Consider the following 72089-nt stretch of genomic DNA (forward strand, 5'->3'; position numbering starts at 1 on the left):
TAGTTTGAGAATAGTAATGGAATTATGGGAAGAAAGGAGTCAAAGTCCTGTAGCTGAAGGTTTGGAGCTGCCATGGCCAGATCCACATATTGTATTTAGGAGTATGGACTAAAAAGGATTCTGCCCCATTTGTTGCGTCAGACGAAAATAGGTTCATAGGTGTGTACTAAGCTAATGGCCCTGGAGCATTTACAAGCCTAGCCCATAGGATTACCCTGGCATTGTGCCACCCAATATTAGTTCCGAATACCTCTGTTGAGTAGAGCCACTGGAGTGATCTCCGTGGCGAATTTTCTATTTCCCATCCACTCATCAAGATTTCTCTTGAAGAGGGCCAGTGAGGTGTTCTGCTTTACATGTTTGGGAAGTCTATTCCATAGCATGTACAGTCTCTGGGTTATGAACCTGTCCCTCCAGCATGTTCTGTTGATTGTGGTAATGAAGTTGAGGTCTCTGGAGCATGTGAGGTGGAGGGATTGGGATTTCTTTAGATGTAGCATTTCTAACAGAGCTGGGTCAGACATGGCTTTGTAAGTCAAGCAGAGATTGCCTCTAAGTAGGTGATATGCGACAGAGAATAGGAGTCTGTCCATATAGGACAAGTGTTTAAGGTCTTGGATCCCCTTTGTGAGGTACTTTTACAGCCTCTCTAGTTGTTGTAGGTGTCTAGTGCTTGCCAAATGGGGCATTGTACTCTATGATCGGCCTAATTGGATGCAAAACCCTTAGTAATGAGATGTGCCACATAGAAGGACTTTCTGACCACAGTGGCAATGTGGTGGTCAAAAGAGAGGTTGCTGTCAACCTGTGTTCCTAGATCTCTTATAACACCTTCTGTGTTCAGTGGACTACATCGATGTGGTAATTCAAAGGAGCTGTTTTTTTCCCAAGGGGGATAACAACACATTTTTTGGCATTGAGCCATGGTTCTGACACCAGTCGTTGGTCTCATTGAGGTGTTTCTGTAGGATCTCAGCATCACTTGGGGAGTTAATAATAGCTCCCAACTTGCAATCGTCTGCAAACTTTGTAAGCCAGAGTCCCTTCATGTTGGCCTGGACTTCAAAGAAGTAGCTACCAAACAGGAGTGGGCCCAGCACCAAACCCTGTGGGACTGTACTCATGAGTGGCCGACAGTCTGACTTGGAGTCAGCTACTTTCACACTGTGGGTTCTATCTGTGAGCCAGTTTGCAACCCACCTAGTAATATAGGGGTTGATGCCTAGTTTAGTAAGTTTTTCTATTATTCCTGTGTGGGGAATGGTATAAAAGGCCGTGGCCAGATCAAGGTAGGCTGTATGAACCACCTTGCCTTCATCCACAGCTCTGGTGACTGACTCAAAGAAGTCGACCAAGTTGAGCAGGCATGATCTACCCTTCACAAAACCAAACTGTGTAGGATCCAGAGTTTGGAGATTCCCTATATCCTTGTTTTTTAGGTCCATGATGATGTGTTCCATAGCTGTGCATATCAGACTCGTCAGGATAATGGGGTGATAGTTTCTGGGGTCTGTAGTCGCTTCTCCCTTGTGGAGAAGGATGACTGTAGCAGTACGCCATTCAGTAGGGACAAAGCCTGAGGTGAGGCTGTGATTGAACAGGGCACACAGGTGAGGTGGCAGTTCACTCTGTAGTTCATGTAGAACACAGCCAGGGATATTGTCAGGTCCCATAGAAGCTGTATTCCTGGCCTTGAACAGTGCTGTTTTAACCTGTGCAGCAGTAATATTGGGTGCCTTGCAATCTACTGGTATTGTGATTGGTCCTTTGGGGGGGAGAGGAGTAATGCTGGCACTGAATCTGTCAGCCATTATATTGGCAATATCTGTTGGCTTGGTATAGGAGGTACCATTGTGCATTAGCTCAGAGCAAATCTTGGGTATTGCCATGGAGATTCTTTACAAAACTATAGAAGGTCTTGTGGTTGTCTTTACTGTCTGCTGCAATTCTGTTTTCATGGCTAGCTTTAGAGGATTTGATGAGGGATCTCAACCTTTTGTTGAGGCTGATAAGAGAGTTTTTGCAGTCTTGTGATTTCACCTTATTACGCATCAGTTTCCTCTTTCTGCTGTAGAGTTTGTTTATGGCAGGGGACCACCAGCTTGGCTTCCTTTTGTTTTGAGGTGTGCGTCATGGTTCTACTGGGTATGGTGAGATCCATGCATTTGTGTACGTGTTCGTACAGTACATTTGTGTATGATTCAGCTGTCATACAACTATTCTCCATTTGCATGGGTGCCGTGAAGTTAGCCATCTCTGTTTTTAGGAGCCTAAAGTTATTTCTGGAGAAGTTTTTCATGGTGGTTACCTTTGTGGGGGGGGGGGGGTGTAGATTTCCAAGGTGATTAGTTTGTGGTCGGATCTAACCAGGGAGGAGTTGACTATTGGTATAGAGCAACGTTCGCCTATGTTAGTAATGACCAGGTCAAACATGTTGCTGCCTCTAGCTGGGGAAAGAACGAGCTGGTCCAGGGATTGGAATTAATGAATTACAGAAAATGTTGGGCAAGTGTATTGGTACATGAGTAGTTTTCCCAGTTAATGGAGGGTAGTTGAAGTCACCTAGTATGAGTGTTAGGTTGGACCCTAATATTCTCCAGAGTGATTAGGAATGTGGAGTGTGAGTCTTGGGACGTGGTTGTGGACCTATAGCAGGCTACAACCTGAATCACTGTCTTATCCAATGTTAGTTGCACCTGAAGTATCTCAGATGTGTTATGCTGGGCTACCAGTCTGGAGGTGTGCGCATCCTTTATGAATATGGAAACACCATTGCCTTTGGAGCTTTGGTCCAAATTCTGGGGCCGAAAGGTGTGGAATGAGTTATAGCCTGGTAGTGCAGGGGTGCTTTCTGCTACCTTGAACCAGGTCTCTGTTACGGCACAAATGACAATGTTATCCATTTTAAGGAGTGCTTCGAGCAAGTGCATTTTTGAGATTTAGACTTCTACCATTTAGCAACATAACCCTCTTATTGCATTTGGTTGTAGCTGTTATGGTGGCAATTTGGTCTTTGGAACACCACCTAAAAAAAGGGCAGAATAGGGGTGGCAGGAGCTCTAGCCAGTATCCGGAAGCCCAGGGGTGACAGATGCAGGCCATCTCTGCCAAAGCATCGAGATCTGTCAATCATGTCATCCCAGGCAGACAGATACTGGATTCCCTTAGAATAACATCAGAAACTTAGCCAATTTTTTAAATCAATCCTTTTCTTCTTGTACTGTGGTATCATTCTGGGTGATGGTAGGATACTGTTCAGGGCTAGGGTCATACCCCCCCGGACTACATAATCTGAGAGCTCCTCCATGTCTCTTTTCATGTATTCCAGGGAGGTATGTCTCAGGTCATTCACACCACATGTATAATGACAGAGTCATATTTGTACCTGTTGTTGAGGGACCTGAGTGTGTGCATTATGTGGCAGATCCTGGCACCTGACAGGCAGCTGACTGTTACTTTCTCCTTATTCAACCTAGTGAATGGGACATCAGTGTGCCTCACTATCGAGTCACCTATGACTAGTGTGTTGGGCATGCTGTTTTGCCTTAGGGGCTTTGGTTGAGTGGCACACTGTTTAGCAGAGTTATGTGTCTCATGATTAGTGTTGTGTTGTGGTGGTCGAGTGCATTTCTGCCTTGGAGGTCTCTGCTGTTTGGGTAGATGTTTATTGAGAGCCTCAACGAAGGTGGGTGTGTGGTTTGTGTTTTTATGTGAAGACAGTGCTGGTGTGTGTTCTGGATGGCTGTGTTCCATGTGGTGTGGTGCAAGTGTTGACCTTCTTCTCTTGACCAGCTATTCCAATCTTGGCTGAGTGTGTGGCTTCCAATTTGGATATATAAGTGCATCTTTTGCAAGTCTTGAGTGTTGGGAGGTAAGAGGAGAGGGTTGTCACTGTACATGAGGCAGTTGCTACCTTGCCTCAGGATGCCCATGTTCAACAGGTTAATAGGAGAAAGCACAGGGAACTGACTTTTAGACATGCCTGGAGGGGTGGGCATTAATAAGTACTGGAGCTGTTTCCTTGTAGAGCATTTAGTTCTGGTAGCACTTTTGTGTGCTACAGTAATTGTTATAAGAAGTCTGGTAAAGTGCTACACTAATAAGCTAGTAAAAGTGCAGGAGAGGAGAGGAGAGCACTAGCAAATCTAAGGGAAAAATTGAAGAGCAGACTTTGGCACAGCACAGAAACTTGCAAACAGTCCTCGATATCTGGACTAGACTAGTTTCAGGAAAAAGTTGAAAGAGACGGAAAAACTACCCAAACAGCCAATAAACTACAGTTTCTGGGCCAGACACCACTCCTCTTGTGGTAGATAGGCTACCTAGTGCTTACCACTCCCACTGACAAGCTAGAAGGCCTCCCACCAGCACAGAAAGGCTTGGGGGCTCAGAAGCTTTCAAACAGTCCTGAATACAGCAAATCTGTATCTGGACTAGACTAGTTACAGGAAAGGTGGGAAACAAGCATAAAAGTGAGCTTTTAAACCAGAAAGTTGAAACAGATATAAAAACTGCCCAAACGGCCAATAAACTACAATTTCTGGGCCAGATACCATTCCTCTTGTGGTAGATAGGTTACCTAGTGCTTACCACTCCCACTGATAAGCTAGAAGGCTTCCATCCAACACAGAAAGGCTTGGATGGCTCAGAAGCTTACCAACAGTCCTGGATACAGCAAATATGCATTTGGACTAGACTAGTTACAGGAAAGGCAGGAAACAAGCTTAGAATTTGTTTTCAGAAAGCAGCTAAAACATCACTAAAAACAATTCAAATTGCAAGCTAGCACACTTGAGGGTGTAGCAGTATTAAAGCAAATGCAGTTTAAATAAATGCAATTTATTCAAAATGGATTCTGAACTAAATTCATTTGTTGTTTTATTCAACTTTGAACAGTTAAAAAGTGCCAAAAATATATTTATCAGCTGAGAAGCACACTCAGTCAGAACAGAAGCAGAACTTTCTTTTGTTAGTAAAATGCAAAGGGAGGAAGGAGGAGAAGAAGATAATTCAAGATTAAGAACCTAAGTGGGTTGGCCTTCTCATATGTTCTCTCTTTATCAGGTAGAATGAACACTAGACTAGGAGTGTCCCAGATCAAATTTACAGTAGGGAAGGGCAACTGCAAAGCCACCAACTATAACACCACAAGAATAGGCTAGGAGGGAGGGAGAAAACCGGTTTCAGAACAGATCAGAAACAGCAAACAATGTCAGCAAATATATAAAATAATTCAGTCAAGCAAAAATTAAGACAATGCAAAACTCTGAAAAGCTAAAGTGCCAAGAAATATACTTATCAGTGATATATTTCCAGATTGTTTGAGAAGCATTCTTCAGTCAGAACACAAGGAGATTCTAACAGTGTATGCAGGAATTTACAAATGGGGACTATTTTTATATCAGCTAGCCTTGAAACAATCAGATAACACAAAAGCTATTAGACCAGTGTTATAAACTTTTAACACCAGAACAGGAATGGGGGGGACCAGTTTCAGAACAGATCAGAAACAGCAAACAGTGTCCGCAAATATATAAAATAATTCAGTCAAGCAAAAATTAAGACAATGCAGAACTCTGAAAAGTTGAAGTGCCAAGAAATATACTTATCAGCAATATATTTCCAGATTCCAGATACTAGCAACTCTGAAACGTTCATCACTAAAGTCCAGCTTAACAAACACAAAGCTGTAAACATGACATGTATCTACATTCCCCCAGGTGACAACATAGACACCTTAGAAAGTACCCTCCAATGGCTGTCCACTAACCACCCCAAAGAAACTGTTATTCTTGGAGACTTCAGTATCGACTGGAAGACCTGTTCATCAAACTTCTCCACCACCCATATTAACTTACATGGCTTCTCCCAGATTATAACTTCCCCTACCAGAATCAATAAGGAAATTATCCTAGACTGGATATTAATAAACAACGAACCCCATTTATATAAATCAGGCACCCTACCTGAGGACATGAGTGACCACTTCCTAACCTATATAATCAGAAAAAGGAATGACATGCCTCACCAAACCACCTTTAAAACCATTAGAAATGCAAAAAACTTTAACCTGACTAATTTCCAGGCCGAACTTACTCATGTAAATGGTCCAGTCTGAAACTACTTCCCCTTGACGAAGCAGTCTCAGACTTCAATACTAAATTCCTAGCCATCTTAGACAGGCATGCTCCCAAACGAACTATCAGAACCAAAAACAAAATAGCTCCATGGCTAAAGGTACTAGGCAAAACTTTATTGCTAGAAACACAGCATGGACCTCCTGGAGATCCACCAAATCCCCACAAGACCACATTAGATACAAACAATTGAGAAACGAGGCAAAAAAATCCACTAAACAAACAAATCTACTATTTCAATTTACAGAAAAAGCACCAAAATCAACCACAAAAATTCTGGTCACGCCTTAATAAACTGCTCCATCCAGGTAAATCCTCAACCCCCACCCCCTCAAATACCCTATATCTACCCACTAAAAGTGTAGCAAAGACCGTTAATACTTTCTTTACAGTCCCTAGCTAAAAATCTATCTCCCAGCACCTCCATCAATACCTCACCCAGTCCAGAACATTTACTTCCCTTCAAATTTGATCCTATCCCCACTGACTATATTAAATCCCTACTTAAGAAACTGAAACCCACCAACCTGGCAGCAGACTTTCTCCCTGCAGAATTTCTACAAAAGGCCGCTAATGAAATAGCATACCCTGTCTCCATCTTAATCAATCGTACTATCCATGAATCCTATGTCCCCTCCATCTGGAAAATCTCCCACATTATTCCACTTCACAAAGGGGGCAACTCAATTGAACTCTCAAAGTATAGACTTATAGCCATCCTATCTCCCTTAGCCAAAATAATGGTAAAATGTATACATAAGCAAATTCTAACTCACCTTATCCAAAACGCTCTCCCTGCCTCATCCCAACACAGATTTAGACCTGCCCATAGTACCAACCCAGCTCTTCTCTCCTTCTCTCACACAATAAATCAAAACCGCAATCACAACAAGCTCTCCTCAGCCACCTTTCTCGACCTATCCAAAGCATTCAATATGGTTAACCACCACCTACTCCTAGACACACTAAAATCATTCTGCTTAGACAACCTGGTAATCAACTGGTTCCACTCTTACCTGCATGGAAGACAACAAGCTGTATTATGGAAGGACAATCTATCCCCCCTGCTGCCATTCACCCTTGGTGTCCCCAAGGATCTATATTAGGCCCCTCCTTTTCTTCATATTCATCAATGGGTAACCCTTGGTGTCCCCAAGGATCTATATTAGACCCCTCATTTTCTCCATATTCATCAATGACCTACCCAAACTTATCCCAGATGCAACATGTATTCAGTATGCAGATGACTCTACCCTTATCTGCTCTGCCACCACACACTCAGAACTACAATCCCTATCCCAAATCACCTTCAACAAAGTAGAGGACTGGCTCAATAGTCGGCATCTCCTGTTGAACCCAAATAAAACAAAAGTACTATTTTTCTCCCCTACCCGTAAATTCACATCACCAAATATTACAATCTCATCTAACAATGGCACCATAATCTCTCCAGAACCATGCACAAAACTTCTTGGTGTAATCATTGATAATAATTTGAGGTATGATGCTCATATAGAGAACCATCAAAACAGTTAACAAAAACTAGGCTCCTTGTTTAGGATTAAACAATTCCTAACCCCACCTGACAGAACAGTCATGGCTTGAACACATCTCCTATTGACCCTTCTCCACGCCTCACCCATCATCGTAAACCTAAGCAAAACAAACCTTAAATTTACTAGCTGCTATAAGAATATAGCTAGATTTGCCACGGGTGCAGTCTACACAACCCATCACTGTTAAAATTTTCAAACACTACACTGGCTAGAACTACCCAATCAACTCCAGTATAACCAACTTATAGTTATTCATAAAATCCTCTACCAACCTAACAGTGCACCCATTCTTACTAATATTATCACCCCCTACAGCAGCCTAGCATCCCTCTGCTCATCCAAGAAAATGCAAGTACAATCTGCCAAAGTCAAAAACTCAGCCAGAGAATCATTATTCTCCAACTCTGCTGGAAAAAAATGGAACTCACTCCCCACAGATCTTACCACTACATCCTCGTTACCTGAACTCAAGATATCCCTAAAGAAACACCTAAACAGGCATTGGCTATGTCCATGTCTAAACCCAGAATAACCCAATATAAACACAACTCAAATAGGTGAAATACCCAATAATAATAGCTTCCTTAACCTATATGTATAAACTTTCTAAACCCTCCCTACCCAGACTATAAATACTTCTCAACAACCTTTAGAACAATATTATAAGGATGATAACTTGCTATCCTAGCCATTCTAAGGCTATGTTTCTAACCCTTCTATTATAACTTGCTATCCTAGCCATTCTAAGGCTATGTCTTTAACCCTTCTACATCTAATTTCTAACAACTTCCCTTTTTAACTAACCACCTTTATCTCCTGATTGTCATCCTTAACATCAATCTGTGTAAAATGTCATTCCGTACACTCCAATGCTGTGTAATGCTGTCTGTATATATTTCATACTATAAACCTACAAAAATGTTAAATTGCAATGTAAACATGTATATATATATAATCACTTATTTTTTTAATTTTACATTTTTATATTTTCAATGTAATCATGAATATTGATTGTAACTTTTTTACACGTGGAGCTTTACTCCCCGGGCCTCTGCTGAAAATGGACATGTATTCAGTCGGACTCTCCTGGTTAACAAATGTAAAATAAAATAAAATAAATACATTGTTTGAGAAGCACTGTTCAGTCAGAACACAAGGAGATTCTAACAGTGTATGTAGACAATATCAGATATGGAGTTTAAAAATAGGATATAAATAAAATGAAACGGATCTGGTTAATAAGTAATAAGAATTATTTAGAGGGGCTGATAAAGTTTAAAGTATTACAAAATAAATAGAATTTCACAGAGCAATGTTAAATAAATAAACAAGAAGTGGTGCAATTGCAGAGTGCTAAAGAGAAAATAAGGGAGAATAAGGACAATATGCATGAGTTTTGAAAGATTGCTGTTAACTGTTTTTGATAACTCAAGAGCACAAAAACTTATGGCACAGCAATTTAGGTAACAGAAAGTAGAAAGGGTTGCTGCAAAACTTAGGAAGCCTATAACACTAGTAATAATAATAATAATAACCAGAGATCTTGTGTATGTATTAGATACATTTTGGAAATTTTCATGAAAACTTGTATACTGCAGAGAAATGGGGAAATCAACAAAATCACAAATGTAAATATTTATGGAAGGCTTGACTATGCCAAGGTTAGAGGCAGATGAGGCTCAACAACTGACAGTTAAGCTAGGAGGAAATAATGGTGATGTATAACCAATCTGCAGGAAGGTCTCCAGGAATAGATGGTACTCTAGCAGAATTTTGTAAACTATGAGGAAAGTGATAAAGATTGAAAAGATTTGTTTAACAGTATTTTAAAAGGAGGGGAGGTACCACCATCCTGGAAAAAGCTGCAGTGGCTGTAATATCTAAAGAAGGTAAAGATCCATCTGATTCATCTTCATATAGGCATATTTCAATTTTAAACCATGATTTCCAGATATCTGTTAATAATGGCTAAAGGAATGGCAAAGGTGAATGCCAAAACTGATAGATATGGATCAATGAAGTTTTTTGGATGGAAGACAAACATTTGACAATATAATAGAACAATGATGATCTACATGGAAGGAAAATATAAGACAATGCTGCTGTTACTGGTGGTTTTTATGCAGAGAAGGCATTTGACATACTGGACCTGATTATCAACAACATGGGGACTCTATGCTCCAGACCAGCAGTGTATCCCTCACTGGTAAGATCAGACCATAAGCTAATCTCACTGGATATTCACATCCCGACCCCACCCCCTGTCCAGAAAATCACAGTGAAAAACTTCTCTAAAGCAAATTTCACACTCCTCAAAACCGAGGTGGAATCCTTCAAAGCCCCCGGGCCCGTGGAAAATATGGCCCACACCGCAGAATCCTTTATAAACGCATTCCATGAACACCTTCAGGAATGCATGGATCATGCAATCCCAAATAAAACCAAGACCCAATCCTCCAAAGGCAGACGTCCTGTCTGGTGGACCCCAGCCATAAACAAATTATACAATAGAAGGAGGAAGCTACTACATGATAGAGCAGAATCCCAAAAAGGTAAGGCATCTCTGATCAGTATTAGCAAAAAACTACGGGCACTCATAAAATCATCTAAGGCAAGCTTTGAGAGAAAAATTGCACAGGACACTAAGGATAATCACAAGGCTTTCTTTAGTTATGTTAGGAACCTGGGTGGGAATTCCCAGATATGCTCAGAATTAGTCCAAAATGACAAAAATACACCGAACCCACAGACATTGCCAACATCCTAGCTGACAGGTTCAGTACAAACCCCCCCCCCCTCCCCACCAAAAGGGCAAATATCTTTCCCAGCAGAGTGCTGCCCCCCTGACATCTCAGATGCTCAGGTAAGAGCCGCCCTCTCCAAAGCAAAAAACACAGCATCAATGGGACCAGACGGTGTCCCGGGCTGCGTCCTATATGGACTCCAAGAACAGCCAAACCCAAACATAAAACTATTGTTCAATCTCAGCCTTACTACAGGATATGTACCCAAAGAGTGGCGTACAGCAATGGTGGTCCCTCTCCACGAAGGTGGTGCCTCAACGGATCCTGGAAACTATCGCCCCATAAGCCTGCCTAGCTTGGTCTGCAAAGCTATGGAAAGGATCATCCTAGACCTCATAAATAAAGATATTGGGGACCTACAGACACTGGATCCTACCCAGTTCAGCTTTAAGGGCAGATCCTGCCTCTTAAACCTGGTCAATTTCTTTGAAACAGTCACCAAGGCCATTGACGAGGGGAAGGTGGTCCACACAGCCTACCTGGACCTCGCAAAAGCCCACTCTGGCATTATAGATAAGCTCACCAGCTTAAATATAAACCCCTGTGTCACTAGATGGGTTGCAGACTGGCTGAAGGACAGAACCCACATGGTTAGAATTGCTGGAGCCATGTCAGACTCCAAACCAGTTACAAGTGGCATCCCACAAGGCTCAGTCCTGGGACCTCTCTTGTTCGGTATATATTTTTCGGAGGTACAGGCCAACACGGAAGGACTGTGGCTGACCGAGTTCACAGATGACTGCAAACTGGGCGCCATAATTGACTCTCCAGCCAACACAAGCATCCTCCAAAAGGGCCTCATAGAACAGACAACTGGTGCCAGCCATGGCCTCAAGCTAAACGCCAAAAAGTGTATAGTCATCCCCTTTGGCAAAAACAAAGTGCCCACAAATTACCACATAGGTGGTAATCCATTAAGTACAGAAGAAGTAATTAGGGACCTGGGGACCCAAGTTGATAGCAATCTCTCATTTGACAACCACATGGCCAAAGTGGTTAGAAAAACATTTTATATAGCCCACCTAATCATGAAGGGATTCGCATCTAGATCAGGGGAGGTCATCGTGCCTCTTTACTCATCCCTCATCAGGCACATAATTGAGTACACTGCCCCTTTTGGGATGTACCTTACCAGACACCTGCAACAACTGGAAAGACCCCAAAAATACCTCACCAAGAGGATCAAAGGGCTCAAACAGATGTCATATGCTGCCTGGTTAAAGAAACTCCAGCTCTACTCAGTGGCATACTGCCTGCTCAGAGGCGATCTGTGCCTGACATATAAAGCCATGTCCAACCCAGAATTAATGGACATGCTGCACCTCAGAAAATCCAAATCCCATCGAGCTACGCGCCCGAGAGACTTGAACCTCAGCACTGAAATAAATAGGACATGCTGGAGGGACAGATTCATAACCCAGAGGCTCCCTTCACTCTGGAATAAAATCCCAGTCCAGGTTAGGCAGAGTCCCTCATTGACTCTCTTCAAGAGGAATCTTGATGAGTGGATGGGAGATCGTAGGTTTACCCCGGGTATCACTTTTGTGTCACTGTTGGACAGAGGCACAGTATACTAACCTCTAAAAAGGGCATAGCAAAATTAATTTAAAATGAGTGGCGAAAGCCAAACACACTCTGGCTAGGCTTATAAATGCCCTAGGGCAGATAGCCTAGTATGAACCTATGAACCTATAAGCTGGGATTTCATGAGCTGGGCAATTGAAGCATTTACAGTCCCTGATACAATAATAAGGTTAATTAGAGAAATATATATGAGGAATTGGAGGCAAAAATCAAAGTGGGAGGGTTCCTCTCTGTTAAGTTGTGTCTGAACAGAGGAGCCAAGCAAGGGTGTTCTCTTTCCTTTTGTTATTTGTGTTATATTTAGAAGGGTCTATATTGGATGATCGACCTTTCAAAAGTTCAACTGTCACATGGTCAACACCATATGATCGATTTTTTGAAAGTTCAAACATTTTAACGGAGATCTCCGTACAGCACAGAATGGGAAGAGTGACCTTTTCTGCACTGTAGTGCAATCTCGGAGTTGGTATATTTAAAGAGCAGGGGGGAGGTGTGGGGGGGTGCAGGGGGCTTGACCTTTTCTGCACTGTAGTGCAATCTCGGAGTTGGTATATTTAAAGAGCGGGGGGAGGTGTGGGGGGTGCAGGGGGCTTGCGCCCCTGCTTAAAATGTTCAGGTAGGTTATTTGTGTAGTTTATCTTTTTTATTAGATTTTCAAAGTTCTAAAAGTTTGATCATATGGTGTTGACCATATGACAGTCAAACTTTTGAAAGTTTTATTACCTAATATAGACCATATTTGGAACCATTGGCAAAGAAAATAAGAGACTCACAAATTCAAGGATATAATTGATATGGTCTTTAATAATTATTGGCTTTATTTGCAGTTGGCATTACTTTGTACCTTATGGAATCAGAAAAGGACATCTCAGTATTGTAGAACATTCTTAGCCAGTTCAGGTTTTGTTGGGATATAAAATTAATGAAGATAAAACAAAGACTATAGCTGTAAACTATGTACCCACCCATGAATTGGTTTAGCAATACACATATTTATGGGGACATAATAAAATTAAGTATTTAGAAATATGGATTATAATAAAATAAAGTATTTTGGAGTATGGCTTAAACAAGATTCTATTATGAAAGATAAGGATATATGGGATTAGACTAAACAAATGATAATACAAAAACTGAGAATTTGGAAGCATTTGCCTATGGATATGGATAGCAAGATGCAAGCAGTAAAAATTGTTTTAGTCCTTTTAGTTATACACAGGTCAGGCATATTTTTATCAACCAGAGAATAATTTGTGGATACTAATTAATAAAGAGTTGAAGGATTTTATTTGGGGAAGAGAAGAGGACAGGAGTCCAGCTTTTTAAATTGATCCTCCCAATAGAACAAGGAGGTTTAGGATTACCTGATTTAAATGGATATCTTAGAGCTACACAGTTAAAGCTGTAAATCAAACAGAATGCAACAATTATAAGTGGAAAGGCTTAATGATGAGGCAGTGGTAATTCAAGAACTAAGGAAAGAATGGGGTTTTAAACATAGATCCCTAAGGAGAATAGCAACAGTCATACAAAATATTAAATTCATAAAGTAGCAGAAAGTATGCTAAGACCTAAGTCAACCTGGGAATGGAAAAGGAGATTCTGCCAATAGAGATGTCTGCCATTATGGGTACAGTGAATAGGTTAGAGAGGGCTGGAACTGGAGGAAGCTGGTAAAGGAACCAAGGTACTGGAAACACATAATTAGAGAGAGAAAGGTAACAGAATGGGAAGAGACCAAGAAGACATTTGGACTGCATGCTAATGATTGTCTTCCCTATGAGGGATTGATATCAGAATAGAGACAAAGAGAAAGGGATAGGGAAATCCTAAATTAAAGACATGCACTGGTTGAGTTTTTAATTGAATCTAGACCAGAAGCTGCTGTTAAAATAGGGATGATTAGTAGGGCATGTAAAATATTGCACAATTATTATAGGAATCAATCGGAAGAGGTCAGTAAAAAATTGGGAAGAAAGATGCAATTTAAAAAGAAAAAGAAACAATTATAAGACATATGTACGGCTCCCAAATATGCATCAAAATCTAGAAGATTTAGGATTTTTGCCTGGTGGTATTTGCACAGATACTTTTATACCCCAAACAGACTACAAATAATTTTTCCTCAGGTGGATGGCAAATGTTGTAGGTGTGATGTGGAAGAAAGAGGTACCTGCAAGCATATATTCTCAGAGTACAATAAGTTGGCAGACTTTAAAAATTCCATACAGAGTACTGGGTGAGGAAATCAATGTAACTTATAAAATGTTTTCATCTGAGATACAGGATCTGAATTGCCCAGACATGGTAAGGCCTTGTTAAGTTTAATTTTGTGGGCTGCTTAAAAAACAATTTCTAGAAAAAAGAAATCAGGATCTAAACCAACTATACTTGAAGTAATAACTATTGTAACAGAGATAAAAGAACAGGAAGTGGGATCTTTAGAAAAGGGTAGGTGCAAACTACATACAAAATGGAAATTGTGGGAACTATATGTGCAGCAAAATGTTTTGAAGGAGGAATAAGGTGGAAGAGAAGGCAGGAACTGATCAATTTATGTAATGTTGCTTGGATTATATGATATATAACAATATATGTGATGTTTAATGTTTGTAAATGTGAACTTGTTAGTATGGTTTGATTACTTTTATATAAATGTAAGTTCACCTGTGTCGCAAGTAATAACTCAATATAGGTGTTTAAAAAAAGAAAATGAGGATGTACATATACATCCCGTGTAAGAAGGGTAGTTGGGACAGTGTGATGGGAAAGATCTCTTGCTAGTACACAAGGATCCAGACTTGTAAAACCTTTTGTTAAACAAAGTTAAAATAACATACATTAAGAAGACAGGCAATTCACAACTATATTTGAGATACAATTTTGATATATAGGAAGGAAACATTTGGAAGCATATAAAAAGTAAAGATACAGTTTTGTCCCCAGGAATTGCAGAAACATGGGATTCAGTTCATGTGGCATACAAGTACTCTTTCAATAATCATAGGATGTGTGACACCCCACCACTGGCCCAGTAATCAAGGGGTCTCAGTCTTAATCACTGGCAACAGTGGGGGATGTTCACTGGGAAGGATGACGGGTATGTACACAGTATTTCCAGATGCAGCTCTCTGCATCCAGTGCAATTTCCCTTAAGAACGCACAGACCACAGTCAGTCTGGGGCTAGTTTCTCCCTCTTTCTCCAGATCCCCAATAAGACTCTCCACTGGCACAACTTTAGAGTTGAGATCTCATCTGACTGGCCAAACCAAGACCTACAGTACCCTGTCTGTCCAACCAGTGCTTCATATCCCTGCCCAAGTAGCTGAGACATACTCTCTGAGGTTTGATTTACACACACACACACACACACACACACACACACACACACACACACCTGGGAAAGGCTGGCACAGGTTTACTAGCTATGTCCTCATTTGTCCAGACTATAAGGTAGTTATCACTGTCACCAGCTAACTCCTTATCAGCTACTTTAAGGCCCTAGACAAAGGGTGTCCAAATCTTACTGTGTAATATTAATATTAATACAAATGGTAGTTTGACCAAGAGCAAGGCTATTAGGAGTGGCCCACACAGTGTCACCAAATAAATATGCAATTACTCTCAAAACTTAAATATCTCTACAAAGATCAGCCACAATGAAAGGTTTAAATATATTTAGTAATAAATAATAAAAACACAAGACCATACTAAATATATGTTCACAATGACAGAGTTCAAAACCACAGGAAATATTTAAAACAACATTGCAGGACAGTCTGAAATAAATAAATAAATAACATCTAAACAATGCTGCACTATATTCCTGACTGAATCTAAGAGAATTACTATACCTAAGAAACTTACTATTATAGCAAATCAGATGTGTGGTGAATGGGTCCTCTGTTGTTGCCAGGTCCAAGATAGAATACAGAATGCTCTGTCTCACTAAGAGAGTTATCAGATTAATATCTCAAATATTACTGCTGGGATAGCTTGTAGAATGACATCATTTCTTGTCATCTGACTACTAGTTCCCAGACGAAACCCTATTGCTGGGAGCTGGCAGTATTTAGCATCTGCCTATGAAAATACAAAGACTTCAGATATTTGCAGATGCTGGGAGTCATAAAACAATTACATCCCTTCACATTTCAAGACTAGTAATTATTTCACCCTAAAGCAATACAAAGAACTCTATATTGCATGCATTGTGTCTCTTGTTGCACTGAAAAATGAAAGATGCCATCTTTTATTGCGTAGCCATAAAGCCATTTAATTTCAGCTATTTTACTGAAATTAACCTCCTGTATTCCAGTTTCCACTGTTAAAATATATACATTTAAACAGTTACAATAGTGCATGTACATTTCTATTCTATTCCAGTAGGGCACACTGTGGTTACATTTCAAACAACACATTGCAAAAATCTTTTTAACACACGTGTCTGTACAGACCCATTTGATATATACATGACATACAGTTCTAATACATTTGTAACACAATCATCTTATATAAATCATGTTGATGTTCACAAATGACATGTAATTTACAAAATTCCAGATAGCTGTGCTGGCAGTATCCCCCTTTGTCTCATAATGCATTTATTAATAAAAGTATTTGGATGCAGTTGATGTACTGGCATGGATGATTGTTCTACAGATCCTCAAAAATTTGTACTAAGGTTATTTACAATTCACAAATATCAAACTAACAAGTTTAAAAATGAAAATGTTCTCTTAATAGAAAAGGACAAGGAGTTGAAAACATCAAATGTAGATGAATTACATGAATTTTAGAGGCAAATAGGTGAAATGTGTACACTTTTATTTTTTGAAGCATTTTGTATTGGGATTTGTAATTCAGTCAAAATTTTAGTTGGTACAACAATAGCATTTACAATTATAGAAACCTGAGATTTAAAGAGTTATTAGATATAAAGTCATTTTATTGTAAACATGTTAAATTAATAAAACATTTCTTAAAACAGTATCAGGTCATCTAATGGCATGACACCAACTAAGTAACATTTTTTCTGAGCTCAGTTCTAAACAAATATGTTGATAGTTTCATGGGTGGTATTTCTTGGAAAGATACTCTCAGTGTGCAGCTACAAAAAGTGATGGATTATTCTATGTTAACAAAAAACTGACTGTGTGTCAAACCATTTGAATAATGTCCTTGGCATCATGGACATCACATTTTAAGAGGCTAGTGTAAGTCCACATGATGTGTAAAGATAATACTATTGTTATATGTCTTACAAGGGCATTATCCAGTTCATAGGTGCGTACTAGGCTAAAGAACACAAGGGCCTTTTTACGTCTAGCCATACACCCCAAATCTCTGACAAGTTCTGGTATCCTAGATAAGTGTAAGCAGGGGCCTGGGAGATGAACCATTTACAGATGGAATGTGTCCATTAGAGACATAGGTGCCAAACCATGGATGAATTTCCTGTTCTCCATCTAGTTGTGCAAGTTACACTTGAATTGGATTAAGGAGGAACTGTGCTGTACATGGATGGGGAGCCTGTTCCAGAGAAGGGTTAGTCTCTGTGATACATACCTGTCTCTCCAGCAGTTCCTATTTATATCAAAGGCAAAGGCAAGGTTTAAGTCTGTAGAACAGGTAATTCTGGTACGTTTTTTGTGGATATGCAGGAGGTCTGTCAGGTTGGGGACTGACAATGCCTTGTATGCCAGGCAGTTTCCATGGACTAAAACTAAATGTCAGGAAATGCATAATAGTATCCTTCAGGAAGTCATCCACCTCAGGTAACTATCATATTGACAACAGACTCCTAAGAAATGATCCAGTAGTCATGGACTTAGCGACACACAGTCAGTGATTCAGCCTTTGACCACCACATGTCTACATTAGTGAGGAAATCATTCTATGTCGTGCAACTTAATAAACAAAGGTATGGCATCTGGGTCCAAGGAGGTCCATGTTCCACTGTATTTAGCATTCATCAGACCTATCACTGAGTACTATGCACTCATTGATATGTACCTAATCAGGCACATCCAACAATTGGAATGTCCAGAGAAGTTCCTCACTAAAAGAGTACAGAGTGTAAGTAACATGTCCTATGCAGACCACCTCACAGCCCTATCCCTCCATTCTGCCTACAACATGCTGTTGAGGGGAGATTTATGCCTGGCATACAAGGTATTTTCAGACCAATCCTGATGGACCTCCTGCATATTGCAAGTCAAATAGCACTAGAATTATTCATTCTAAAGACTTAAACCTTGTCAGTGAGATAAACAGGACTTGCTGGTGAGACAGGTATGTGATCCAGAGACCACCACTTCTCTTGAACAGGCTCACCATCCATGTGAAGCAGGGTTTGTCCCTAACCCAATTCAAGTGTAACTTGGACAATTAGGTTAGGAACAGGAAATTCATTATTGGTTTGACATCTGTGTCTCTAATGGACACAGGTAGCCTGTATATGTTTCATTTCCTAGGCCACTGCTTGTAAATGTTTCATCTTCCAAGTTCCTGCTTACACCTATCAAGGTTACTAGAACTTGTCAGAGATTTTGGATGCATGGCTAGACTTAAAAGGGCCCTAGGTCATTAGCCTAGTACACACCCATGAACCTATTAACCTATACAGCCAGAAAGGTCAAATTTCATCTAGGTTTTTGCCTTTTACATTCCTTTACATCCAAAATTGTTACCCATGCTGCAAATTGGTCACTAGGAAATCATGATCAATGTACACAGGTGATCTACTGTATACCTCTTACCTGGCTGCCACAGCTGCCAAATACCTACCCCTTTTATATCAAAATACAGTTAACTAAAACAGTCCTTAGTTTGTCATAGTTTCTTTCAGTCAAAGAAAGCAGAAATGTATACACAGTCTCAGTTTCCAATGTCCATATTGTAAAGCCAGTGCACTGCAGCATTTTGGGTTTAACAAATTCCAAGCAGTGTGAATTTTCTTTTTCTAGTATACCACTCATTTTCTCTTCCAAATGTGACTCTTGTTCAATGTATGCCATATGTCTGTACATCTTTAATGCTTGGTTTTGGCTCTCACTAGCAGACTGCTTTAATGATACTAAAGCTTCATGTTGCTGTTTTAACATCTTGCCCTTGTACATCTCATAAAGTGCACCTGTTGAGTCTGAGCATTGGAATATAAGAATATTACTAGGTAAGCAATCAAGAGAGCTAAGATGCTTAAAAGTTTGTGCCTCCCTTTTCAAACACTGAATAGTGCTGACCTCTCAAACTGAGCAGGGCTATACACGCTAACCCTGGTGTAAATTTGTCTCAAGATAAGCCTTTAGAGTAGTCAAAGTAGTACTTTGTTTGTCATGTAGTGGTAAGTTATTTCATTGGCTGTGAGTACATTGAATTAGGAACCTGTCCCGCCAACAAGTCTTTTTTATGTGTTGGTATAGATTTAAGTTCCAACTCAAGTGTTTGTAGAGCCACTGGTTTTGCAAACAAACAAGAAGTCAAACAGGACTGGGATTTTCATAACTTGAAAATTCCAAACAATAACAACTTCTCCAGGTAGCTGAGTGGATTCCACAAGTGTAACAATATAAAATCCGCTGCAAGAAACTCGGAATGTAGCTCTTATCTAGAAAAACAATTTATTAGTGAGCAAAGCTTTCAAGTTAAAAAAAAAAAACTCCTTCTCAGTGTTTAAAATCCATTAACATATTATTCCCACAGGTTTAAATTGGGATTGACACCCTATCACAAAAACGAATGTCATATAACATGACTCAACTACATAAAATCAAAACATTTAAAATCTAACTACTGATCAGATTGAACAGATACAATAAATACTAATAATGTACATATTTGTATGTATTAAATAGTCATGAATAAGTATACTAATATACATAGTGCACATAGCCTGGGTAAAAAAAAACTGATCATAAATAACCTTGCTTACATTTTAGACATGGTTTTATGATGTTTATAGAATTTAATCATGGTGAAGAATCAGCTCTAAAATAGTTAATCTGTTTGTATTCTGCTAATTTAGTTTTATTAAGCAGATCACCCCCACATTTACTAACAATAATTTTTTGAAGTACCCTAAACTTAAATGTGTGCTCACTACCCTTTTAAATAATGGGTTTACTTAATGCATTTGTCTGTACACATCTATGAGTATTAGACACATCTATGAGTATTAGACAGATAGGAACCTATTCTCTCTTTAAACTTTTGATTTGTTTTACCTGTATAGAAACAATTGCATTTTATGCAATTAGCAAAGTGTACCACATTTTCTGTAGAGCAGGTAACAAATACCTTAAACATAATTTTTTGTTTAGTAACAGGGTGCTTATATTCCCTATCCAAATTTATATACCTGCAATACACACAGTTATAACAAGGAGCATTACCTTTTTTCTATTAATAGAGGTTAAATATGGTTGACAAAATGCTAGATTTTTGTAACATAGGTGTTGTTTTAAATTATTTTCTTTTTTAAATACAAAATGTGGTACTTCTCCAAGTAGCCTTCTAATATCTGGGCCTGAATTCAAAATTGCCTAGCTTTTTTTGTATTATTTTCTTATAGGTTCATAGGTTCATAGGTTTATACTAGGCTAACTGCCCTAGGGCATTTATAAGCCTAGCCCAAAGTTATGTGGCATTTATGTTAGAAATACTGTGCCCATTAGTTTGTTTTGCCTCTGTCCAGTAGTGACACAGAGATGATTCCCAGGGTAAACCTACGATCTCCCATCCACCGGTCAAGATTTCTCTTGAACAGAGCCAGCGAGGTGCTCTGCCTCACATGGACCGGGATTTTATTCCACAGCATGGGGAGTCTCTGGGTGATAAATCTATCCCTCCAGCACGTCCTATTTATATCTGTGCTAAGGTTTAAGTCTCTTGCTCTAGTGGTTTTGGTGGATTTGGATTTTTTGAGGTGGAGCATGTCCATTAATTCCAGGTTGGTCATGGCCTTGTATGTCAGGCACAGGTCACCTCTGAGCAGACGGTATGCAACTGAATAGAGTTGGAGTTTCTTCAGTGTGGTAGCATATGACAGGTTTTGGAGTCCCTTTATCCTTTTGGTGAGGAACTTTTGGGGTCTCTCCAATTGCTGCAGGTGTCGGGTGAGATACATCCCAAATGGGGCATTGTACTCTATCATTGGTCTGATAAGTGAAGAGTACAGGGGAACAATGACCTCACTTGATCTGGATGTGAATCCCTTCATGATCAGGTGGGCAATGTAGAAGGTCTTTCGAACCACTTTAGCAACGTGAGTGTCAAACGAGAGGCCACTGTCAACCTGGGTCCCCAGGTCCCTGATAACCTCTTCTGTGCTTAGTGGGTTGCCACCTATATGGTAGCTTGGGGTTACCTTGTTTTATGACTATACACTTTTAACTTCAGGCCATGGCTCTGGCACCAGCTATCAGTTTCCGTGAGACCCCTCTGAAGGATGTCTGTGTCCGATGTACTATCCACTATGGCACCCAGTTTGCAGTCATAAACTCTGTGAGCCATAGTCCTCCTATGTTTGCCTGTACTTCTGAGAAGTAGATGCCGAACAATAGGGGCCAAGGACTGAGCCCTGTGGGACTCCACTTGTAACTGGCTTGGAGTCTGACATGGCTCCAGCAACTCTAACCCTGTGGGTTCTGTCCTTTAGCCAGTTTGCAACCCATCTTGTGACATATGGGTTTACATTTAAGCTGGTAAGTTTCTCTATAATACGGATATTGTGGCTTTTGCAAGGTCAAGGTAGGCTGTATGGACTGCCTTTCCCTCATCAAAGGCCTTGGTGACTGTTTAAGTTCAAAAGGCAAGATCTGCCCTTGACAAAGCCAAACTGTCCAAGGTCTGCAAGTCCCCTATGTCCTTGTTTATGAGTTCCATTATGATCCTCTCCATAGCTTTGCAGACCAGGCTTGTTAAGCTTTTTGTGGAGTGGGACCATAGTTGCCGTGACGCCACTCCTTGGGCACATATCCTGTGGTGAGGCTAAGATTAAACAGCTGCCTTATGTGCGGGTTTAGTTCTTCATTGAGTTCATGTAGCACACAGCCGGGGACCCCATCCGTCCCATTGATGCTGTGTTTTAGAGAGAGCAGCTTTCACCTGCACATTTGAGATGTCTGGGAGGCTACACTCAGTTGGGATAGTTATCTCTCCTTTTGGGGAACCTGTCTGCCAGTATGTTGGCAATGTCTGTGGGTTCAGTGATTTTGTATCATTTTGGACTAATTCTGAGCATATCTGGGAGTTTCCACCCAGGTTTCTGACATAGCTGAAGAAGGCCTTATGATTGTCTTTTGAATCTATGGCAATGTTTCTCTCAAAGTTGGCCTTGGATGATTTTATGAGGGATCGTAGTTTCTTGCTAGTGCTGATCAAAGATGCCTTCCCTTTTGGGATTTTGCTCTATCATGTAATAGCTTTCTCCTCTTATTGTAAAGTTTGTTTATGGCTGGGGTCCACCAGACTGGGAAAGAGTCTTGGTTTTATTTGGGATTGCCTGATCCATGCAGTCCTGAAGGTGTTCATAGAAGGCATTTGTAAGGGCTTCGGTTGTGGTTTCCATTGGCTCGGGGGCCTTGAAGGATACCACACCTGTCTTGAGTAGTGTGAAGTTTGCTTTAGAGAAGTTCTTCACTGTGGTCTTTTAAATACCTATGCTAACTTAGTTCTTTCAAAGTGAGAAGATATAAATATATTTAATAATGACTCTAAAAATGTATATAAGAATGAACATATGGTTTTCTATAAATGGTTTGTGAACGATTATTCAGGGTAGTACATTTATTAAATTTAGTAGTATAACCTAAAGAATGGATCTTATGTTAATATTTTTAGATGTGTTATTCACTTCAGAAAATAGTTTAACCAGTCCTTCACATTCAGATAAAACAAATTCGATATTATCCTTTATCGATTCAGCATAATAGCCTTTAGTGTAAAGGTCTTGAGCCATACTTTGCATCTCATCTATAACATTTCCTCTTATTGTATTTAATCTACTACATCACAAAAATTAGCTTCTAACTAAGCTTTTATAAACATGTCTTGGCTGCATGCTATGTGAATGCACATATCTTGTGGCTTGAACTTCCTTTCTGTGTATCATAGTATCAACTCTTCCATTGTTAACCATTAAGGTAATATCCAAAAAAATAATTTTTATTAGAATAATTCAGATCAAATATAAGAAAATCAGTTGTCCCCTGTAATTCATTAACAAATACTTCACGGGATTCAATATCATTATTCCATATCAAAAATATGTCGTTCACAAACCATTTATAGAAAACCATATGTTCATTCTTATATACATTTTTAGAGTCATTATTAAATATATTTATATCTTCTCACTTTGAAAGAACTAAGTTAGCATAGGTATTTGCAGCAGGAGTGCCCATTGCTACACATAGTAGTTGGTAAAAGTACTTATCATTAAACAAAAATATGCTATTGTTTAAAACAGTATCCAACATAGAACATAGCATTCACATCTTCATAGATGAATAGCCACTATAAGTACATAAAAATTATCCTATAGACTGAATACTGTATTCATTAGGAATAATGGTAAATAATGACAATATCCATGGTGACTAAAATTATATCATTTGACAGATTGTCTTGAGACCAATAATGTAAAGCATTCAAGAAATCATTTGTGTCTTTTATATAACTCGTACTATAACATAATAGGCTATGTAGCTGGACTTCTAAATATTTAGATTTTGCTGTAGTTATCCACTGACTACCTAAGAGTATAGGTCTCATAAGTGGCATACTAGCATTTTTATGAATTTTGGGCAGCCCATATATGATTGTAATAACTGAATTTGCAGTATATATTTTTTATTTGTATTTATTTATTTATTTATTTATTTATTTATTACATTTGTTAACCAGGTAGTGTCCAACTGGACATGAAGCCTGTTTTCAGTGGAGACCCAGGGAGAAAAGTTCCATACAAAAGACAGAAACAAATCTGACAGAGATATTAACAGAAAAATACAGAAAATACATAATTTTGCATAGTGTATAATCTCAAAGTTGGAAAAAGCATAGAAAATTAAATAATGTCAAATAAAAAAATGCAAAGACCAACAGAATTTTCAGAAAATATGACAGAGTGCATAATACAAAAAAAAAGAAAAACAACAAACAAATCATGGATAAATTTGACAATATACATTTCTATTTAACAGAATTAAAATTAGACTTTTTTTGAAAATTATAGTTCAGTTGAAATTAAATTATCCATCAATAGGTCATATAAATAAGACTTAATTCTATATATTACACTATTAGGAAACATTTTATATACTCTCTTAAATGTAGAAGGATCTAACAATATGTTACATCCAATCAACATTTTTGTCACTATCCAGTATAACAATCTTTCTGCCTTTATTGGCTTGCTTTATTACTATATCATCCATAGTGCTCAAGTTATATTGAGCCTTTCTTTCATCTTGACTGAGATTATAGAATCTTTTCCCTTCACATTCAAAGTAAATATTATATATTTCCTGAATACAACACACAACAGCCAACAGAATCCCAGTAGCTCGAGCAGGGTTGTTAGTAGGAAGCTGTAAATTCCAGTAATCCATGAAACAAAAGCCGCTAAGGCTAAAAAACTGATTTATTGTAGTTTAAAACATTCAGAGCTCCACACAGAAAAAACAGGTTTAGCGCTTTCATCCGCCTACAGCAGACTTCTTCAGAACCACCTGGTACCAATTAGTTGATTCAATAAATAGCTTGCTTGGCGCCAAAAAAAAAAAATGCCAATACAACCTCATTTAAATAAACTGCAAAAACAATATTAAGAATGTAATAAACCATGACTGTACTGTGTAGTATATGAATATAAACAACTTACATAGAAAAATATATACATAAAAAACAAAATATTAAATACTAAATAGTAAATAGTAATAATTATTACATCCACATAGGCTCAATGGCAAAAAAATATGTAAAGATATAACTATGATATACTAATAACAATAAGAAATAAAATCTTCAATAAAATCACAGAGTCTACCCACACCTTAGCCATGATCTAAAAGTAAAAATGGTTTGATACTTATACTATCGTTAAGTCCTGGCCAGGAAGTAGCATCACAAAGTATCTGCCATTTGCTTTCTAAAGAAGACAAGCCTACCTTCCAGTTACCCCCACAAGCAACTACATCAATATGATCAATAATGGTGAATATAAAAGAATGTTGTGTCCCCTTTTCGCTAACATGTTTGCTGAGTGCATTTTTCATGTCAACTTTTTTAATCTTGTATAAATGTTCATATATACGGGTTTTAAGCTTCCTCTCCATCTTGCCAATGTAGAAGGCTTGACAGGAAGAGCAAGTGGCTAAGTAAACCACTCTCCTTGTGTTACAGTTCCCTTTTCTACTATGACATACTGTTCTATTCTTATTGTGTAGTTTGATAATTTTGTTTTCATTGACATACTGACATTGACTGCAACTACCGCATTTGCTAGTGTGTTCCTGTTTGTTCTTCAGTCTATCCTTTTTCTTAGCACCTTCTATAATTCTTTTTAAATTATCAGAAGTAGACCGAAACAGCGTGAGGTGTTAAAGACATATTCAGCAACAGTTAGCAAAGGTGCTGACTATCGAAAAGGTACTGTGGCTAAAGACAAAATATCTAGTCCATGTGCTAGAGCTAAGACCTTAAATAAAAAGGGTCAAGGTGTTTCTGCTACCACTAAAAGTTATGGATATTATTCTAATTATTCTAATGATGCCATAAACAATTTCCTTAATGAAGAGTTTGATTTTGGTTGTAATGGTGAGACTAAAACTGTGCAGGATGAGAAATATCCTAATGCATCAACCGATTCTATTAAATCAAAAATCTTTTTGTTGGGTAAAAAATTAAGTAACATTAAGAGTGTTAAGATTGATAATGGGTACTTAGAAAAATGTTTAAATTTACATATTGTACACAAAGGATTGCGATTCTTTAAACTGCCTTTAGGGGTACACTATACGGATTCGGTGGTTCATGAATTCAATCATTTGTTTGACAATTTTGGTTTTGAATATATTAAATTACTCACGAAACTTAATGATGAAAAAATTGGAGGGCTGTTAAATGAAATTAAACTATTGAATGATGAAATAACACAGGATCCAAGTTTTGACTCTTGGCAGGATCTATTTAACAAACAATTTAGAACAGCTAATTCAAAAGCTAATGGTATTTATAATAGGAAATTAGATAAATTGGAAAGAGATCTTGAGGCATACAAGGCACACAGAGCATATATTTGGCCTCAGTTCAAAAAGAATAGGGTAAGTGTTTCTGAGCCCTATCAACACCCAGACATAGATAGATCCAAAAGAAGAGAAGATGATGCAAATTTTCAGGGAGGGAGGTTTCATCAGGCACCAATATTCCGCAAAAGGAGGTATTAAATACCTTGGAGGAGACCCCCACTTTTTATGGTTTACACATTGTCAAGGAGAATACATCCCCTTTAGTAGGTGAAGAACCCACTAATTATATAGTTTCAATGGATACATCCAACAATACTACTCAAAGTATCTATTTATACCTTTTCTGGTTTTAAAGTGTACAACTTCACTGATGTATATATTACACACAAGTTTTTTACGTTGTTCAGTAAGGGGATGAAATTCATCCCAACATCAAATTTTAATTTGTTTGACACGATTAAGGAAGTTAAGTTGTACTGTCGTAGACTTCAGTTGGCATTACAGTTTAAAGATGACACCCATTTTGGTTCACCTAAGAGGTTAGTTAGAAAAAGTGCTTATATTCCTGTAGCTAACCCTCATGTGGCAAACTATGAGAGAATGGTCTGTAAGGACCTGTATGGAAACATTCAGAGGGACCCATGGTACTCCTCACTTTTTTGTGATAACCTCACCATTGGAGAGAGACTGTGTTTAGATCATGTGGTGGCTAATAGTGATATCAGGATTATGAAGCCTGACAAAGGGGGTGGCTTGGTTATTTTCGACACCCTCAGCTATTCCAAGGCCATTCACGATAGTCTCTTCAATTCTGGAAATTATGAAGAGGTTTCTTTAAACCAAATTAACATTGGGTACCACAGAATTGATTTGATCATTGAAGAATATCTATTGGACAACCGTATCACGGACGAGGTGTACACTTTCATAAGAAATGAATATCCTAGGATGTCTAACATCGTTGGCATTCCTAAAATACACAAATGTGTCGATAACCCCCCTTTTAGACCTATTATCTCGGGTTCTAAATCTAAAACATTCAATTTAGGGGTAACTATTGACCACTGGTGTAAACATGTATACAACAATGTTCCCCATCTCACGCGAGATTCATGGGATTTTCTCAGTAAAATAACACCGGATATGTGGTCCGCAGACTTAATGTTTCTCACCATCGATGTCCAAGATTTGTTTTCTTGTATCCCTAACACCATTGGTCTTGAATATTTTGGCAACAGCCTTAGGAAATATTCTGAACTTTCATGGGATAGATTTGTCTTATCTTGGACATGATGGAGCTTGTACTTGACCACAATTACATACAATTTCTAGGAGAATATTTTAGACAGATTCGGGGAGTGGCTATGGGGACATCTTGTGCCCCCATATTCGCCAATCTTGTCATGCTTGAGTGGGAAAACACGTTTGTTATACCAAGTGAATATTACAAGTACATTGCCCTATACACCCGTTACTTGGATGATTTATTTATTATTTGGAAAGGTTCAGTTGAAGATATACCCAGATTTATTACATATTTAAACAATACAACCAATTTTCTTAGATTTACACACAAAATTGAAAAGTTGGGTATACCATACTTGGACACATATATCAGCAATACAGGTGATGGTTTTGGTTCAAAAATTTACAGAAAATCGACATTTTCCAATGATTACATTCAATACGGTAGTTGTCATCCCCCACATATCTTTAGGAATGTACTGAAAGGGCAATGCATCCGAGTTGCATGTATGTCCTCCATGAGGGAGAGTATGGAGGACCAAATGAAGATCATTACCGACATGTTTTCATGTAGAGGGTATCCGGTTACAATGTTGGAGCAAGTGACTAAATATGTAATTAAAAACTGGGGGAAAATGTATGTTCCTCTTTTGGGTAACAAGTTTATAGATAAGAATAAGAAAAAGAATGACTCCGACAGTAGAAGAAATGTGTGTGTGATAATGTTCAATCCATACTCGAATTTAGTTAAAGAAATTTTGAACAGACACTGGGATTTGATCACCTTATCTGATGGTATTGGTACGTTTTTAGGTGATCGTCCGAGTTGTGTGTATAAAACTTCTCATAATTTAAAAAGAATTATAGAAGGTGCTAAGAAAAAGGATAGACTGAAGAACAAACAGGAACACACTAGCAAATGCGGTAGTTGCAGTCAATGTCAATATGTCAATGAAAACAAAATTATCAAACTACACAATAAGAATAGAACAGTATGTCATAGTAGAAAAGGGAACTGTAACACAAGGAGAGTGGTTTACTTAGCCACTTGCTCCTCCTGTCAAGCCTTCTACATTGGCAAGACGGAGAGGAAGCTTAAAACCCGTATATATGAACATTTATACAAGATTAAAAAAGTTGACATGAAAAATGCACTCAGCAAACAAACATGTTAGCGAAAATGGGACACAACATTCTTTTATATTCACCATTATTGATCATATTGATGTAGTTGCCTGTGGGGGTAACTGGAAGGTAGGCTTGTCTTGTTTAGAAAGCAAATGGCTGATACTTTGTGATGCTACTACCTGGCCAGGGCTTAACGATAGTATAAGTATCAAACCATTTTTACTTTTAGATCGTGGTTAAGGTGTGGGTATACTTTGTGATTTTATTGAAGATTTTATTTCTTATTGTTATTAGTATATCATAGTTATATCTTTACATATTTTTTTGCCATTGAGCCTGTGTGGATGTAATAATTATTACTATTTACTATTTAGTATTTAATATTTAATTTTTTGTTTTTTATGTATATATTTTTCTATGTAAGTTGTTTATATTCATATACTACACAGTACATTCATGGTTTATTACATTCTTAATATTGTTTTTACAGTTTATTTAAATGAGGTTGTATTGGCACTTTTTTTTTGGTGCCAAGCAAGCTATTTATTGAATCAACTAATTGGTACCAGGTGGTTCTGAAGAAGTCTGCTGTAGGTGGATGAAAGCGCTAAACCTGTTTTTTCTGTGTGGAGCTCTGAATGTTTTAAACTACAATAAATCAGATTTTTAGCCCTAGCGGTTTTTGTTTCGTGGATTACTGGAATTTACAGCTTCCTACTAACAACCCTGCTCGAGCTACTGGGATTCTGTTGGCTGTTGTGTGTTGTATTCAGTTTTTGAACTGTTTGGTTCTTTTCTTCAATTATATATTTCCTGTTCGCACATATCATAAAAGTGTGTTAACAGGAATAAATGTGCTAGAAGTAAGCCCCTTACCTAAAAGTGAAAATTCTGCATTGTTAAAAAAATACTTAGATAAATTAACCACAGTAGATCCTAACTCGGTTATTTCTTTACAGTTCTACTTCTTGTAGTTGGTCCTGTCTGTGTGATGGTTGCCAGTCCCATCTGAGTCTGTGTAGTTGATCTCATATTTGTGAAAGAGTTTCTTCCGCAACTCTTTCCTCTCGTTTCACTCCGTCTGCGTGACTTCTGTCTGATTTGAACTGGCAGCTGCAGTTGGATTCTTGGTGATCCTAAAAAAAAACCTCCTCATCTTGGCTCTGATTATTTCCTTCAGCTCGTCAAACTGTGTTCTGTCAAGCCCTTTGTGAAGTGTCCTGAGGCACTTCATTACTTTTGATGTTTGTAACAGCATTACCCTTATCAGATGTAATTGTATCAAAATTATGGAGGTCACCTACCAATGCACTTACTATAGTTGGAGTATAATTATAATTTCATATGGTACCATTATTCTCCTCAATATAAGAAGTAACGTTAGTTATAGTACTAGTAGGCTGTACATCCATATTCACAGCAGCTTTATGCGCAGACGTGTTACATGCAAGCATGTTGCTTTACTTATCCTTCGGCCAATGAAAAACATTATTGTTTTTAAAGTTATTTAAATCATGATTCAATTTTCATTTCTTTGTTAATAATTTATTTTCAAATAGCTTTAGTTTCTCTAGCGTCATATTAAATTAATTAGAAATGCAAGGAAAATCAGTGGAATTAACCAGAGAGTCTTCTAAACATTCAATTTCTGCTGCAAGTTCAGTCTCAATTTTAATGAAAAACTCATTCACTGATTTCATATAGTCCCCATTTAGTTTTAGATTCAGTTCCTGCCATCTCTTTAGCAACTCGGGGTATCTGTTCCCATAAGTAGGCATTTTAATTATTCTTAGACCTTTCAGAACTAACCCCATTTCCAAATAGGCTGAGAAAAGTAGCCATTGCCATTGGTGTCTTTTGAAATATTCAACTTTCGACTCCAATGTGCGAACCATTTTTAGATGTTTGCTTTTCTCACTATTACGTATATTCTCATTACTTCTCAATTCATTTGAATTATACAAATTCAAAAAAACATTATCACGAACTGATAAGCGATGCAATGCATCAGTAGAACACCCGGGCTGTGTTCCCATATTGCTGGCTTTTCAAGACGTGCCACAAGGTTGCAAGCCAAACAGTAACAACTTCTCCAGATAGCGAAGTGGATTCCATAAGTATAACAGTACAAGATTCCATAAGTATAACAGTACAAAATCCACAGCAAGAAATTCAGAATTCAGCTGTCTAATCTAGAAAAACAATTTATTAGCAAGCAAAGCTTTCAAGTTTAAAAAGTCTTTCTCAGTGCTTAAAATCAATTAACATACTATTCCCACAAGTTTAAATTGAAATAGCCAGCCTATCACAAAAGGATAACATATCACATGAATCTTAACTAAAAATCTTTTAACTACATAAAAACAAAACATTTAAAATCTAACTACTCATCGTATTAAATAGATACAGTAAATACTAATAATGTACAAATGTGTATGTATTAAATAGTCATGAATAGTGTAAATATTAAATAGTCATGAATAAGTATACTAACTAATATACACACGTGTGTGTGTGTGTGTGTGTGTGTGTGTGTGTGTGTGTGTGTGTGTGACTTATCTGGAGTAGCATTTCATTTAAAGTTTTTATAGTTTTTGAGATAAATGGGCACTTAGGTGCGTCTCTGTCATGTAGCTAAAGGTATGTATTAATTTTGGAACTTCTGACAGTTTCCATGTATGCTATACCCTAGTTATGCTCTTTTTCAAATTGTTTCAATGCATGGAATTATATTTTGCAAAATCTATATTAAATGTTGGCAAATAAACATTTAAACATTTCATATATGAAGCCTAGCCTTCCACATGCTGCCATGCGTTATGGCTGCAAAAACGTCAAAAACGCTGATGCGCTATGACTACCACACAGTACATAAAGACATAAAAACACAATCTCTGGAATTCAGAAATGGCTACTGTGAGTGTTAAGCCCTACTACAGGTTACAAGGCCACACATTAACCCTTTCCAGTTCAGAGACCACCCTACAACAATGATTTTTGTTTTGTGGGAAAATCACTACTGAGGGCAGTCATGCTGTCCAAGCTGCAGGATAATGTGGCAATATAGGGGAGTGGCTAATGTTAATTAGTTATGTGCTTTCTCCTGGGTATGACTGCTGTTACCCCTTTATGCTGCTGAGTGAGCCAGAGAATCACTCAGCTGCATAAAGTAACATAGTTGGCCTTGTTAATTAACATGGAAAAATGTAACAGTCATCCATTCAACTCAGTGGGATAGAGCATGTTACAGATAAGTGAGGTGAAGTTCAGCAGTCCCATGGCGGTGGAACTGGGTATCTGTGTGTGTGTGCGTAACAGCAGGAGTATGAATGGATACAGATGATTGTGTGTGAGTGTGTATTTGCCTCGGGGGGGTCACAGCAGAGAGATTAAGTAGGGGATTGAGAGTGTGGCTGTGGAAGTGGGTGAGTGGTTGGGTTTTTGTGTTCGTGTTTCGTGACATGTCTGGGTAAATGGGTGAGTATGTCTGGGAGTCTGATCAAGTGGGAGTGTGTGACATTATGCAGATGTCTGTGTGTGTGACTATGGGAACGTCTGTATTTGCGTGTATCTGTCTGTGTGTGGGGGGGGTGTTTGAGTGTGGGGGTGTGTGTATATGTATGAGAGAGAGAGTATGTGGTGGGGTGTTGCCTATGCCAACACAATGAATGGGTTGATGGAGAAAATTACCCCAAGAAAGTGCTTCTTATAATGGATAGTAATAAAATGTGATTCAGAGCCATGCAAACAAGGCAATAATTGCGTCTTCATCATTGCGTTTAAAGCCGTCTCTGAATGGCTATTTCAGTGATCTTATAAGTTACATCCTTCTAGTCTCTGTTTATATGTATGGTGTATATAATGCATTATCTTTATTGCTACTCTTTGAGTTGCCTCTATTCTGTCCATGCCCTTAACCTGAGTAGTTTTCTAGAATTTCTTTTAGTTTTTCCACATGGGTTCAAACCAGCTTTCCACAAAGCTTGAATAATAACTTTTTCAATCGTGTAACTATTACTTGCTTTCTTTGGCACACTGTTATATTGACAACTTCACTGCAGATCTGGAATACATATGCCCTGGAGCCTTTCTGTTTATTTTGTTGCTGGTGCTTCCCCTTAGCCTGGGTACTCACTTCATAGGTTATTGCTTCAGGTGTATTATTTTGCCCTGTTTGCACTAACAGTTATTGTCTTGTGTTTCTTTTAAGAGTAAAGCAAATGAACAGCTTCATCTTGAATTGTTCTGTAACATTCTGTAATTCTTGCGTATCTTTCCTGTCCGAACACATAACATAGCAGAAAACATAATTTGGGGCAGCTATATATTGTTTTTAGTTCTGATGCTGTAACAGCATGGTATGTTTATGATTTTGATATGCACTATATTTGCCCTTCTGAGAATAATACATATATTACAAACTCAACAACGCAACTTATGAAATAAGCTGTTTATTGCGACAAAGCTTTCAGGTAAAAAACCCTTGAAAAAGGGTTTTATACCTGAAAGCTTTGTCTCAATAAGCAGCTTATTTCATAAGTTGCATTGCTGAGGTCGTAATTTTCCTGTTTGTTGCTAATATATGAACTAAGCTTTTATCTGTTCTTTCGTTTATTATATTAAATAATATGTATATGACAACTGTGAACCAAATCTGATGTAAGTTTGAGAGTTAGGAGATTCAATGGGTTGTCCAATGTTTCCTTGGATTACAAGCTGTCAAAAATTAGAAGCTCATTCATGCAATGAAAACAGTGATTTCTTGAGACCATTATGCGGTGTTTTATGGAGTTTATCCCTTATTCAGTATTCTGAGGCTGGGAATTTGGTACATATATATCTGTCCATCCATCCATCTAAAACCCCTTTTCCAATGTTTGCACATGGGGTCAGGGTGTCAGTTCAATATAAAGTTCAGCTGGGTCAATGTGAAGGAATGGCTTGTCCCCTGCAAAAAACTCCTTTTCAGTCATCTTTAGTGTAAGAATCAAGCAGGCAGAATAACTGAAGACATTGCCATGTTGCAGCTGAGTCTTGGGACCAAACTCAATAAATTTTACTGCCATCTTTGGCTCATCTGAATTCTCAAGGAACCAGTGTTACACAAATATTTTATACTGCATTTTGTCCACATTTTTATTTCTTTTTTTTCAAAAATATTTAACTCCTATTGAACCATTGTTAAAATGTATATCTTATATTTTTTTACATTTTTCTTTTTAATAATGCAACCATTCTTGCCTAAATGTGTTTAATGTACTGTACATTTTAATACTATTGTGTATTTTGATTATATTAATGATGTGCTTGGAGGTTTTCTCCCCAGGCATCCACTGAAAATGGGTACTCTGGACCCAGTCAGTCTTTCCAGACAAACATCAGTGAATAAATAAATACATTATGCTATGCAAATTTGCAAGATGAGTGGCAATATGCAGGGTATGTACAATCAGGGCCATAACCAGCACTGTCTAGGGTCTGATGCTGGCTGGGGGGCTCAGTCACAACAGATTAATTAAAAAAATAAATAAAAGAGAGGTTTTCTGCCTACTACTGCTTTAAGACAAAACGATTCCTGCTTTATTTAGCATCCTTCTTAGTGCTTAGCCAGTGAAACAAGAGCAGGCATACACACACCCCCTGGCATGAGATTTGGTTTTCACTGAGCATAGATGGATTTACAATTTGCAGAGACTGTATTTCTGTACTTTGCAGATACAAGTGCGACAGTACTTTAAAATGAATAAACACTTGAAAAAAGTCCACAAACGTCTGAAAACAAGGAAACCAAAGAACAAGGCGAAAGCCCTCACAGTCCTAAACGCAATTTATTAAAACAGAAAATCACAGCGTTTTCGCCACACACATATGGTGGCTTCTTCAGAGGATACAAAGGCAGCCAAACACAAGCAGTTAAATACTAAAAGTTAATTGAAGCCAACTGCTATCAATTAACCACAAATTATGCAGCAAGATGCCTGCATTGAACTAGAAAAGTAAAATGCAAAGAGCATCAGGCAAAGTTTAAATACATACTAGACTCTTAATGTAATTAAAAGACTGTGGCAATACATAAAACCAATTTTTTAACACAGTCAAACACAAGTAAAATGCAATATATTTCCTAAGAAAAAAATGCACAAGAAAAAAGGTTCACAACATCATATGTACATTTAAAAGCAAAATGCTATATAGTCATTCCCAAATATACATTATTTTAACAAGGGGAACAACATAATAAAACAAATGGGTGACTTTTTGCTAAAAATTAATATAAATTCCAAAGATGTAGACTACCCACATCTAAAATGTGACCTTAAAATTAAGTCAAAATGCTAAATATAAATATAACAACCTAAGCTAAACCTTGCTAGGACAAATACCAGCAAGAAAGTAGCAAACAGTGCCACCAAGTGGCTTAACACTGTACCCACAAGTAGTGGACTAATGCAAAAAGGACAAAGTCAAAAGTGTCAAAGCAAGTGTGATTCTTAAAGTAGGAAGGGGACAACTATCTCATATACGATTTTAATTTGAGATAAGGTGCAATATTACAGCTTTCATTCAACCCCGGAGGGTAGAAAGCATTAAGCTTAAGTTGCCAAAGCAATTCATTTGTCTCAAGTATAAGGGCACTAGGTCCACCACGAGGGTGGGCAGGAAGGTGGTCAATCCCCATAAAAGAGAAAGCATGCCCAGGAAAGGAACAGATATGCTTGGCAAGGGCATTATCAAGTCTCTTATTCCTAATGGCATATAAATGCTGGTACAATCTATCTTTGAGCCTTCTATCCGTCTTTCCGACGTAGAAAGCTGGACAGCATGTGCAAAAAGCAATGTAAACTACTGTTTTCGTGTCACAGGAAATACGGTGATGTATACAATATTTTCTTCCTTCAATACAAAATCTACTACCTGTTTTAATATGTGAGCAGAAGTTACAGAAGCCGCAGGCAAAAGAACCATTAATTCTAGCACTACAGGTGCCAAAAGGAGTCTGTAACAATTCTTTGATGTTTCTACCTCTTCTGAACACTACAACAGGTCTATCACCTAACTTCTCACCTACAGGTGCATTACTGGTAATAAAAAAACAGTTTTTAAACAGAATATTCTGTATTGCATACGAATTCACCCCAAATGTAGAAATGAAACTGCAAGTAGAGACCCTATGAGGAGCTGGTTCAATAAAAGACGTGGCACCGGGAAGGTTGTCAGCGGCACTAGATCTAGAAGCCACCACAGTGCAAGGCAACTCTTCTTGAAACAAGAGAGGTTTATAAAACCCACTATTTCTTTTGTTCAAGACCTCTTCTATTAATTCAGACACAAGAGCAGCTGGATAGCCACGATTGACAAAAAGATTTGTCAAAAATTGACATTCAACGTTAAAATCTGACAAATGACTACAAATTCTCACGGCCCTCACAAGCTGCCCTTTGACTATTGCTTTTCTAAGTTTAAAGGGGTGGGAACTGGAAAAATGAAGGAAGGAATTCACGTATGTATCCTTCCTGTAGATTGTGGAATTTAATCTTCCTGTAATACCGTCCCTAGTAAGTTTTACATCAAGGTAATTCATACTAACACCATCAAACTGGAAAGTGAACTTAAGAAACGGTGTTGTACCATTGATGTAATCAACAAAACTCTGTGCTGTTTTGTGATCACCCCTAAAAAGAATAAAAATGTCATCAAGGTAACGAGTGTAGTAGAAAAGTTTATCATTCCACTCTGAGTTGTTAAAAACAAAATTTCTTTCCCAGTAGGACATGAAAAGGTTGGCTACATGGGGAGCCCATGGCAACCCCTCTTTTTTGAATGTAAATGTCTTTTTCAAACAGGAAATAATTTGATGACAAAATAATGTTAAGCAACTCAGTAACATTATTGATGACATTAGTAGGAGCCTTAAGCTCACACAAAAGCAAATCAATCCACTCAATGGCCTCCTGGTGTGGTATGGATGTATAAAGATCGACCACATCTATGGTCAAAAAGTTGACATCCATATCCAACTCCAGCCCATTTAGGTCAGAAAGGAAAGACCATGAGTCCTTACAGATAGTAGGCACACTGTCGACATACTGGTTCAATAAGGTATCCACGAATTTTGAACAAGGGTAGGTGAGGGAAAGCCTACCATCTATCAGTGCCCTCATAGGTGGATCCCCAAGGTTTTATGAATCTTGGGGATTCCAAACATGACAGGGGTCTTGGCGTAGGAAATGTCTATATATTTATATGTCTCCTCATCTATTCTGCCATTGATGAAAAAATCCCACAAATAACCCCTAATCCTACTGGCACTGATATTCATCTCGTTGACAGATGAGATTTCATATGAGTCAGAATCAAGGACCCTATGCATTCTTTCTACATAGTCGGCCTGCTCAAAGATGGCCAGACCGCCACCTTTATCAGGCTTAATGATCCTGACCCCGACATTGCGGAGGTCACGTAATGCTTCAAGTTGTTCTTTGGAAATATTGAAGCGGCTAGTACCAACACAAGGCCGCTTCAATAAAAACCTGATGTCCAACTCGCAAGCACTCTCAAACATTTTTAGGGCCACATGAAGGGGCGGGTTGAAAGTACTAGGCAGTTTCAGCTTCGAGACCAGGGAGTCTGTGGAAAAGTTAAACAGAAGTTTCAAATTTAGTTTACGTACATAACATTTTAAATCCAATAACACCCTGGCCAAGTCGCATTTGGTGGAAGGTACAAAAGTATTACCCAAGGCTAACAGCTCGACAAGTTCTACTTTAAGAACCACACTTGCTTTGACACTTTTGACTTTGTCCTTTTTGCATTAGTCCACTACTTGTGGGTACAGTGTTAAGCCACTTGGTGGCACTGTTTGCTACTTTCTTGCTGGTATTTGTCCTAGCAAGGTTTAGCTTAGGTTGTTATATTTATATTTAGCATTTTGACTTAATTTTAAGGTCACATTTTAGATGTGGGTAGTCTACATCTTTGGAATTTATATTAATTTTTAGCAAAAAGTCACCCATTTGTTTTATTATGTTGTTCCCCTTGTTAAAATAATGTATATTTGGGAATGACTATATAGCATTTTGCTTTTTAAATGTACATATGATGTTGTGAACCTTTTTTCTTGTGCATTTTTTTCTTAGGAAATACATTGCATTTTACTTGTGTTTGACTGTGTTAAAAAATTGGTTTTATGTATTGCCACAGTCTTTTAATTACATTAAGAGTCTAGTATGTATTTAAACTTTGCCTGATGCTCTTTGCATTTTACTTTTCTAGTTCAATGCAGGCATCTTGCTGCATAATTTGTGGTTAATTGATAGCAGTTGGCTTCAATTAACTTTTAGTATTTAACTGCTTGTGTTTGGCTGCCTTTGTATCCTCTGAAGAAGCCACCATATGTGTGTGGCGAAAACGCTGTGATTTTCTGTTTTAATAAATTGCGTTTAGGACTGTGAGGGCTTTCGCCTTGTTCTTTGGTTTCCTTGTTTTCAGACGTTTGTGGACTTTTTTCAAGTGTTTATTAGTTCTTTTTCGTGGAACCCTTGACATGGAGAGCCCAGCAAGCCAAGTGATTCAAGATACATTAAATGGGGACACTGTTGGCATGCCTAACCTGCTGTTTTCATTGTCGCAGAAAATTGATGCGCTCAAGGAATGCTTTAATGATTTTGAAAGCTCTTTACCTTCGCGACATGGTGAACTTTCTACCCTGAGACTTTCTTCGAATGGGCACTGTAATGTTCCTGATTCTCAGGCATCGATACCAGCTGCACAACCTCCTAGGGTTGTTTCACCTGTAATTCAAACTTCTGGGGCCGTTGCTCCTGATGCTGCTTTCCCTATTGAAAGTAATGGTAACCAGCGTCCTTTTATACGACCGGAAAACGCAGAACGGACCGAAGCACTTATCGGTGGAGCCACCATATCCGAATGGATTGCTAATACAGGTGACTTTTCATTTTTTGCTAAATCTTTTAATGATGCACCGCCGGTGCAGGACCGCTCTGCTTCAGCCACTGCTGCTGTTTCTCTGGCAGACAAACTGAAACTTTTGGATTCAAAAACACTGAAACTCAGGAAAATGCAGCTGGAAACTGCTTACTTTAAACAATGCCTAAGTGAAGGCATTGTTCCGAAGGGACTTAGGTGTAATTTTGCACCATCCCTGATTAATAGCGATGCTTTTTTAATTGACCTAAAGACACTTTTCCAGTCGCAGGGTTTACACCTTCTTGAGTTGTTGGTGAAACATTATTCTATTTGTATATCTGATTTGACTAAAGAGGTTTGCTTGCTTGATGAGGAAATTAGGTTGAATAATGCTTTTTCACAATTAAAATATGACCATTCACGGATTTTTTCCAGTATTGACACCTATATGGTCAAATTGAAAATAAATAAAGCCAAAAAACTACACAGGGATAGGTCATCCTATTCTAAAGATATGGCCTTCCCTAATCTACGTGTATAAATAGAGGGTAGTTTTGGGGCTAATCCATCTGAGTCACCTGAGACTGTCAGAGTAACTGGTCCTGGGTCTGTGGATAGTCAGGTTGTACCAACACAAAATGACCAACCTTTACGTAGGAGTAATCGTAATAAAAATAGACAGGATACCAGTAGGGGGTCGAATGAAACGATACCTGCTGCTGGGTATGAAGGACCCCAAAACACCAGTAATAATTTTTTAGGGAACAGGAACAACAGGGGTCGCCGCAGGGGGAATGTGAACTCGAACAACTAACCACAAACCCTCTCTATACTCTGAACACTCCTGTTAAGGTTGTTAAGAATATGAAAGGTGATTTTACAATTTATAACTTTTCAAATCTCACCCTTGAACCAGAACTTGTCGAGCTGTTAGCCTTGGGTAATACTTTTGTACCTTCCACCAAATGCGACTTGGCCAGGGTGTTATTGGATTTAAAATGTTATGTACGTAAACTAAATTTGAAACTTCTGTTTAACTTTTCCACAGTCTCCCTGGTCTCGAAGCTGAAACTGCCTAGTACTTTCAACCCGCCCCTTCATGTGGCCCTAAAAATGTTTGAGAGTGCTTGCGAGTTGGACATCAGGTTTTTATTGAAGCGGCCTTGTGTTGGTACTAGCCGCTTCAATATTTCCAAGGAACAACTTGAAGCATTACGTGACCTCCGCAATGTCGGGGTCAGGATCATTAAGCCTGATAAAGGTGGCGGTCTGGCCATCTTTGAGCAGGCCGACTATGTAGAAAGAATGCATAGGGTCCTTGATTCTGACTCATATGAAATCTCATCTGTCAACGAGATGAATATCAGTGCCAGTAGGATTAGGGGTTATTTGTGGGATTTTTTCATCAATGGCAGAATAGATGAGGAGACATATAAATATATAGACATTTCCTACGCCAAGACCCCTGTCATGTTTGGAATCCCCAAGATTCATAAAAACCTTGGGGATCCACCTATGAGGGCACTGATAGATGGTAGGCTTTCCCTCACCTACCCTTGTTCAAAATTCGTGGATACCTTATTGAACCAGTATGTCGACAGTGTGCCTACTATCTGTAAGGACTCATGGTCTTTCCTTTCTGACCTAAATGGGCTGGAGTTGGATATGGATGTCAACTTTTTGACCATAGATGTGGTCGATCTTTATACATCCATACCACACCAGGAGGCCATTGAGTGGATTGATTTGCTTTTGTGTGAGCTTAAGGCTCCTACTAATGTCATCAATAATGTTACTGAGTTGCTTAACATTATTTTGTCATCAAATTATTTCCTGTTTGAAAAAGACATTTACATTCAAAAAAGAGGGGTTGCCATGGGCTCCCCATGTGGGGCGGCCGTAGCCAACCTTTTCATGTCCTACTGGGAAAGAAATTTTGTTTTTAACAACTCAGAGTGGAATGATAAACTTTTCTACTACACTCGTTACCTTGATGACATTTTTATTCTTTTTAGGGGTGATCACAAAACAGCACAGAGTTTTGTTGATTACATCAATGGTACAACACCGTTTCTTAAGTTCACTTTCCAGTTTGATGGTGTTAGTATGAATTACCTTGATGTAAAACTTACTAGGGACGGTATTACAGGAAGATTAAATTCCACAATCTACAGGAAGGATACATACGTGAATTCCTTCCTTCATTTTTCCAGTTCCCACCCCTTTAAACTTAGAAAAGCAATAGTCAAAGGGCAGCTTGTGAGGGCCGTGAGAATTTGTAGTCATTTGTCAGATTTTAACGTTGAATGTCAATTTTTGACAAATCTTTTTGTCAATCGTGGCTATCCAGCTGCTCTTGTGTCTGAATTAATAGAAGAGGTCTTGAACAAAAGAAATAGTGGGTTTTATAAACCTCTCTTGTTTCAAGAAGAGTTGCCTTGCACTGTGGTGGCTTCTAGATCTAGTGCCGCTGACAACCTTCCCGGTGCCACGTCTTTTATTGAACCAGCTCCTCATAGGGTCTCTACTTGCAGTTTCATTTCTACATTTGGGGTGAATTCGTATGCAATACAGAATATTCTGTTTAAAAACTGTTTTTTTATTACCAGTAATGCACCTGTAGGTGAGAAGTTAGGTGATAGACCTGTTGTAGTGTTCAGAAGAGGTAGAAACATCAAAGAATTGTTACAGACTCCTTTTGGCACCTGTAGTGCTAGAATTAATGGTTCTTTTGCCTGCGGCTTCTGTAACTTCTGCTCACATATTAAAACAGGTAGTAGTTTTTGTATTGAAGGAAGAAAATATTGTATACATCACCGTATTTCCTGTGACACGAAAACAGTAGTTTACATTGCTTTTTGCACATGCTGTCCAGCTTTCTACGTCGGAAAGACGGATAGAAGGCTCAAAGATAGATTGTACCAGCATTTATATGCCATTAGGAATAAGAGACTTGATAATGCCCTTGCCAAGCATATCTGTTCCTTTCCTGGGCATGCTTTCTCTTTATGGGGATTGACCACCTTCCTGCCCACCGTGGTGGACCTAGTGCCCGATACTTGAGACAAATGAATTGCTTTGGCAACTTAAGCTTAATGCTTTCTACCCTCCGGGGTTGAATGAAAGCTGTAATATTGCACCTTATCTCAAATTAAAATCGTATATGAGATAGTTGTCCCCTTCCTACTTTAAGAATCACACTTGCTTTGACACTTTTGACTTTGTCCTTTTTGCATTAGTCCACTACTTGTGGGTACAGTGTTAAGCCACTTGGTGGCACTGTTTGCTACTTTCTTGCTGGTATTTGTCCTAGCAAGGTTTAGCTTAGGTTGTTATATTTATATTTAGCATTTTGACTTAATTTTAAGGTCACATTTTAGATGTGGGTAGTCTACATCTTTGGAATTTATATTAATTTTTAGCAAAAAGTCACCCATTTGTTTTATTATGTTGTTCCCCTTGTTAAAATAATGTATATTTGGGAATGACTATATAGCATTTTGCTTTTTAAATGTACATATGATGTTGTGAACCTTTTTTCTTGTGCATTTTTTTCTTAGGAAATATATTGCATTTTACTTGTGTTTGACTGTGTTAAAAAATTGGTTTTATGTATTGCCACAGTCTTTTAATTACATTAAGAGTCTAGTATGTATTTAAACTTTGCCTGATGCTCTTTGCATTTTACTTTTCTAGTTCAATGCAGGCATCTTGCTGCATAATTTGTGGTTAATTGATAGCAGTTGGCTTCAATTAACTTTTAGTATTTAACTGCTTGTGTTTGGCTGCCTTTGTATCCTCTGAAGAAGCCACCATATGTGTGGCTGTGATTGTCTGTTTTAATAAATTGCGTTTAGGACTGTGAGGGCTTTCGCCTTGTTCTTTGGTTTCCTTGTTTTCAGTACTTTAAAATGAGATAGGATTTCTTTATTTTGCCAATAGAAGGTTAGAATTTGTGAGCAGGCAGAGGTTCCCAATATTTAATTTTCATGTGCAGTGATGGATTTATAGGTTTCCAAGCAGACAAGTTGCAGAAGATATTGAGCAGGCATAAGTGTGCGACAGTATATTAAGGGATTTCTATACTCCTTATTTTGTATGTGAGCTTCCAATGGATTTCATTACTTTTCAGCAGCAGGTTCCCAAGCAGATGGACTTCTTTACTTTGCATGTGTGTAGAAACAATGGATTTACAGGTCTCCAAGCAGGCAGCCTGTAGAGGTACCAACAGTGTGTGTGTGTGTGTGTGTGTGTGTGTGTGTGTGTGTGTGTGTAATGTCCATCTTAGAAACAGCAGTTTAGCTAAGTGGCTTGCTCAGGCTCAAACCCTGTACCTTAGCTATAGGAGAGCCTTAATTCACCACACTAACCAACAAACCTTAATTGACTTTTTTTGGGGGGGGGTAAATCTCTAAGGATCACAGTCATTTATTTATTAGCTTTTTATGATATTTAGAGTAGACTGCTCTTGCCCGTCTCCAGTTTTGCATAACAGCTGTTGATTTTTACCTCATATTTATGCCCTGTCCTTGAACAAGTCACATAACCAAACAGCTTTGGGGTAACCAAAAATTCGAGCAAGGCACCTCAGTAGTTCTCTTCACTGCAAGCCTAGTTACTACGTATGAACAAGAGTAGTTATAATGTGAAGGAAAGAAATTGATTGTAGTAAACTGATTGTAGTAAACTGGAGCATCATCATGTGAACTATGTTGTTAGATGTGATCCTTGGTTTCCTTGTTCTGTTGAATGTTGGATGTATGTTTATTATCTAGCTGTGACTAAATTGTATAACATGAAGTCTGAGTTTGTTATTATTTTAACTGTGAATACATTTTCATTTCTACTTATTTTTGCATGCACACAAGTGTTTCAGCTGCAACAGTTTGTTTAGCACTTACTACAGAAGAGTGATGGTATGAGTTGTTAAAGAGTTGCTTCCTTTAGTACTTGTTTTTGATTCCCTCAGCTATCATTTGTCTTCTATGTGACTCTGCCAAGTTACTTCACTGACAGTACTTATGGGTACTCCTAAAAAGGGACACTTGCATCAGTAAATATGTTTCTGTTGTCTTTTGATTTCCTGCACCTTTCACACAGATGCTAATTAGTACTTGACCATATGCTATCTGAGTAATAATTTCAGCATATCTCTTGAAATTTACTTAGTTGTCAGGTGCATTTTCACTAGATTTCAGTTTTGAGGCATGAAAGTGTGTTTTGTTTAGAAAATTATTGGTGGGATTTTTTCTGTAAAATTTGAAATAAGTTTTAAATGAAATATAAATCTATGTGAAAATAATAAATGTAAAGAAGAAAATAGTATGTACAGTGACAGGTTTGAATAGTGTTTATAGCAATTGGAGAGGAATATCCAAGTAATATGTTATTGGCATGTCTGGTGTGGGCCTGATTCATTACCCTGCATAGGGCCCCGTTGTCCATGACCTGGCTCTGACCATAGAGGTATAGGTTGTAACAATATTGCATCACTAGCCACTCAAGTAGATCAGACTTGTACTGAGGATTGTCAGAGGAGATAACTATTCTTGGTGATATAGAAGATGTAGTGTGGTCAAAAATGAGATGTAGGTGTCTTGCAAGCATGTAAGCCCACACCCCAAAAAAAAAACAGTATGTTGTATCCAGTAATATTTATGATTTTTGTATATCTTATGGGTAGTTGCAGCATATATATCATCATATTGTCATTAATCATTTTGCTTTATTCATTGTACTAAGGAATGTAATTAATTTGTTAACAGGCCTGGATTTTGCAATATAGTCTAAACATGCTGTATTTTAGCAATATATTTTTGTAGTACATTCTTTACAACCTCCAGCAACTGCAAAGGGGTTGGTATCTGTCAGGGCAAATTGTCTGTATTATTTAGAGTGATAATCAGAATAAGCTGATTTTTAACATCTATTATGTAGTCGTTGTTGCATATTACTGAGTTACAGTCTTTTCTGCACAATTGGATTGTGAAGGATTTTTGCATTTTGTAAAAAAAAATGTTACTCTGACAGAGCAGAGGACTAAACTCTGACTTGTTAATGAGCTGCTTCCTGTGTCAAGGATTCAGGGTTGAATCTTTCCACCTCCATTTTACCTAGTATGAGACGGTGAGCAAGTCACTTAACCAGCAATTGGGAATTTCAGGTGGACTCCTTAATGGTCTCCAGGACGGAATGCCTAGTATCTTTGAACCTATTGTCATTTAACAGTCATTCTGTATTACATAGCTGATATGGTTCAGTAATTTTTGTGATATCACCAGCACATCATTTTTAATTCAACATAGACAATTTGTTCTTCAAGGGCAGCAGGCGCTGCATTTGTAGATAAAGCACTGAAATGCAAAGTCATTTGCCACCTGCAACTTCTGCATTAATAACATTTCTCTTTAATGTGGAATTATTCAGATGACTTTTACTTCTGCAGAGATTGTGCATATCATCGTAGCATACAATATCATGTGGTTAATACTTCTTATGCTCTCATAAATATTCCTCTATATAAACTGTGATATACGTGGTTGGATCTTATGTTATGATACTATTGATATGTATACAACTTCATGTAGTTCATCTAAATAAAATGCATGCAGCTTATTTCTACATAACAAAAGGGATATACACAGTCAAAGTGTTACCATCTGGTTATTTTAAACAGTCTTTAATCTGGCTTTGTAAAACTAGTGTGCAGGTCTGTATGTATTAAGTTGGAATACTCTGGTTAATGTACGTTTGTGTGAAACAAATTTGAAATATGTGACATTGGTCACTATTATTGTTCATTTTTTTTGTCACAGGCATCTAAGAAGAATGCAGCCAACAATGTAGCTATAATTGTTGGGTTTGGGGGATGCCTGTGGATAAAAATGACTGACACTGCAGAGCTGATAAAAGTTGTTTAAATTTTTTTAGAACTAATGTGCATTTGTATAAAGCAAACTGATGTACTTACATCACAATCGGACATGTGATATGTACACAGTCAATAAAGTGGCCATAATTGTTGAGTATGGACATTGGTAGATTATAATGACAGCAGTTAGAGTAACCATAGTGTTTGAAATGTTCTGAAATGGGCACTTTTGTCATTATTGGGTCATAAATTCTATTTCAATGCTTACTGGAAAAATGTTCAAAACTGCAAATTTTAAACCCGGTCTAACAAATGTTGCTATATTAAACTGTTTCAATCAGGAAAGTAAATCAAAGAACACGTGTATTTATGCATGGTCCTAAAATATCCATGCAGGTGACCCATGGCTTGAAAACAGCCTGAGAGCCAAGCTAGTCTTAATTAGCCACTGGCCAGATGCACTTCCAATGAGTTTCAAGGGGAGAAAATTTTACTGTTATTTATGCTGCATCAGTTTTCAACACTGCTTTATTTAGCAAATGGCCATCAGTGTTTATGCAATAAAATTAAAAATAGGTTTAATCCAAAGTTTCTAATCAGTAACAGTAAGGAATAAAATAATATGCACACTAACAAGTCTCAACAATGCTTATGGTAATTGGGAAGAGACTGCCAAATAATGGGACATTGGAATGGCTGCAGGGTCCTGCTCCATTTACCCTGCCTAGGGCCCCATTAGAGCATGATCCAGTTCTGTGTACAATTCCGAAAACCAAGCTGCATGACATGTTTAGGCCGCATAACGTGTTTGGCCATGTTATATTCAGAAAACCAATCTGGGGTTGGGATTGACAGAATGGTCAATGTGTTTAAATCACAGATCCAAGCTACAGGATTTGATTTTCACCTTTGAAGGGAAACTGGCTAGGCTTAAAATTGCCTGTATGATGGCTAGCCTAGTACTTGCCTATGAACCTATGTTAATAACTGCATAATGATGCAATATGCATGATAGTTAGGCAAAACAAAATGGAGTTCAGAAATGTTTAAATACCTTACAATGTCTCTGAGAACTTGGACATATGACCATGTTCAGAAAGAGTATATTGTTAAATTATGTTAGAGGTTGACACAACCATAGTAACTGTGTATCTACAGGAGACTCTCATTGCAGCTGCCATGATTGATGATGCCTGATGTTGCCCCTGGAGGTGCTGAGTTATCTGATTGCTCCTAATATTTCATGGCAGTGATATCGACCATTACCAGGCTGATAGAGACAATGTCCAACAAACTGTGGAAATGTGTAGGCCTTGTCTGCAGTCCCATGGGAGTCATAAAGTTCTTATCTCAGTGGATTCCAAGGAATATATTGCTTTATGTATATTAGCTACAGAGTCCTTTCAATAATCTGCTGAAAACACAATGGGGTGTCTCGGAAATTTGCATCGAGAATATTTCATCAGTTCCTTGCACAGAAGAGAGCCAGTACCATGTAGGAGTCTATGATTAGTCTAGCAGCTGGTGCTGAGGGTTAAGGCTATTAGCTGTAGTTCTTGAGGTACAGAGTTTGATTCCCTTAGTCCTCATTTGCCTACTATATGACTTTGAGCAAGTCACTTTATTATACATTGCTCCCTGGTTACCTGTAAAAAGGGGCTGTGTGTCCAGTGCACCTACCTGTTTAACAAATGGGTATAATTATACAGCCTGTTTTTGTGAGCTTATAGGGCCATACACTGTACCCCCGTTTGAAATAAAGGTCTCACCTGGTGAACTGAGAAGCAGATACATGAACTGCAAAGGTTTACTCCATAAACTTCCAGTCAGTCCCATATGCAGGGTTATTATCTACAATCTTTGTGCACAGGCCACCCAGGCAGCTTTCCTGACTCACACATATGACACATGTGATCTGCACCAAAGGTATGTGAGGGGTGACTTCCCATGGGGGCATCTTGTTGACGATGCTGAATATGCCTTGGAACACTGGACTATGACAGCCATCAGAAATCAAAGTAATCAGACAGACCTGTACCATCACAAACTAGAAACGTGTTTGGGCTACTGAAGGCATACTTTGATGTCTGGATTAATCTGGTGGTGCTCTGCAGTATGACCTTGCTACATATGCAAAAATCCTGACTGTGTGTACAATGTTAAACAATATTATACTTAGGAAGCAGTTATAACAGGGTGACCTCTTACAGTGACAACAATTCTCACCACAACAGGCAGTGAGAGTTGAGACAGATGACAGATGAAGATTTCAAGAAGGAACCAGCAACAGCAGGGGATGACCCTGCCAGATAGAGGTTGGGCACATTATGCCATGGTGCTAGCAAAGTGGCAGTAGATTTCACTCAGCATTATAACATAACTATACAAGAGTTAAGTAGATATACTGTCAGACATAGGCAACCCAAGTAGCAAAGTACAAAAGGCAGGGGACAGTTAATCATCATTACCTAAGAGAAGGGAGTATAAGAGACCATGTCTTGGGAAGTATGTATGTGTGAGTACTGGAGTGTATAAAAGAAAAAGAGCTTTGATGGGAAGTGTTAAAGCTAGTAGGGGGCATTCATGTCAAGAAGGTCCAGGGTCCATGAATGTGTTTGTGATGCGCTGGGGGGCTGTGTTGGTGTAATTGTAAGTGAGTGTGTGTGCGTGCATGTGTGTGTGTGTGTGTGTGTGTGTGTGTGTGTGTGTGTGTGTGTGTCAGCAGGGACACAGCCTTGGCAGTTGGTTCAGCACAGTGGCTTAGCCTACTCAATATATCCAGGGTTCAGCTTCCTGTGCACACTAATGCCCACAAGAGCTGGCTCTGCTAGAAGTTGGACTGGCAGTATCATGACTCTGACTAAATGCTGGTGTGCAACATGACACTGACTGATACAGCAGAGAGTCGATAATCCCAACATCGATTATCAGAAATGACAATTATCCAAACCAGCCTTCCAAAGTTTTCAGGTAGGAAAATTATAAAGTCTGAATATGTAAACATTATAAGTATTCGCTTGAGCATGTTTTTTGAGCCTGTAGTTAGCTCTTGTGTTAAAAAAAATATTCTTTATTGTCCACTAGAATAACTGAATGGTTGAAAACTGTATTCTTGCATGCAGAAAAAAAACAAGATTTTAGCAGCTGGCTAAAAAAAACACAGGAAATAGCAGAACTGTTTACATTTGAGCACCTGGTGTCCGCGGCATGCCTCGGGGCTTAAATAGGGAGGAAGTGGGAAGGGATAACAGCAGTAGGAAGGCCATCAAGAGATCTAGCATAGCTGGCAGGTGGAATGCATCAGAATCAACCAATTACACATGCAGCAGCCCAGCACATTAATATAAACTATGCAAACACCCTACAGACTGTTTTTTCCCCACAAACTCTACACCACTGGTGTACACAGCTGGGGGATTTTTACCTGACAAAGCTGACAGAAATAACTAAATATGTTAGAGGCTGCTGCTGCTTTACTCCATCAATATTTGCTAGAGACTGAGGGTGGTGAGGAGGAGAATGCTGACAACCGACCCACAGTGAGGAGGAGGAGAGTGTACAGACCCAGGGTAACCTACCAGGGCCTACATGAGCTGGAGATAGTAGAGCGCTATGGTGGACAGGGACATTCTACAGCAAATCGTTGAGCTGTGCCGGGCATGCCTTACACACAGAACTAATATAGGGGAACCCATCCCAGTGGATACCAAGGTATGTCTAGGCTTAAGAATACTAGCCACAGGTACCTTCCAATGACCAACTGGAGATATCATGGGGGTCTCACAGGCATCAGCATCCAGGGTACTCCACCAGTTTCTGGATGCCATGACACAACATGCCAATGAGCACATATATTTCCCCACTGCCCGTGAGGAGCTGACCACACGTATGTGTCTCCATTGTATAGCAGAATATCCTGAAGTAGTTGGTTCTATAGACTGCATGCACACCCACATCAAAGCACCACCCAGTGAGCGGGGCAGAGTCTACATAAACCGCAAGGGCTTTCCCTCCATCAACTGCCAGGTCGATCTTGAATGTGTGTGCTGGCTGGCAGCCCTGGAAGCTATCATGACTCCCACATCTGGTATTGCTCACAGCTGTATCAGGCGTTTGCCAGGGGGGACATCCCATATGGCCAGTGGCAGTCTTGTGGGAGATGCTGGCTATGCAATGGAGCCATGACTGATGACACCTATCAGAAATGCACACACACCCGAACAAGAACACCATAATGAGATACTCTCACAAACCAGGATCATTGTAGAGCATGTGTTTCGGATGCTGAGGTCACAGTTCCACTGCCTTGACATATCCATTGGAGCCTTACAGTACTCTCCAGCTTCATGTACACAAATGTTCATAGTATGTGCCATGCTACATAATATGATCTTGCAGAAACAGCTGCAGCAGGAACAGCACAGGGCAGGGCCACACAGCTCCCCACCATTGCCAAGGCCAGCACAGGCACAGAGGGACTCTGAGGAGGAACATCCTGAGCCTGTCCCTGTCGGCAGAAGGAGGCGTGCACGTTATGCCCAGGCCTTGGCAAAGAGGCAGCACATGGCAAACACACTCACACTGTAGGGACCCAGGGACTGATACCTCTCTCTGACTCGCACAGACAGTAAAAAGGGATGCCAGACATGACACTACCTGAGCTTTACCAAGTACAGGGTGTGTACTATGTGCATCCAACATAGTCAGCCCTCCAGCACTATCCTCAGTACTGGCCCAGCAACAAGGTATGTCACTCTTCCTCTCAATTACTGAGTGGAGTAGTATGTTCTCATACTTGTATGTATGATATGGATACAAGTATGCAAGGGAATTGTCTGGCTGAATGGGATAGCAGCAGACAGCTATATGGGACAGCAGGAAATTCATAGCAAATACTGGTATCAACATACTAGGCAGCACTACACAAGGTGACATCCCCCACTGCAGTATATGTGATGGCCCAAAGAACTGTGGGTGTCAGTAGGTCAGTGTGGGTCACATCCACCACCAGCCTCATCCAGCAGGATAGGTGTAGATGACCACGACAAAAGGCTGGGTTAAGACCCCCAAATGATGGCAATGGTGAACAACCCCCACCAGACCTACACAGACATATTACAACAGGTCTGGCAGTTGCATTCCAGTTCTGAAGAGTAAGAAGTCTAAAACTGAAATATATGCTATTAAGATCTAACATGTGTACTCTACTGATATGCCTCCTGTCTGCATGATAGGTCACAATACAATATGAAATGGAAGCCAACAGAGTAACCGAAATACTAGTACAGTCATTTCAAATGTTAAAGTCTGCAGGTGTGCACCCCCCCCCCCCCCACACACACACACACAGTTCCATGTAGAAATGCAGTAACAGATGGCCTGCAGCACTCTCAAATGGCCTACAGTCCTCTGGCAAAGACCCATGCCTCACCCATAGTGCCAATGTATGGAATGTCAGAGGGTCCCAAATAACAACGTAACAGTAAACAGAAAACAAATGCAAGGCCATGTTGACAAATGCCAGTAGCATGCCTTCCCATGTCCTACTGCAAGGACTGTGGATCAGGCCAGAAATACTACTGGGATAAAGGCACAGCTATAGGGATACCTCTGAGATATTGCTTACATAATGTTAGGTGGATGAGAGAATAACAGAGGGGAGTGTAGAAGCACGGATGTCATGGAGTGTGTGAAGTCTGAAACTCTAATGTCTGCCCATACTACTCCTGACTGCAAATCCATGAATGAATAGCCACAAAACCACTTGTAAACCACAATGTGAAGGTAAACTGACCAGATATATGAGTCCTGCCTCTGGATAACCTAGGTGTATCTGTACAGCTGAGAGGTATGGCCCCAGCAGCATATGGCCATTCCTTGAAGTTGAGAAAAGCACAAGGAGGGGAACCCCAGCCAGCTTACTAACAAGGTGCTGCACCATTTACGCAGAACCAGCAGTCTATTGTCTGTAGCAACCCCTCCACAATGGCAGATGTGTGCCAGAATGTGTAGTCTATATGCCTCAGAATATTGGTCTCAGCTTCATTCTTCCTGGTATTTCCCAGTAAATAACTGAGCAAAGAATAACTGTCAGTAGTTGATGACATGACGCATCACAGTGTAAAACAGTACATATGTCAGAATATCTATGCTACAACCAAACATGCCACACAAGCAGCACAGACCGCAATAGCTATAGTATCCCCCCCTGTATGTTAAGCCCATTGTGTCTCCATATTGGCAACCTCTCTACAGATATCCTGCAGAAACAGTTTGCTAGGTGTAGCTGTAGCACACAAAACCTTGAAATGGAGTCCATCCCTCCCTGGAATGGATGCACACACTCAATATTTTATTTATTTATTTAACATTTGTTTACCGGGAAAGTCCAACTTGGAACAAAGCCAATTTTCAGTGGAGGCCCTGGGAGAAAGGCTCCAGATGCATGTCTTTGTAACATGGGAGGAAACTGGAGCACCCAGATGAAACCCACACGAATGCAGGGAGGACATACAGACTCCACACAGAATGCACCCCATCCGAGAATCGAACTGGAGAACCTCTTGTTGTGAGGCAACAACACTACTGCTGCACCACTCAATATAGATCCGTTGAGGCACCACCTTTGTGGAGAGGGACCACTGTTGCTGTACGCCACTCTTTGGGTACATATCCTGTAGTAAGGCTGGGATTGAACAGTAGTTTTATGTTTGGGTTTAGCTCTTCTTGGAATTCATGTAGGACGCAGCCCGGGACACCGTTTGGTCCCATTGATGCTATGTTTTTTGCTTTGGAGAGGGCAGCTCTTACCTGAGCATCTGAGATGTCAGGGGGGCAGCACACTGCTGGGATAAATATTTGCCCTTTTGGTGGGAGGGGGAGTTTGCTGAACCTGTCAGCTAGGATGTTGGCAATGTCTGCGGTTCGGTGTATTTTTTGTCATTTTGGACTAATTCTGAGCATATCTGGGAATTCCCACCCAGGTTCCTAACATAACTAAAGAAAGCCTTGTTATTATCCTTAGTGTCCTGTGCAATATTTCTCTCGAAGCTGGCCTTAGACGATTTTATGAGTGCCCGTAGTTTTTGCTAATACTGATCAGAGATGCCTTCCCTTTTTGGGATTTTGCTCTATCATGTAGTAGCTTCCTCCTTCTATTGTATAGTTTGTTTATGGCTGGGGTCCACCAGACAGGACGTCTGCCTTTGGAGGATTGGGTCTTGGTTTTATTTGGGATTGCATGATCCATGCATTCCTGAAGGTGTTCATAGAATCGTTTATAAAGGATTCTGCGGTCTGGGCCATTTCCACAGGCCGGGGCTTTGAAGGATTCCACCTCAGTTTTGAGGAGTGTGAAATTTGCTTTAGAGAAGTTTTTCACTGTGGTTTTCAGGGCAGGGGTGGAGTCAGGATGTGAATATCCAGTGAGATTAGTTTATGGTCTGATCTTACCAGTGAGGGATACACTTCTGGTCTGGAGCATAGAGTCCCATGTTGGTGATGATCAGGTCCAGTATGTTTTCCCTCTTGTGGGAGTGGTAACAAGTTGTTCCATAGCATTTGAGTTTATAAATTCTAGGAACCTTTGGGCTAGGGTGTTGGAGCTAGAGTAATGCTCCCAGTCTATGTTTGGGTAGTTGAAGTCGCCCAATATAATGGTGTTTGGAGAGACCTTCATATTTTCCAGTGTTCTCAGGAAGGCCAAGTGGGGTTCCTGGGTTTGGGAGGGTGGTCTGTAGCAGGCTATAAACTGGAAGGCAGTTTTACCCACTGTTAGTTGCACATGGATAGTCTCTGATGTTTCGTGCTGTGCCACCAACCTGGTGGTGTGGGTATCTTTGACGAATATTGATACTCCCCCTCCTTTTGTGGTACGGTCCAAGTTTTGGGGCCGGAAAGCATGGTATGAGGTATAACCTGGTAGTGCTGGGGTGCTCTCGGGAGCCTTGAACCAGGTTTCTGTTACTGCACAGATATTGATGTTCTCCATGCTAAGGAGAGTTTCGAAAAGTGCATCTTGAGGTTTAGACTTCTGGCATTGAGTAGCATTACTCTTAGTTTCTTATCCCTTGTGATACCTATGGAGGTGGGTTTGTCGTTTGAGCCTTGCCTAAAAAAGGCACTATGGGGGTAGCAAGAGCCTTTGCCAATATCCGAAAGCCCACTTGAATGTGTACTTATATATAAGTACTTATATATGTACACCTCAGTAATTATTGGTAATATATCTGTATATTGTTGTACACATATATGGATCTCCCTACATATCTCACTCTCTCTCTCTCTGTATGTTTCTATTCATATATATATATATATATATATATATATATATATATGGGTCTACTTCTAATGACCGATTAGCCGACAGTGAAATCACCGGCGCCAGAAAACCGACAACGCACAAACCCGACAACGAAACACCGAACACAATAACACCGACACACTACGTAAACAACACAGTACACTACAACACATATCCACTAGCCCTAACCCAAACCCTAACCTAAGGTCCGACACTACCGCACACTCTCCTACCTGCACCCTAACCTAACTCACTTACACCCGAACCCCCAAGCTCCGACACTACGCACACTCTCCTACCTGCACCCTAACCCTAACTCACTTACACACCCCAAGCTCCGACACTACCGCACACTCTCCCTACCTGCACCCTAACCCTAACTCACTTACACACCCCCAAGCTCCGACACTACCGCAACTCTCCCTACCTGCACCCTAACCCTAACTCACTTACACACCCCGAACCCCAAGCTCCGACACTACCGCACACTCACCTATCACACACCCTAACCCTACATCCCTGAGTATTGCACACTTACCTGTCCGCTCCCTACTCCTAAATCCCTCACTATCGCATACTTACCAGGTCGCGCTTACACATTCCCCTTGTCGGTCTTCCGTCTGTCGGGATTCGAGCGTGTCGGTCAACGGCGTTGTCGGTCGTTTCGTGTCGGTAATCTCACTGTCGGCGAATCGGCGTTTCGGTCATTAGAAGGAGACCCATATATATATATATATATATTTATAGATACCAATCTTTCCTAATTACACACTTGTCTCTTACCAATTGTAAACTGGCTGTAAAGAAGGGTATGTTTGAGGAAACATCCTCAAACAGTGCAGCTGAGGTGGCTTACTGGTAAATTGCATAGACTATGGTATGCAAGGTCCTGGGTTTAAGACCTGTAAGGGCTGTTTATTTTTTCTCTAAGCAGAACAAGGTCTGTTGGATACATAGTGGTTAAGGCAGTTTTGAGCAGCTTTGACCGGGTTTGCACTGGTTTGCCCGACAATAAGTGGTGCTAACGTATGGTTAACCAAAGGCGCATACACCATGTATGCTTCACTTACCAGTGCGCAAATCTGCTTAGCATTTACATTTAAGCAATGGTTACACCTGCTAAGCATAGCTTAGCCTTGGTAACCAGTGATCATATTCCAGTCTGATAAAATAGCATGGTAATGACATCTTTAATAAGTGCAATTAATTCCCTGTACAAAATATGCTTCTATGTGCTGTCATTACAGTAGCAAGGGGTGTGAGTATACTGTATGGGACACCTGGATATACACGGGTAGTACCACAATCTGTTCTTTTTGGATTTGTTTCATACATGGGTAGTATCCCAAGTTATATGCAGTCACACTTGCATCTTACACCAGCTACAGTGCACTGGTTGACAGAAATAGTTTAACACACATGGTATCATTACGTTAGTACTTTTAACCATGCTTTTTCAAGTAAGAGTAGATTGCAGATTGTAGTACTGGAACCATACACCCCTGTATGCAAAGCTGGACTCTGAGTACTAAGTATCTTGTTATTGGTGTTTTGGCTGTATGTTTATATGTTTCTCCTATTGGATATTGATCTGATATGTCGATATTAACTGTAGACTACTATGTACTTTGGACATTTCATTGAGGACTGCTGTCATGTAGTAATGGCATACCTTTCAGTTTCAGATGTGTATCGTTCAGTACATTCATCCTAATGCATAACCTGTTGGCTATCTACTTTCTGTCTCTTCTCTCTACAGATGTGCAGTTGTCAGGTATTGCTATGGCCATACCACTGTGTAGGTGCCCACATTTTATTGTGTTGTGGGCCTGGACACTGCTGCTAGTTCTGACATATGGGACATTCCTTAATGTGGGCCTTGCCCCATTTCCTTGCCTGCGTGAGGGACATTAATGAGGTGGTGGCCTACAGATTCACATACAATGCATGGCAATATGTCACAGGACAGGACACTTGGAGACAGCTAACCAACATGAGGGACATATCCCCAGATTTGTGAACAAATTCTGTCATCAGTGCTGTTATACATATGGTGGATTGATAGATTTACAGGGTTTGTGAGGACATGCATTTAGTGTGTGACGTCACGACTCACAGTGACATATCTCTGACATACCTCTCCACTGGCATGCTGTCCACAGACTGGCCACATGTCTGCCTGTCATGTATTGTGTACTCACCCGACAGTTGGTCTCCTGGGTAAATCATTTGTGGACTCTGGAGAATGCATTCAGTAAATACTCACATCTATTGGTATTACCAATGTCATTTTCCTCAAAGGATGTTACAACAAACCCAGTGACATCTGCAACTGTCGAATTGTATGACAGCAGTATGTCCAATCTACCCTTGTGTCTGTGCCTCTGTTCTTTCCTAGTGATATAGGGCTTGAAACTGAGCTTATCTCAATATATAACAGCAGTATGTCCAATCTACCCCTGTGTCTGTGCCTCTATACCCACCTAGTGATATAGGGCTTGATACTGAGCTTAGTGAGTGGGGAATGTTAACAAAGGCTTTGGTCAGATCAATGTAGGCTGTATGTGTCACCTTGCCTTCATCCACAGCTCAGGTGACTGACGGCAAGAGGTTGACCAGGTTGAATGAGTAGGTATGACCTACCCTTCACAAAGGTAAACTGTGTGGGATCCTGAGTCTTCAAATTCCCATATCCCTGTTTATTAGGTGGATGATGATGCATTCCATAGCTTCACATAATAGACTTGTCAGGCAGTTAAGGCTGTATTTTCCAGGGTCTGTAGTTACACCTCATTTGTGGGGAGGGGTGACTGTAGCAGTGCACAATTCAGTAGGGACAAAGCCTACGCTTGAACAGGGAACACAGGTAAGGTGCCAGGTCACTCTGTACTTCATGTAGAACACAGCCAGGGATATTCTCAGGTCCCATAGAGGCTGTATTCTTGGCCTTCGATAGTGGTGTTGTAACCTGTGCTGCAGTAATACTGGGTGCCTGGTGGTGTACTGGTATTGTAAATGGTCCCTTGGGGAGGAGTCAGAGGTACTGTTTGCACTCAAGATGCCAGCTAGTATATTAGCATTATTTGTTGGCTCAGTCTGGGAGGTAACATTCTCTGTCTCAGAGCAATTCTTGGTATTGTCATGGAGATTCTTTACATAACTGTATGAGGCCTAATGGTTGTCTTTACTATCTTCTCCAAGTCTGTTCTCACAGCTAACTTTGTAGTATTTGTTGAGGGATCTCAACTATTCATTGAGGCTGATAAGGGTTTATTTCCTGTATTAGGACTTTACCTTGTTCCATATCGGTTCCCTCCATCTGTTGTACAGTTTCTTTATGGCAGGGGAGACCACCAGATCAGCTTCTTTTTTTTGGAGCGTAGGGTTGTATTGGGTAAGGTGGTATCCATGCATTTATGTATGTGTACATAGTGCATTGTTTGATTCAGCTGTCATGCAACTAGTCTCCATTTGCAAGGCTGACATGAGGTTTGCCACCTCTGCTTTTATGAGGCCATAGTTACCTTTGGAAAGGCTTTTCATGGTGGTTACCTGTGCAGTGGGGATAGGATGGCTGTGGATTTCCAAAGATGATTACTTTGTGTTCAGATATAACATGTGAAGTGTTTACTATTGGTGTAGAGCAACATTCACCCATGTTACTAAGGACCAGGTCAATGTGATGGGCATGTGCATCGGTACATGAGTAGCTTTCCCACTTAATGGTGGGGTAGTTGAAGTCAACCAGTATGATAGTGTTAGGCTGGACACCGATATTCTCCAGAGCGTTTATGGACATGGAGTGTGAGTCTTACGACATGTATGGGGACCTATCGCAGGCTACAACCTGAACTGCTGTCTTACCCAGTGTCAACTAAGCCTGCACGATCTGTAATGCATAATGTTGGTCTACCACTCTGGAGGTGTGTGCATCCTTTATGAATATGAAAATACCACCACCTTTGGAGCTTCAGTCCACGTTCTGCAGCCAAAAGTTGTGGAATTAATTATAGGCTTGTACTGCAGGGGTGCTTCCTGCTGCCTTTATCCAGGTCTCTGTTACAGCACAGATGGCATTGTTCCCCATTTTAAGGAATACTTCCAGTGAGTGAGTTTCCAGACTTAGAATTCCAATGTGCAGCAGAATGACCCCCTGACTGCATGTCTTTGTAGCTCTCATATATTTCTATATACATATATTTATATAACTATGTATGTATTTATTAACCTTTCTGGATGTATTTCTCTCTCTCTCATATATATATATATATATATATATATATATATATATATATATATATGTACATATATATGTATCGTATATTTTTGTCCACAAATATGCATCTCCGTACATATATACATGTATATATAGACTACCTGACTGATTCTACAGACTCCTTTCCCTGCTGTTGGATGATTGTACTAAATACTATATTTCTAAATATTTACATATATACAAACATACCACACCCTTGTCACTACCTCCCTTAATTGCTCCTCTGCCATCTAGTCAATAGCTCCTACTCTCACTCACCACTCCTCTCCCACTACAAAAGGTAACATATAAAGAGAAGAAACAAAATAATAAAATGGCTTTCCTATGCCTAAAGGTAGCATTCTACACATTAACTATTTTTGTTCTTCTCTTGTTATCCATCTTTACATCCTACCACAAACAACTTCATCTCACCAATCCAACTCGGTGGCAAACAGAACCCATAGCCAATACAGTAAAACTGAAACAGTTCCCTTTATCTCCATGTGACCTTACCCCAACTCATCGTTACTGCTATGTTAATAATAAAGCAACAAACAAAATTAACCCCTACTTATCCCAGAAACAAAATAAAATACTACAAAAACTACTTAAACTCTACCTATATCTAACTCAAAACCTCACTTCTTGTGGAGACATACACCCCAACCCAGGACCCAATTGTTCACTCCATACAAAACGAAACCAACCAAACCCTCTTTATAGCAGGCCAACCTCCTATCTTCTTCTCTTAAACATTAATGTAAGAAGCATACCTAACAAAGTTCAGGACCTCCATGCCCTATTGGCTTTATACAAACCAGATTTAGCCATACTAACAGAAACTTGGCTTAGACCAGAACATCATGATAATGAGATTACACCCCCTGGCTACAATATTATATGGAAAGATAGGCAAGGGAAAAGAGGAGGTGTAGCCATTCTGTTTCAAAATCATTTCACATTGGAACAGCTTAACTACAACTCCCAAGATGTCAGTGACATAGAACTTATTCTTGCTAAATTAAAACTAAACTCTAGCAAACATATAGTTAAAGCAGGTGCCTTTATCCCACCAGGAAACAACATTGACACTGTGGAGAACCTGCTACACTGGATGTCTATCTCCCATCCACAAGAGACCATACTCTTAGGAGATTTTAATATTGACTGGTCTGACTGTACCAAATACAAACCCTCTACCCATATTACTCTTCATGGGTTTGCCCAAGTCATAGACACCCCCCACAAGAGTCGACAAGAAAAGCAAACGGCAATCCATCTTAGATTGTCTGACCACACCTTAGCACACCAATCAGGCTGCCTACCTGACAATTTAAGTGATCACCAACCAACCTACCTTATTAGGAATAAATCCCAACATTGTAACCAACCCATCCTTAGAATAGTTCACAACAAAAAGAACTCCAAAGCCAAGGACCTAAACAACGAACTAAAACACTGTGACTGGTCTCTCCTAAAATATCTACTCCTAGATGAAGTGGTAGACTACTTTAACTCAACCTTTCTCAAAATCCTAAACTGTCATGCACCAGCCTGAACCATCTGAGTTAAGACTAACTATGCCCCTTGGTTAACGAAAGAAACTAAAACCATAATGAAGGACAGAGACGGAGCCTGAGCTCAGTTCATAAACTTAAAACCACTACCACAAAGCAAAACTACTTAGCACTCTGGAGCAAGACCAAAAAATGTATAAACCTCGATAAAACCAATTACTACAAGACCTTACAAGAAAAACACTCCCACAACCCTCAGAAATTCTGGTCCTCAATAAATAAATTACTGCACCCAGGTAAAACCAGCACTCCCACACCCATAGTACCAACCGGCAAAGAGGGCATCCCCACCCAATTCAACAGATTATTTACAGAAACAGTCCTAGCCCTAAGACCCTAAATAGCACCACCAACCCCACACCTTCCCCAACCTCTACTACCCATATTACACAACAAACTCCCGCCAGCTTTTTCTTCTCTCCAGCAACTTCACAACTTCTTACTAAACTCCTCAAAAAACAAAACCTACCACGTTGTCTGCTGACAAACTTCCCGCTGATTTCCTTCAACTATCAGCTGATACCATATCTTATGCCATGTCCATCCTCATAAATAGATCCATATCTGAATGCAAAGTACCTAACCTCTGGAAAATATCTCATATTATTCCACTCCACAAAGGCGGCAACTCCGTTGAGCTCACCAACTACTGCCCAATCGCAATTTTATCACCTTTACTAAGAATACTAGAAAGAGTAGTACATACACAACTAATGCAATACTGCCTAAAAATAACCTTATATCATCATCTCAACATGGGTTTCGACCCTCCAATAGTACCACAACAGCCCTATTGTCATATACCACATAGTCAACACCCATGGAAACAACAGACTTTTTGTATCCTCTGTATTCTTAGACTTATCCAAAGCCTTTGATATGGTCAACCACAGCATACTTTTCAAAACTCTATCTACCCTTAACCTAAACTCCCTCACTATATCATGGTTCAACAGCTGTTTATCAGGCTGACAACAAACAGTTCTTTGGCAGGACCAACTATCCTCCCTTCTACCTGTAGCCATAGGAGTCCCTCAAGGTTCCATTCTTAGTCCTTTACTATTCTTCATATTTACAAATCAGATAGCTGCATCCTTTCCATCTGCCTCTATAGTGCAGTATGCTGATGACACTATCATATGCACCGCCCCAACCTTAAGCAAACTTCAAACAATAACACAACACAACTTAACTCTGGCTGAAGCATGGTTTTCTAGCATTAAGCTTTTACTCAATCCCAAAAAAACAAAACTAATTCTCTTCAGTCCTGGTAGATCTGCACTAAAAAATGATTTCACCCTAAACCCCAAGGATAATACCTCAATCACCCCAAGAGCACACACTAAACTCCTAGGAGTAGTAATCTATAATCTCAAATTTGATATACACATAGCCCATACAATCAAAAAAGTTCACAAAAGCTTGGTCTCTTGTATAGGAACAAGCAATTCATGACCAATTATACCAAAGCCACTACTGCAAGAACCCACCTATTATCCACCCTACTATATGCCTCCCCAATCCTGACTAATCTTTGCCACAGTGAACAAAACAAAAGGGCATCTTACTATAACAAGATTGCCAAGTTTGCTACAGGTGCCTTTAATAGAGCCCATCACTGCCTTTCCCTCAAACAGCTCAACTGGCTTGAGTTGCCCCAACTATTTCTTACTACTCAACTCTCCACATCCCACAAACCGTACTACCTCCCCGACAAAACCCCCATTCTACAGTATCTATTACAACCCTACACCACTCAAGCCTTAAGATCAACAGTCCAGAATCTCGTAAATGTCATCAAACATAAGAATGAAGCAGGCAAAAACCTGGAACTTGCTTCCAAATCACATAACTTCTACAAGTTCTGCTCCACAATTTAAGAAACTACTCAAAACCCACTATTTTAACAATTGGCTGTGGCCATGTGACTACCCAGGCTAATCCATTACATTACAGTGATGCAAGGATTCAGCCAAAGATCACCTAGTAGTGTCTAACCTCTGAATACTTATTCTTAACAAACAATCTTTTATTCTGATGGTATTGGCATATGTTTGTGAAGAAATGTTAAATATGTTCCTATATACTATTTGTATGCCTTAAGAATACAGTGATGTATTTTTACATATTTCTCTGAAGAAATGTTAAATATGTTCTTATATAATATTTGTATGCATTAAGAAGACGGTGTTGTATTTTATAAAATGTATTTGTTAGCATTGTTTTAAGTGCAGCTTTTCTCCCTAGGCCTTGCTGAAAATGGACCTGTGTCCAGTCGGACTTTCCCAGTCATCAAATGTAAAATAAAATAAATAAAATCAATAGATGGCATTCGCACAACAACTGAACCAAAAAAACAAAAGAAGCTTACGCCATCCGCTATGTTGTCATGAGATGCCAAAACTCCAAACCTGTCCGATGTTCAATGACAGTTCAAAAAAACGTTTAAAAAAATCCAGCATTTATTAAAGACATCAGTAAAAGACAACAAGCAACATAATGAGAGTTAAGTGCTTTCACCTGTTACCAATACGGGCTTCATCAGAACTGAGTTCAGTGAATAAAACAGTTGCAGTTTAAATTGATTCTTTGGCGCCAAGAAATGTAACCAAATTTAAAGCTACAGCTAGAAAAACTGTAACTAAAATGTATCTAAATAATAAATAAAAAACATAAATAATAAAATCAATACATAAGTGTCCCAACACATAATAGTTACTAGTAGCCTAAATAAAATCATGCTGTTATTAATCAAGCATATTGAGAAACGGCTTAATAGAAATAAAATCGTTCAACCCTGGGGGGGTGGAAGCATCAGTGAACAATTGCCAACACAATTCCTTGTAAGATAAATAACCTTTATAGTCTCCCCCTCTTGGGTCCAACTTAATGGTATCCAGTATAGCAAATGAAAAATAATGATAGCCTCCCGACAATTTAATATGTCTGTATAAAGCATTTTTATCATCTCTCTTTTTAGTACAGTACAAATGATCATAGATACACTTGTTTAACTGTCTTTCAGTCTTTCCAATGTAGAAAGCCGAACAAATACGACATAAAGCTAAATATATTAATAGTTTAGATCTACAGTTCCCCTGTCTAAACCTGATATAAGATCTGTTGACGTTGTCTAATCTCACCCCATCATTCAAATTTATAGTGTGACACCAGTTACAGTTGCCACATTTGTTAGTATGTTTCAAAGAAAGGTTTTTGTGCATAGGGCCCATTTCCAAATATCTCTTAATATTTGGTCCCATTTTGTTTATAAAACAAGGATGGTATCCAACTATATGAGCTACATTATTATCAGCAAGAATAATATTCCAGTTCCTGTTCAATATTTCTTTGATTTTGAACGTGTAGGGTCCATAGTCAAGTACACAGGCTCTACTATAATTTCTAGCTGGAACATCTTGCCTATCAATGTGTGCAGCATGAATATTGGTGTGACCTTGACCTAATAAAGGGTCATATTTTTCCCCCATTCCCCTATAACTTGTTTGCTTACATTCTGCATCATTTTCAAATCATAACCTCTATTTCTAAATAAAGATGTAATATAAGTAATCTGAGTAAGCATATCCGAATATGAGGAAGTCATCCTAAGGGCTCGAATGAGCTGTCCGTTATATATATTTCTCATTAAAGTTTTAGGATGATTACTAGAATATTCAAGATATCTGTTTGAGAATGTAGTTTTCCTATATATTCTGGATGAAAATTGCTTTCTGTCTTTAAAAACAAATGTGTCAAAGTATGCTAACCCCTCCTGGCTGTGTGAAGAAGTAAATTTAAGATAACTACTACTAGAATTGATTTAATCCAAAAATCTAGTGAAAATGTCGTAACTACCTTCCCACAGAATATATAAATATCATCCAAGTAACGTGAATAATATCTAGTATGTCTAAAAAATTCACATTGGAACACAGTGGACTCCTCCCAATCCAGCATAACCAAGTTCACAAAAATGGGAGCACAAGCTGCTCCCATTGCATATGGTTTGCGGAAGAATTCACCTTCATAGAAGATGTAGTTGTGCTCCAAAACTATACTCATCATGTCAATTATAAGACACACTTTGTCCCAATCCAGGTCAGCATATTTTCTGATATTGTTTGCAATGGTGTCTAAGCCCTCATCTTTTGGTATACATGAGAATAGATCGATGACATCAGTGGTGACAAATAAGTCTTCGTTGTAAAGATGAATAGGAAAATGTTTCAAAAATTCCCATGAATCCTTAACTAAATGAGGGATTTTGCTGTAAATAGATTTCAACATAGTGTCTATAGCTACCCTAAGGGAAAAGTCTTAGATCTACTCCCAGAGATGATTGGTCTAAAGGGCGGATTGTCTATATTTTTGTGAATTTTAGGAATTCCTACCTGTGATGCTGCCACTGGATAATCCACTTTCAAAAAATTATATGTATCCAAGGTGATGCGTTTATCAGGAATTCCTCTATATGCATATTAATTCTTCTATAAGCCAAATTCATTTAATTTACAGAAATAATCTCATAATTACCAGTAGAATGCAGAATAACATACATTTTGGAAGCATAGGCCATGTTGTCATATATCACTATGCCTCCCCCTTTGTCTGGTTTCATTACACAGATTGTTTTATCATTCCTCATATTTTTTAATGTCTCTTTCTTCATCAGACAAATTGGATTTAACTTTTTTGCCAACTGATAAATTTGCTTAGTAACTTATTTTTCATATACAGCTACAGTTGGATTCATTACAGGCATAAAAGTGCTCTACTTTTTTAATAAATTAGAGCCTATATTTTGATTCCGTCCTTTATCATCTGTGTTATGAAACATAATAGCTAAATTTAATTTCCATGTGTATAATTTAACCTCACTAAGACTGTCTACTAATTTGAAATTAGTTGTAGGGATGTATTTCATTCCTTTAGAAAATAAATTAAAATGTGAGATATTAAGTACTAAATCTGTATAATTATATATATATATATAAATTTTTTTATGACTATTTAGTACACCTGTTTAATTATAACTGAATTGTTTCCTATATTTTCATGATCACCTAAATACTCACATATCCCTGGCTCTAATATCTTGATTGATTCATTTGCCTGTTTCTCCATTGATTTCCCACTTTTCGATTTAAATGAGGCCTTTTCCACTTGCCTTCCCATTTCCAATCCCTTGATTGGCCAGTTGGCCTGCTGTTCAAAAAATGTGGATTCTTTTCACCAAAATCATGGTTGTCATTTAAATCTTCATCATGGAAATTATTATCATACCTATTACTAGTAGTATAACCCCATCCGTACACTGTACCTTTGTCATATTGTTGAATATCCCTTAGCAACTTCCTGTTCTTCCTACTAAAAGCTTTTTTAATGATAGCTTCCACTACATTAAATTACTTAACATATAACTTTTCCCACTGGGGGAATAACACATCATTCAAAATCAACTCATTCAGTTTTTCTACCTCCTGCATACTCTTTGCTAATTTTTTGTCATATTTCATCAACATTTGCATATATTGTATACCACATTTGTCAAAAAATGTATTAAAATCACCTCTAATTTTATCATTTCAATCAATGCCCATAGGGTGCTTAAAAAATCTCAACCCGACAGGCACTATACCATTGTTAATACATTTGGAAAGATAAGCATTGTCAAGTTTCAAAGAATTTGTAGTATTTAATTTCTTCCCAAATGAATAAATATCCTTTAGCAAACCCTTGGGTAACAGTCATTCAGAGGCAGCTTCATTGAACGGGTCATGGTCAAAACCACAATTAGTGTCTAAAAATTTTTTTAAATGGTTGTAATTATTACAAATATTGTTGTTACTTACTGCAGGAATATCCTCAGTAATTCAGTACCTTTTTCTGTGTAAACTTGACCCCCAGATTGAGTGTCTTCTTTGGTAACTTTCTTTTAGGTTTTGTACCGGTCCTCTTAGCTTCATCGTCAAGGTCACCAAATGAAAAGTCAAAAGTGTAATCCAATAATCCCATCCTGCTACTGTTTCTCTGTTCATTTAATGGATAAGTGAGGGTTAAATCTATCAAGTTGGAATCTCCACGACTGGTCCCCTGCCCATTTGGAATGCCTGGTGATTTCGGAGAGTTGTCAAGTGAACCGTCATTGCTATTAGTCAAACTGCAATGCCCGACTCTGTCCTTTCGGTCATTGTATGCTGGACAAGCTCTGCCACAATTAATTGGTGCTTCTGAAACATTCAAAGTCTTATCACCACGTTCTATATCCTTGCTGCCCATCGCATTAATTCCAAAATTGGTTAAAAGTAGTGTAAGCTTATGAACTTTACTCTGAATATCATTTAATTCAGTTTGAAATTGTTGCATTAAATTAGTCTCAGCACAAGGTAGTGATGGTCACTACTTTGTGCCAAGACTAATTTAATGCAACAACTTCAAACTGAATTAAATGATCTTAAGAGTGAAGTCCATAAGCTTACACTACTTTTAACCAATTTTGGAATTAATGCGATGGGCAGCAAGGATATAGACCGTAGTGATAAGACTTTGAATGCTTCAGAAGCACCAGTTAATTCTGGCAGAGCTTGTCCAGCATACAATGGCTGAAAAGACAAGAGTCGGACATTGCAGTTTGACTAATAGCAATGATGGTTCACTTGACAACTCACCAAAATCGCCAGGCATTCCAAATGGGCAGGGGACCAGTCAGGGAGGTTCCAACTTGATAGATTTACCCCTCACTTATCCATTAAATGAACAGAGAAACAGTAGCAGGATGGGATTATTAGATTACACTTTTGACTTTTCATTTGGTGACCTTGACGACGAAGCTAAGAGGACCGGTGCAAAAACCTAAAAGAAAGTTACCAAAGAAGACATATACTCAATCTGGGGGTCAAGTTTACACAGAAAAAGGTAATGAATTACTGCAGGATATTCCTACAGTAAGTAACAATATTTGTAATAATTACAACCATTTAAAAAATATTTTAGACACTAATTGTGGTTTTGACTATGACCCGTTCAATGAAGCTTCCTCTGAATGACTGTTACCCAAGGGTTTTTTAAAGGATATTATTTATTCATTTGGGAAGAAATTAAATACTATAAATTCTTTGAATCTTGACAATGCTGATCTTTCCAAATGTATTAACAGTGGTATAGTGCCTGTCAGGTTGAGATTTTTTAAGTACCCTATGGGCATTGATTTAAATGATAAAATTAGAGGTGATTTTAATCAATTTTTTGACAAATGTGGTATACAATATATGCAAATGTTAATGAAATATAATGACAAAAAATTAGCAAAGAGTATGCAGGAGGTAGAAAAACTGAATGAGTTGATTTTGAATGATGTGTTATTCCCCCAGTGGGAAAAGTTATATGTTAAGCAATTTAATGTAGCGGAATCTATCACTAAAAAAGCTTTTAGTAGGAAGAACAGAAAGTTGCTAAGGGATATTCAACAGTATGACAAAGGTACAGTGTACAGATGGGGTCATACTACTAGTAATAGGCATGATAATAATTTCCATGATGAAGATTTAAATGACAACCATGATTTTGGTGAAAAGAATCCACATTTTTCGAACAGCAAGCCAACTGGCCAATCAAGGGATTGGAAATGGGGAGGCAAGTGGAAAAGGCCTCATTTAAATCAAAAAGTGGAAAATCAATGGGAAAACAAACAAATGAATCAATCAAGATATTAGAGCCAGGGATATGTGAGTATTTAGGTGATCATGAAAATATAGGAAACGATTCAGTTATAATTAAAACAGGTGTACTAAATAGTTATAAAAATTTTAATATATATAATTATACAGATTTAGTACTTAATATCTCACATTTTAATTTATTTTCTAAAGGTATGAAATACATCCCTACAACTAATTTCAAATTAATAGATAGTCTTATTGAGGTTAAATTATACACAAGGAAATTAAATTTAGCTATTATGTTTCATAACACAGATGGTAAAGGATGGAATCAGAATATAGGCTCTAATTTATTAAAATAGAAGAGCACTTTTATGCCCGTAATGAATCCAACTATAGCTGTATATGAAAAATCAGTTACTAAGCAAATTTATCAGTTACAAAATTCGTTAGGGGGCAAAAAAGTTAAATCCAATTTGTCTGATGAAGAAATAGAGACATTAAAAAATATGAGGAATGATAAAACAATCCGTGTAATGAAACCAGACAAAGGGGGAGGCATAGTGATATATGACAACATGGCCTATGCTTCCAAAATGTATGATATTCTGCATTCTACTGGTAATTATGAGATTATTTCTGTAAATAAAATGAATTTGGCTTATGGAAGAATCAATATGCATATAGAGGAATTCCTGATAAACGCATCACCTTGGATACATATAATTTTTTGAAAGTGGATTATCCGGTGGCAGCATCACAGGTAGGAATTCCTAAAATTCACAAAAATATAGACAATCCGCCCTTTAGACCAATCATCTCTGGGAGTAGATCTAACACTTTTCCCTTAGGGGTAGCTATAGACACTATGTTGAAATCTATTTACAGCAAAATCCCTCATTTAGTTTAGGATTCATGGGAATTTTTGAAACTTTTTCCTATTCATCTTTACAATGAAGATTTATTTGTCACCATTGATGTCATCGATCTATTCTCATGTATACCAAAAGATGAGGGCTTAGAAGCCTTTGCAAACAGTATCAGAAAATATGCTGACCTGGATTGGGACAAAGTGTGTCTTATAACTGACATGATGAGTATAGTTTTGGAGCACAACTACATCTTCTATGAAGTTGAATTCTTCCGGTAAACCAAGGGCGTAGCAATGGGAGCAGCTTGTGCTCCCATTTTTGCGAACTTGGTTATGCTGGATTGGGAGGAGTCCACTGTGTTCCAATGTGAATTTTTTAGACATATTAGATATTATTCACATTACTTGGATGATATTTATATTCTGTGGGAAGGTAGTTACGACATTTTCACTAGATTTTTGGATTACATCAATTCCAGTAGTAGTTATCTTAAATTTACTTCACACAGCCACGAGGGTTGTTTTTAAAGACAGAAAGCAATTTTCATCCAGAATATATAGGAAAACTACATTCTCGAACAGTTATCTTGAATATTTTAGTAATCATCCTAAAACTTTAATGAGAAATATATACAAGGGACAGCTCATTTGAGCCCTTAGGATGACTTCCTCATATTCGGATATGCTTACTCAGATTACTTATATTAAATCTTTATTTAGAAATAGAGGTTATGATTTGCAAATGATGCAGAATGTAAGCAAACAAGTTATAGGGGAATGGGGGAAAAATATGTCCCTTTATTAGGTCAAGGTCACACCAATATTCATACTGCACACATTGATAGGCAAGATGTTACAGCTAGAAATTATAGTAGAGCCTGTGTACCTGAATATGGACCCTACACATTCAAAATCAAAGAAATATTGAATAGGAACTGGAATATTATTCTTGCTGATAATAATGTAGCTCATATAGTTGGATATCATCCTTGTTTTATAAACAAAATGGGACCAAATATTAAGAGATATTTGGAAATGGGCGCTATGCACAAAAAACTTTCTTTGAAACATACTAACAAATGTGGCAACTGTAACTGGTGTCACACTATAAATTTGAATGATGGGGTGAGATTAGACAACGTCAACAGATCTTATATTAGGTTTAGACAGGGGAACTGCAGATCTAAACTATTAGTATATTTAGCTTTGTCATATTTGTTCGGCTTTCTACATTGGAAAGACCGAAAGACAGTTAAACAAGTGTATCTATGATCATATGTACTGTATTAAAAAGAGAGATGATGAAAATGCTTTATACAGACATATTAAATTGTTGGGAGACGATCATTATTTTTCATTTGTTATACTGAATACTATTAAGTTGGACCCAAGAGGGGGAGACTATAAAGGTTATTTATCTTTCAAGGAATTGTGGTGGCAGTTGTTCACTGATGCTTCCACCCGCCCCCCCCCCCCAGGGTTGAACAATTTTATTTCTATTAAGCCATTGCTCAATATGCTTGATTAATAACAGCATGATTTTTATTTAGGCTACTAGTAGCTATTACGTGTTGGGATACTGTTATGTATTGATTTTATTATTTACGGTTTTTACTTATTATTTAGATACATGTTAGTTGGGGCGGCCACGGTGGTGCAGTGGTTGCGGCATTGCTGCCTCACAGCAAGAGGTTCTCCGGTTCGATCCTCGGCTGGCGTGCCTTCTGTGCGGAGTCTGCATGTCCTCCCTGTGGTCGCGTGGGTTTCCTCCGGGTGCTCCGGTTTCCTCCCACATCCCAAAGACATGCTGCAGGTGGATTGGACACTCTAAATTGGCCCTAGGTGTGCGTGTGAGTGTGCCTTCTGTGGAAGGTTGGGCGCCGGGCTGGCAACTCGACACCGTAAAACTCCACTGCCAATCAATGTGCGGACAAGGTGATCCGTTGTGGCGACCCCTAACCGGGAAAAGTCGAAAGAAAAAGAAGAAGATTTAGATACATGTTAGTTACAGTTTTTCTAGCTGTAGCTTTAAATTTGGCTACATTTTTTGGCGCCAACGAATCAATTTAAACTGCAACTGTTTTATTCACTGAACTCAGTTCTGATGAAGCCCGTATTGGTAACGGGTGAAAGCGCTTAACTCTCAGTATGTTGCTAGTTGTCTTTTACTGATGTCTTTAATAAACGCTGGATTTTTTTAAACGTTTTTTTGAACTGTCATTGAACATCGGACAGGTTTGGAGTTTTGGCGTCTCATGACAACATAGCAGTTGGCGTAAGCTTATTTTGTTTTAAAATAAAGTAACTATATATATGTAGAAATATATATATATATATATATATATATATATATATATATATATATATATATATATATATATAGATATATATATAGATATATATATATATATATATATATATATATTTAGTTCTACAGATATACATATATCTATAGCTATATGTGTGTGTGTATATATATATATGTATATATATATATATATATATATATATATATATATATGTATATATATAATATATATATATCTATATATACCCACAAATACATTTTCCCTACTGTTGAATGACTGTGCTGCATGATATGTTTGAAAAAACATCAGCCATATCCATAGCTCAGATGGCTTTGTGGTAAATTGTTGTGGCTATGGTGTGGAGGATTGTGGGTTCAAGACTTGTAAGTGCTGATTATTTTGTTGCTGGACAGAACAAGGGCTGTTGCATACAGAGAGATTAAGGCACTTTTAGGAAGTTGTAAGCGGGTTTGTGTGGCGGTAAGCAATGCTAACTTCAGGTTAAATATGCTTACAGACAGTTAGCCTTAAAAGTGCTTAATCTGTGTAGGCATTGCTTAGCACTGTACAAGCAGGCTTAATCCTGCTCACTACTGCTTAAAAAAGTTTATTCCCACTTACCCCCGTGCTAATTTCTTTAAAAGAAAATAAAAAAAGGGTGATAGGAAAGTGCTAAAAAGGGGGCATGCAGAGGGAAATACAACAGGGAAAGTAGCTAGGGGTGTGCAGGATGGGTGTAGGGAAGGTTCTTAGCTGTCCATTTCTTCTACAGCAACAGCTGTGCATATATATTGAATTTGGAGGTATATTTGGACACTCAACCCCCTGAGCGAGAGGTAGGGGCAACAATAATGTGTTGTGAAGCCAATTAGACAAGATTACATGTACCCAGTGGACACGTGTGCAAAATGGACAGCTATATATGGGGCAAACTTTTTTTGGGGAACAGATTGCCTTTTTTTTAAGGTGAGAGTGGAATGTTGGGGAAGGATAGTAGGTATATTTTGGGAGGTAGAATGGGTAGAAAAACAAGACAGCATACAGGGGTGGTATATGACACGTGGGGGGGGTAAACACCTTGGACAGGGAGGGTTGTTTGGAAATCGGAAGCCCATGAGCCCCAAATGGATACAGTGGGACTGAGGTCCCCACCCATGGGCAGTCACCACTGCACCTTTATTGCCCCAAAGGTGGCTGTGCTGAGGGTTGAGCAGGAGGGGCAGGGTGACCCTCTAATTGTGCCACGTGGCCCTCAAGCTGACATAGCAGATCTCCAAACTCTTTTCGGAGCTCGCTATGCACCAATCCACAGACCTGGCTTTTGGTGATGGTATCCTGTCCATGCCAGCTCCTGGGGGGGAGGTGAGCCCCATCCCCTGAGGTGGTTCCACCCAATGATGGTGCAGGACCAGTGGACGAGGAGGTCCCGTGGTGGGTCCCAGACATGCTGGGGCCTGATGCCACGGCCAGATGAGGTGGGAAAGGTGGGTCCACTGGGACTGGTCTTCCCAAATGTGCTGTGGTGTTGCAGTTTTAGAACATATGTGGGTTAGTAATAGTCAACACAATCCAAGATTACTTATAACAGCATGCATAGATATTCCCA

The sequence above is a fragment of the Protopterus annectens genome, chromosome 2.part2, assembly GCF_019279795.1.
Source record: "Protopterus annectens isolate FY-2018-M chromosome 2.part2, PAN1.0, whole genome shotgun sequence".
In the NCBI taxonomy this organism is placed as follows: domain Eukaryota; kingdom Metazoa; phylum Chordata; order Ceratodontiformes; family Protopteridae; genus Protopterus; species Protopterus annectens.